Source organism: Tursiops truncatus, chromosome 15 (assembly GCF_011762595.2).
Source record: "Tursiops truncatus isolate mTurTru1 chromosome 15, mTurTru1.mat.Y, whole genome shotgun sequence".
NCBI classification, from domain to species: Eukaryota; Metazoa; Chordata; class Mammalia; order Artiodactyla; family Delphinidae; genus Tursiops; species Tursiops truncatus.
In genome coordinates this window covers 35,791,603-35,851,547 of record NC_047048.1, presented here as the reverse complement: position 1 = coordinate 35,851,547, position 59,945 = coordinate 35,791,603, and the positions used below count along the sequence as shown (strand labels likewise).

At 51.6% G+C, this 59,945-nt stretch overlaps 4 protein-coding genes and 1 long non-coding RNA gene across 16 annotated transcripts; 4 read left to right on the top strand and 1 right to left on the bottom strand.

Annotated features, from left to right (window-relative positions):
- The first annotated feature begins 732 nt into the window (after positions 1 to 732).
- Positions 733 to 11,850, top strand: PRSS41 (serine protease 41). Its single transcript, XM_033840194.2, has 8 exons — positions 733 to 810; positions 954 to 1,089; positions 1,188 to 1,217; positions 1,593 to 1,701; positions 1,910 to 1,917; positions 2,434 to 2,709; positions 10,945 to 11,099; positions 11,486 to 11,850. The coding sequence occupies exons 1-8, from the start codon at positions 733 to 735 to the stop codon at positions 11,702 to 11,704; spliced, it is 1,011 nt and encodes a 336-aa protein (XP_033696085.1). The 3' UTR covers positions 11,705 to 11,850.
- An 894-nt stretch (positions 11,851 to 12,744) lies between these two features.
- PRSS33 (serine protease 33) lies at positions 12,745 to 19,158 on the top strand. The gene is given in 8 exon segments (XM_033840193.2): positions 12,745 to 12,845; positions 13,518 to 13,566; positions 13,626 to 13,716; positions 17,157 to 17,275; positions 17,277 to 17,332; positions 17,553 to 17,821; positions 18,014 to 18,183; positions 18,384 to 19,158. Coding segments are annotated over 8 exon segments (1,014 nt in total). The 3' UTR covers positions 18,543 to 19,158.
- Positions 19,159 to 24,319: 5,161 nt separating this feature from the next.
- ELOB (elongin B) lies at positions 24,320 to 28,958 on the top strand. The gene is made up of 4 exons (XM_033839875.2): positions 24,320 to 24,463; positions 24,585 to 24,719; positions 26,058 to 26,163; positions 28,796 to 28,958. The coding sequence occupies exons 1-4, from the start codon at positions 24,341 to 24,343 to the stop codon at positions 28,906 to 28,908; spliced, it is 477 nt and encodes a 158-aa protein (XP_033695766.2). The 5' UTR covers positions 24,320 to 24,340; the 3' UTR covers positions 28,909 to 28,958.
- A 466-nt stretch (positions 28,959 to 29,424) lies between these two features.
- SRRM2 (serine/arginine repetitive matrix 2) lies at positions 29,425 to 47,774 on the bottom strand. Of its 11 annotated transcripts, none has more exons than XM_033839868.2 (15): positions 47,641 to 47,774; positions 44,128 to 44,401; positions 43,126 to 43,233; positions 42,786 to 42,950; positions 42,532 to 42,609; positions 42,028 to 42,090; positions 41,912 to 41,944; positions 41,643 to 41,693; positions 41,387 to 41,479; positions 40,529 to 40,727; positions 32,549 to 39,228; positions 31,520 to 31,804; positions 30,334 to 30,447; positions 30,084 to 30,194; positions 29,425 to 29,989 (listed from the first exon to the last, which is right to left on the bottom strand). In XM_033839868.2, exons 2-15 carry the CDS (start codon positions 44,367 to 44,369, stop codon positions 29,980 to 29,982), a joined length of 8,232 nt encoding a protein of 2,743 aa, XP_033695759.1. In that variant the 5' UTR covers positions 44,370 to 44,401; positions 47,641 to 47,774; the 3' UTR covers positions 29,425 to 29,979. The 11 variants fall into 11 exon arrangements, 10 of the variants coding, with proteins under 10 accessions (XP_033695759.1, XP_033695758.1, XP_033695760.1 ...); XM_033839867.2 differs by having other exon boundaries at positions 47,581 to 47,738; XM_033839869.2 differs by having other exon boundaries at positions 30,084 to 30,191; positions 47,581 to 47,738.
- Positions 47,775 to 48,156: 382 nt separating this feature from the next.
- LOC109548901 (uncharacterized) lies at positions 48,157 to 58,694 on the top strand. 2 transcript variants are annotated; one of them, XR_012326139.1, is made up of 4 exons: positions 48,157 to 50,788; positions 52,188 to 52,324; positions 56,614 to 56,738; positions 57,570 to 58,694. It is a non-coding gene; the product is annotated as an uncharacterized lncRNA (long non-coding RNA). The 2 variants fall into 2 exon arrangements; XR_004522217.2 differs by having other exon boundaries at positions 48,159 to 50,788; positions 57,611 to 58,692.
- The last annotated feature ends 1,251 nt before the right edge of the window (positions 58,695 to 59,945 follow it).

Genomic DNA, 59,945 nt, shown 5'->3' with positions numbered 1-59,945 from the left:
GATCAGCTGGACCTCTGGAGGGGCTGCAATCTGAGAAATAATGTTGGCCACATGGACCCTCCATGCCTATGTGATGAAACCCCAGTAAAAACTCTAGACACCAAACTTTCAGTGAGCTTCCCTGGTTGGCAAAACTTCACGAGTGTTGTCACACGTCATTGCTGGGAAAATTAAGCACTGCCCACCTGACTCCCCTGGAAGAGGACAACTGGAAGCCTGCACCTGGTCTCTTCCAGACTCTCCTCTGCACCTTTGACATTTGCTGATGTTATCTGTATCCATTAACTGTAAGGAACCATAACCAGGAGTACAACAGCTTTTCTGAGTTCTGTGAATCCTCCTAAAAAATCATTGACTCAGAGGGTGGTCCTGTGGACCCCAACTCAGTGGTCTGCTCACATCTATGAGAGAGTCAGTTTGGTGACTTTGGTGCCCTGCAATATTGTCTGCAAGGAAGGGAAGCTACCTGTAGACTCCACAGAGTTAGGTGAGGCTTGTTGCTGGGCAGCAGGCAGACATGGAGGCTAAGAGTCCTCTAGATGGTCAAATCAGGCCAACATTTATTCTGTGGGTCCTGTAATGGATCATCACGTTTAACAGTAGATGACACAGTGCAAGACCCCCAATGGGGGTCTCAGTGAGGACTTGCTAATGTGCTTTCACGGGAGTCCTGGCTATGGGGCAGGTCCTTGGTCCTTCCTAGCGGAAGGAATGGGTAGAAAAGAGGGCAGCATGGGGGGCAGCCAGGTCCCCAGGGTCGCAGACAAGAAAGGGATCGTCTGGGTACACTGGCTCCTGGGCCATAACAAGGTACTTAGTTGGGGGACCGAGCTCCAGTAGAAGCTCAAAGCCGGGGCACTGTGACGTCCCAGGTTCCCAAATATCCCTTGGACCAGAGAGGTCAAGCTGAGGGAAGGGGGCGGCCAGGGTTCCCGTGGCTCCCTCTCCCCGAGGGGGCGCCCCAGCCGCGCCTTGGAGCTGGCGGAAGCAGAGGGGGCGCCAGGCGGCGGGAAGAAGAAGCCGTGGGCGCGCAGGTCAGGACGCTGCTGCTGGCGCAACTGTTGGTGCGGGTCGAAATCGCGAGGCAGGGTGAGCTGAGGCGGGGGCTGCCGGCGCAGCTAGGGGTGATGGGGGAAGGGTGGGGCGCGTGGAGACCAAAGGGAGCTCACTTTCTCTCCTACCCGCAGCGTTGCGGGATAGGGACCTGTTGCTTCCAGGTAAGGCGTCCAGGGGACGCGCTTCCCTGCGCAGGGCACCTGAGCCGGAGCGCGAATGGCGACTCATCTTTTCCTCTTCCCGCCCCAGGTTTCTAGAACTCTTCTATGCTCGCATGTAACTGATGGGGCCCCCCTGGGTGTGGGGGAGGGGCGGGCACCTGTGGACCACGTGGGGCAGGTCCCCAGCGTCCCCTTCTTCCTGGGCGGCAAGACCCCTGGACGCGCGGTTCCCCGGGGCGCCCCTTTTCTTCTCCCACTCGGTGGGTGAGGGTGGACGGGGTGGGCCTGCCTCCCGCAGCTCGGCCTGGTGTCCATTTGTCCATCCCAGGGCCATGTGGCCAACGGACTGTCCCGACACTCATAGTGTATGGAAAGGATGCAGGGCTTGGGCGCAGGGCAGCCTGCGACTATGGGGCTCCCACTACTGCGGAGCAAGCCTGCTCAACCGCCGCTGGGTGCTCTCGGCCGCGCACTGCTTCCAAAAATGAGTCTGGGGGCGGGCGGCCCGCTGACCCCGGGCCCTGGGTCTGCACCAGGACCTGCGCGCATGCCCCACGTGGACACGGCCCTCGTGTGCTCCTGAGGCGCAGTCCCAGCTGCAGCCCGTTACGCACCCACGCGAGTCCCCCAGGGCGCTCCGGGAGGAAACGCTGTGCGGTTTCTACCAGAACGTTCTCCCAGAACTTTCCCACGCACATTTGTCTTGTTCTTTTCTTTCTCACGTCACTTGTCCCCAAATGGCACCACCAACCTCCACCTTCCTCACCCCACCTCCCAGCAGAGGTGACCCCTTCCCCCCCCCCGCCCGCCGGGGGGAGGAATGAGCTGAAGTAAGTGCTGGACACACAGCCTGGCCTGTGGTGACAGTGGCCCCGGTAGCTGTTTTGAGCCCAGCCTGCTGTGGCGCCCATGCACCTGCTCGTTGCCTTTTGAGAAGGGTTCTTGGAGGTGACAGGTGGTTGAGTGACTGGCCAGATGAGCTGTTAGGGGAGGCACCCTCCTGCCAACACCCCCAAGTCCCCAGGTGTGGGACTTTGTTTGGGGCTGTCTGGGCTCTCCCCGTTTCTACCCTGGCCTCTTTGGTCGAAGGAAGACCTGCTAATGGTGCCTGGGGTGAGCCCCCGCAGCAGCTCGGGGGTCTCAGCTCAGGGAGCAGCCCCAGGTGTGCTCAGGTGGCCCACCCTGACAGCTCTCTCCTCCCCTGCCAGCAACAGAGATCCCTATGAATGGTCGGTCCAGTTTGGCGAGCTGTCTGTCACACCACCCATTTGGAGCCTGCGGGCCTACCTCCATCGTTACAGGGTGAAGAGTATTATTATATACCCCAAATCCAGGAATTATTTGCAGGACGACAGCTCCCTGCTGAAGCTGTCCTCCTCCGTCACCTTCAATAAGCACATCCAGCCCGTCTGTGTCCTGTCCTCCTCCTCTGAATTCAAGAACCGTGATGACTGCTGGGTGAATGGCTGGGGGGACATCCATGAGAAAAAGAGTGAGGTTGGGGACAGACGGGTTGGGAAGGGGAGTGTTATTCACCACGTCCTGTGCCAGCCACACCAGCTGCAGTGGCCCCCACCTTGGTCTGTGTGCCACTGTGCTTTGGCTTTGGCCCGCTGAGCAATCCCTCCTCACCTCCTTTCCACACCCCGCCCCCCCGTAGAGCAGGGCTTTCTGTACCCACACTCAGCTACCCCTCCCTTCCGAGTCTGTGAGCCAGAAACCAGAGAGGGAGGCCCCCCTGCACCGGCCCAGGCCACACCCCCAGCCTGCAGGGGTGTGCGAGGTTTTGGGGTGGACTTGTCAGAAAGGCATCAGGCATTGTTTGTTTTGGGGGGTTTTTTGAAGTATACTTCAAAAACCATAGAATTCATCCTTTTAAAGTATACAATTCAGGGACTTCCCTGGTAGTCCAGTGGTTAAGACTCTTTCCACTGCAGGGGGTGTGGGTTCGATCTCTGGTTTGGGAACTAAGATCCCACACCCCGTGTGGTGCAGCCAAAAAAAAAAAGGCATACAATTCAGACGGTTTTTTTTTTTTTAGTATATTCACAGAGTGGTTCCATCACCACTGTCTAATTACAGAACATTTTCATCATCTCAAAATGAAATCCCATGCTTATTAGCCATTACTCCTAATTCCCCGTTGTTCTAGGGCCATAGCCCCTGGCAGCCACTAATCTGCTTTCTGTGTCTAATGGATTTACCTACTCTGGACGCTTCATATGAATACAGTTATACACTACGTGCTAGCTTCTCTCACTAAGCATAATATTTTCAATGTTCATTCATGTTTTAGTGTGTGTCAGTACTTCACTCCTTCTTTCTTGTTAAGGTTTAACTCATATAACATTAACCATTTTAAAGTATATAATTCAATGGCATTTAGAACATTCACAGTGCATAACCATCAACTCTATCAAGATCCAAAACATTTTCATCACGCCCAGAGGAAATCCCATAACCATTAAACAGTCACTCCCCATTACCCCCTCCCTCCAGCCCTTAGCAGCCACTAACCAACTTTTTGTCTCTATGGATTTACCTGTTCTGGACATTTCATATAAATGGAATCATACACTGTGTCACCTTTTATGTTTGGCTTCTTTCACTTAGCATAATGTTCTCAAGATTCATCCATATTATAGTATGTATGAAAACTTCATTCTCTTTTATGGCTGAATAATATTCCATTGTATGGATGCACAATTTGTTTATCCATTCCTCCATTGATGCCATTTGTGTTGTTTCCATCTTTTGGGTATTTGTATTAGTATACAAATTTGTGCTTGAATACCTCTTTTCAATTATTTTGTGAATGTATTTAGGAGTGCAATCCTGGATCACATGGTCATTCTATGTTTAACTTCTTGAGGAGCTGACAAACAGTGTTCCATAGCAGCTGCTCCATTTTACGTTCCTATCAACAGTGAGGGTTATCATTTCTCTCCATTCTCCTCAATAAAAAACTTGTTATTTTCCAGGTTTTTGTTTGTTTGTTTGTTTTGTTTTGTTTTGTTTTGGCCATCCTAGTGGGTGTGAAGTGGTATTTCACTGTGGTTTTGATTTGCATTTCTCTAATGACTAGTGATGTTGAGCAACTTTTCATGTGCTGGTTGGCCATTTGTATATCTTCCTTGGAGTAATGGCTATTTAAGTCCCTTACCCTTTTTTTTTTTTTTGGTCACACCACGTGGCTTGTGGAATCATAGTTCCCCAGCCTGGGATTGAAACTGGGCCCTCAGCAGTGAGAGCAGAGAGTCCTAACCACTGGACCTCCAGGGAATTCCCAACCCAATTTTTAAAATTTATTTATTTATTATTTTCTTTTTTTTTGCGGTACGCGGGCCTCTCACTGTTGTGGCCCCTCCCATTGCTGAGCACAGGCTGCGGACGCGCAGGCTCAGCGGCCATGGCTCACGGGCCTAGCCGCTCTGCAGCATGTGGGATCTTCCCGGACCGGGGCACGAACCCGTGTCCCCTGCATCGGCAGGCGGACTCTCAACCACTGTGCCACCAGGGAAGCCCCCCAACCCATTTTTTTTTTTTTTTTTTTTTTTGCGGTATGCGGGCCTCTCACTGCTGCGGCCTCTCCTGTTGCGGAGCACAGGCTCCGGACGCGCAGGCTCAGCGGCCATGGCTCACGGGCCTAGCCGCTCCGCGGCATGTGGGATCTTCCGAGACTGGGGCAGGAACCCGCGTCCCCTGCATCGGCAGGCGGACTTTCAACCACTGCGCTACCAGGGAAGCCCCCCAACCCATTTTTAAACTGAGTTGTCTTTGTTGTGATGTTGTAATCGTTTTTATATATTCTGGATACTAGACCCTTTTTAGATATATGATTTGCAAATATCTTTTCCTATTCTGTGGGGTTTTATTTTCCTTTTTTCTTCTTTTTTTTTTTTAAACTGGCTCCTGGGTCTCACTCCATGGATTTAATTGGTCTGGGATGTGGCACAGACATTGGGATATTTTTAAGCGTCCCAGGTGATTCTAATATGTAGCTAAGGGTAAGACCAGCTGGCCTAATGGGGTTCATGATGCTTAGCCAAGTGATGCCAGGAAAGAGGCAATAATCTCCAGGAAAAGGACGAAGAGCTAAAGGTTTGAAAGTTGAAATGAAGACCTAGCTGAAGTTCTGCAGAACAGGTAGGCTTTAGTGTCAGAAAGTTGTGTTTTGAATCCTCTTACTTAACTCTTCAGTTTCTTCGAAAGAGGCATCATAGCTCCTTCCTTCCGGGTTGTTCCATGTTGTCAGTCCCTGGTGTTGATGGGGGAAGAGCACTTCAGATGCAGGACTGAGCCAAGACTCGTGGACCACATCTCTTTTCACTTTCATGATAGTATCTATTGATGCACAGAATATTTTAATTTTGATGAAGTTCAGATTATTTTTTCTCTGGCGCTTTTGCTTTTGGTATCATGTCTAAGAAATAATTGCCAAATTCGAGGTCATGAAGATTTACCCTCATGTTTTCTTGAAGAGTTTTATAGTTTTAGCTGTTATATGTATATCTTTGATTCTTTTTTTTTTTTTTTTTTTTTGGGGTATGTGGGCCTCTCACTGTTGGGGCCTCTCCCGTTGCGGAGCACAGGCTCCGGACGCGCAGGCTCAGCGGCCATGGCTCACGGGCCCAGCCGCTCCGCGGCATGTGGGATCTTCCAGGACCGGGGCGCGAACCTGTGTCCCCTGCATCAGCAGGCAGACTCTCTACCACTGCGCCACCAGGGAAGTCCTCTTTGATTCATTTTGAGTTGATCTTTGTTTATGGTGCGAAGTAGTGGGTCCAACTTCATTTTTTGCATTTGGATATCTAGTTGTCCCAGCACCATTTGTTAAAGAGACTATTCTCTACTCCACTGAATTATCTTGGCACCTTGTCAAAAATTAGTTGACCAAAGAAAAATGGGTTTATTTTCTAGACTCTCAATTCTGTTCCGTTTGTCTGTATGTTTATCCATTTGCCAGGACCCCATTGTTTGATTCCTATAGCTTCCAAGTATGTTTTGAAATTGGGAAGTGTGTATTCTCCAACTTTGTTTACTTTTTCAAATATTGGTTTTGTTATTTGGGGGTCTCTTGATAGTCCCTGTAAATGTTAGGATGAGCTTGTCAATTTCCACTAAAAAGGCCATTGGAATTTGGATAGGGATTGCATTGAATCTGTGGATTGCTTCGGGGGAGTATTATCATCTAAATAATATTAAGTCTCCAGTCCATAAACAGAAGATATGTTTCCATTTATTTATGTCTTCTTTAATTTCTTTCAGCAATGTTTTGTAGTTTTTTGTGTACAGGTCCTCAATTAAATTTAACTATTTCATTCTTTTTGATGCTATTGTAAAATGATATTTCTTTTCTAATATCCTTTTGAAATCGTTCATTGGTAGTGTATAGAAATATAATTGACTTTTGTGTCTTGATTTTAGATCCTGCAAATTTGCTGAATTCATTTATTAATTCTAGTCCTTCTTTGTGTACTCTTCATTATTTTCTATATATAAGATCATGTCTCCTGTGAATAGACATAGTTTTACTTCTTCCTTTCCAACTTGGATGTGTTTTATTTCCTTTTCTTGCCTAATTGCTCTGACTAGAACTTCCAGTAAAATGTTAGATAGAAGTGGCAAAAACTGGCATCATTATCTTTTTCCTGTTCTTAGGGGGAAAGCTTTCAGTCTTTCACAATTCTGTAGCTGTGGGTTTTTCACATATGATCTCTATCATGTTAAGGAAGTTCTCTCTATCCTTAGTTTATTGAGTGTTTTTATAATGAAAGTGTTGGATTTTCCTGCATCAATTAGGATAACCATGTGGGTTTTTTTTTCTCCTTCATTCTATTACTATAGTCTGTAGTATGTTATATTGATTGATTTTTGTATGTTGAACCCACCTTGCACTCTGGATAAATTTCACTCGGTCGTGGTGTAGAATTCTTTTAATATGCTGCTGGGTTCAGTTTGCTGGTATTTTGTTGAGCATTTTTGCATAATGTTGGTCTGTAGTTTCTTTTTTTTTTTTTTTTTTTTTGCGGTACGCGGGCCTCTCACTGTTGTGGCCTCTCCCACTGCGGAGCACAGGCTCCGGACGCACAGGCCCAGCGGCCATGGCTCACGGGCCCAGCCGCTCCACGGCATGTGGGATCTTCCCAGACGGGGCACGAACCCATCGGCAGGCGGACTCTCAACCACTGCGCCACCAGGGAAGCCCTATGGTTTCTTTTTGTGTGTGATAACTTGCTTGGGCTTTGGTGTCACAGTAATGCCAGTCTCATGGAATGAGTTAGGAAGTGTTCCTTCCTCTTCTGTTTTTTGGAAGAATGATTGATGTTAATTTCTTCCTATGTTTGATAGAAGTCACCATTTAAGCCATCTGGCCCAAGGCTTTTCTTCATTGGGAGGTTTCTGACTAGTGACTAAATCTTTTTACTTGTTATGTGTCTGTTCAGATTTTCTATTTCTTCTTGAGTCTGTTTTAGTATTTTGTGTGTTCCTAGGAATTTGTCCATTTCCTCTAGGTTATCTAATTTGTTGGAATACAGTTGTTCATAATATTCACTTATAGTCCTTAATTTTTCTTTAAGGTCAGTAATAATGTCCCCACTTTCATTGTCAATTTTGTTGATCTTTCAAAGAACCAACTTTTGGTTTTGTTGATTTTCGCTATTGTTTTTCTGTTCCCTAGTTTGATTTTTTTCCATTCCTCTCTTTATTATTTCCTTCCTTCTTCTACCTTTGGGTTTAATTTGCTCTTTTTTTTTCTAGTTCCTTAAGTTAGATTGTTGATTTGAGATTTTTCTCCTTTATTAACATAGGCATTTCCAGCTATAAATTTCCTTGTGAGAATTGCTTTTGCTGCAACCAATAAGTTTTGGTATGTTGTGTTTTTATTTCCATTCATCTCAAAATACTTTCTAATTTTCCTTGTGATTTCTTCTTTGACCCATTGGTTAGAAGTATGTTGTTTAATTTCCACATATTTGTGAATTTTTCAGTTTTCCTTCTGTTATTGATTTCTAGCCTCAATCCACTGTTTTCTATGATGTCAATCTTTTCTAATTTATTGCAACTTATTTTGTGGCCTGACATGTCATCTATCTTGGAGAATGTTTTGCATCCACTTGAAAGGAATGTGTATTCTGCTCTTGTTTGGGTGGATTGTTCTGTATATGTCTTTTAGGTCTAGCTGCTTTATAATGCTATTCAAGTCCTCTGTTATCTTACTGATCTTCTCTCTGGTTGTTCTATCCATTAATAAAAGTGGGGCATTGAAGTCTCCAACTGTTCTCATAGAACTGTGTATTTCTCCCACCAGTTACATCAATTTTGCTTCATGTATTTTGGGACTCAGTTGTTAGATGTGTAGATATTTATAATTATTATACCTTGAGGATTTACCACTTTTGTCAACATATAATGTCCTTCTTTGACTCTTTTTAAAAATATTTATTTAGTTTTTTTAAATTTATTTTGGCTGCACTGGGTCTTAGTTGCAGCATGCAGGATATTCATTGCGTCATGCGGGATACTTAGTTGCGGCATGTGGGATTTCTTAGTTGTGGCATGCAGACTTCTAAGTTGCGACATGCAGACTCTTAAGTTGCAGCATGCATGTGGGATCTAGTTCCCTGACCAGGGATCAAACCCAGGCACCCTGCATTGGGAGCACAGAGTTTTACCTGCTGGACCACCAGGGAAGTCCCCCTTCTTTGACTCTTGTAACACGTTTTGACTGAAAATCCATTTTGTCTGACATTAGTATAGCAACCTCAGCTCTTTTTGGTTACTATTTGCATGGAATGTCTTTTTCCAACCTTTCACTTTAAACCTATATTTACCTTTGGATCTAAAATTATTGTCGGGCTTCCCTGGTGGTGCAGTGGTTAAGAATCTGCCTGCCAATGCACGGAACACAGGTTTGAGCCCTGGTTTGGGAAGATCCCACATGCCGCGGAGCAACTAAGCCCATGCGCCACGACTACTGAGCCTGCACTCTAGAGCCCACGAGCCACAACTGCTGAGCCCATGTGCCACAACTACTGAAGACTGTGCACCTAGAGCCTGTGCTCTGCAGCAAGATAAACCACGCAATGAGAAGCCTGTGCACCACAACAGAGTGGCCCCCGCTTGCCACAACTAGAGAAAGCTTGCATGCAACAACGAAGACCCAACGCAGCCAAAAATAATAAATAAATAAATTTTAAAAAATACAAAAATTAAAATATAATAAAATTATTGTCTTGTAGACAGGATATAGTTGGATCTCTGTTTTTAATCCATTCTGCCAATCTCTTCCTTTTAATTGGAGTGTTTAATAGTTACATTAAAATTAATTACTGATAGGGAAGGATTTACTTCTACCATTATTCAATTTGTTTTCTATATTTTGTCGGATGTGGAAGATATAGATATCTTATATCTATATCATATCTATATCTATACCTAAGTCATATCTTTTTTGTTCCTTATTTCCTCCTTTTTGTGTTTAATTGATTTTTATTAGTGTACTGTATTGATTTCCTTCTTATTTCCTGTTCTGTATATTTTTTAGTTATTTTCTCAGCAGTTTCCCTGGAGATTACAGTTAATAACTTAAACTTATACCAGTCTATTTTGAATTAATATCAACTTAGGTTCAATAGCATACAAAAGTTCTGTTCCTATACAACTCTATTCTTCTCAAGTTGTTATTGTCACAGTTTACATCTTTATATATTGTGTAACCATATCTTTATATATTGTGTAAGCAATCTCTGTGTAACAGAGATTTACAATTATTGTCTTTTAAATTGCATTTGTCTTTTAAATTGTATAGCAAAAAAAGTATGAACCAAAACTATAATAATACTGGCTTGTATGTTTACCTGTGTAGTTACGTTTACCAGTGTTCTCTATTTCTTCCTATGGGTATAAGTTACTGGCTACTGCCCTTTCATTTCATCCTGAAGGGCTCCCTTTTCCATTTCTTGTAGGGCAGGCCTACTAATGATGAACACTCTCAGCATTTGCTTATCTGGGAATATCTTAATCTTGCCTTCATTTTTTTTGAAGGATAGCTTTGTCTGATCTAGAATTCTTGGTTGACTGTTTTAGTCTCTTAGCACTTTACATATGTCATTGCACTGCCTTTTGGCCTCCAGGGTGTCTGAAAAGAATGTGGCTGTCAATCTTGTTGAAGATCCCCTATACTTGATGTGTAGCTTCTCTCTCGCTGTTTACAAGATTCTCCTTTTGTCTTTGCATTTTGATATTTTGATGAAAATGTATCTCAGTGTGGATCTCCTTGTGTTTATCCTACTTGGAATTTGTTCACCTTCCTGAATGTGTAGTTTCATATCTTTCATCAAATTTGGGAAAACTTCAGCCTGGATCCTGCAGCTATACTAATTATAAACAGGCTCAGCTGCATCAGCCCCTCCCCCTGTGTATGCTTCAGCCATGGTCTCTCCCCACTGGCTCAGGCAGGGCCTGTCATCTGCAGGCTACAGAGAGGGAAACCAAGCCTCAGGGAGGTGCTGTGACAGCCTGTCCATCCATTGGGTCCTTCTGTGATATTGTTCATCACCCACCACATACTGGGTGCTGGACTAGAGCAGAGGAATCAAGAGCAATGTCCCAGGTACTGTGGATACTCCAGGAAGTCCACTCCCCTTCATACCCCCTTTCCCCAGATGGCAGAGGAGAGGCTAAGGTTGTTGTCTTTCTCTCTCCCACCCTCAACCCCTGGCAGATCTGCCACCTCCCTACGATCTTCAGGAAGTGCAAGTCTCCATCATAAACAAATCCAGGTGTTCCTACCTGTTCCATCAGCCTGATTACAGCAGTCACAGCAGTAATAATATGATTTGTCCTGGCTCTGAGGATGGCAACACTGACGCCTGCAAAGTGAGTACCCCTGCCCCAATGAGGGCCATACTGAAACTGGGTACCACCCCTCCCAATCTTGGGCCTGAGAGCAACCACCTTGACCCCCTACCAATCCACCCTTAGAGTTCATTCATGAGAAAATCATTGTAGACCTCATTTATCCAGCCTATAAAACAAGCTTCCTGTTTTACATTAATTGTACCTCCTTTGATCCTATGTGAAATTGAGTGGATAGACTATTGCCCCCCTTTGCAGATGCAGAAACTGAAGTTTTTTTGCTTCCAGGGGGAGGAGTGGGATTTGCAGCCAATCTGCCCAGCTCTACAGCCCCTCCTGCTCTACCAGCCTCTCCACTGGCCCCTCCTGCCCCATCCCAGGTCTTGCTCACCCACACTGCTTTCCAGGGTGACCCAGGCAGACCCTTGGTCTGTGAAAAGAATGGGCCGTGGATTCAGATTGGAATTGTGAGCTGGGGAGTGGGCTGTGGTAGGCGCAACCAGGCCGGCATCTATACCAATGTCAGTAGTTACTTCAACTGGATCCAGATGCTGGTGGGCCACAGCACACCCAGGCCAGACCCCTCTCAGTTGCTGCTGCCCCTCGCTCTGCTCTGGGCTCCCTGACTCCTGTAGCTGGCCTGTGCACACCTAAGCCCATGAAGGTGCAGTAGTTACTGCAGCTCCAGACATATTCACCAAGGGCTGGGGGCACGCCAGTGGCAGGACTGCCTGCTGGACCAGGCCCAGTCCCCTTCTGTCCCCTTTGCTAATAAACGTGTGTATGTTCACATTGATGCCTTGCACCACGTTCTATGGCCCTGGGTGGATTCCTGGATACCCTCACAGTTACCCATGTCCCATCCACTCGAAGACCACTCCTTAACTCCTAAACCATCGTCACCCATCTGTGCTATACGGGTTTTGGTTGCAAACAACAGAACCCTCTCAGGTTAGTTCAATCAGAAAGATAATTTACAGGGATTTCCCTGGTGGTCTGGTGGTTAAGACTCTGTACTCCCAATATAGGGGCCCAGGTTCAATCCCTGGTCAGGGAACTAGAACACTCATGCTGCAGCTAAAGATATCCTGCAACAAAGATCCCGTGTGCTGCAACTAAGACCTGGCGCAGCCAAATAAATATTTTAAAAAAAGAAAGATAATTTACAGGAGGACATAAGTAGCAACAGGGTCCCTGGGGGCTAGGAAGGCTGGAGTGGAGTGCAGGGGAGGAAATGCCCCCAAACACCTCTAGCGCTCATGCCGTGTTCCCCACCACACAGACGCCAGACACTCCTGGTCTCACCACGGTCCCCCAAAGGCTGACCTGGGACCAGGACGAGGGTGCAGATAATTTATTTGGGAGGTGATACCAAGAAGCCCCAGTGAAGAGTGGGGAAACTGAGGCAGGAGGGCTGAGAGCCAATGACGTTTGCCCAGATGAGGAGGTTACCCTTGTGGGCAGCTGAGGCTCTGTCTGGCCAGGATCCCCTGAGAAATCACGGGGACACACCTCAGCATTGCCTGTGGGGGACAAGGACCTGGCATGGCCCTTTCTCTCCTGACTCCCCGTGGTTGAGGCTTGTCCTGGGGGTGTGGGGGCTCCAAGCTCCATAGGTGGCCTGGGTGGAGGGGCAGCATCAAGCGTGTCTCCCCCCAGCCTCAGCATGGCCAAGGGACCAGGCCAGCGGGGCCGACTTGGGCTGCTTGGAACTGCTCGGGCAGATCTGCGTTTTCATGAGATCCAGAGGTGCTATGAGAGCAGAAGGTATGAGAAGTTCTGGTCGATTGACAGCTTGTCTCTGTGAAGAAGCAGGTGGAGGAGTCTTGGGAGGGTGCCCTCCTCGCCTCTGCCCACCAGGACAGCCACACAGGCTGTAGGACACCACGCTCAGGCTTCATGCCCCTCGGCAGCCCTGCAAGGCTGGAGCTTCTCTTCCCCCTCATCACAGTGAGGAAACTGAGGCCCAGCAAGGTGACAGAACTATTCAAGTCACTCAGCTCACAAGGGCCTGTGTCCACCTCTCACTGCATGGCCTGACTCAGAGGGGCCAGCAGGTACCGGGCAGGTGGGGTCTCCCAGGTCTCCTGTAAGACTCACCTGCATTGAGATTTCCACTCCCCACATCTGCCCTCCCCAACAGCCAAAACCTGAGGGTGCCCCCACTCACCTCCCACAAAGGCCCTCTGAGTTGACCCAAGCAGAACACTCACTGCCCTGGTGTCCCATGTGTTACTGGAAGACAGTGTGATTTAATGCCCATTAAGCGCTTGGCCCCAGACCGGCCATGCTGCGACACTGCCCTGCAGGCCTGCTTGGACATTGCCCCTCCTCCAGCGCAGGCAGAGTAGCCTCTGGTGGCCCAGTGCCCATGTGACAGACTCATCCACAGAAATACTTTCAAGCCTGCCCAGGTGCACGTCCCACGTCCACCCATAGGGTCCTGTTCAGGGTCACCTACCCAGAGGCTCAAGAGGACTCCAGCCAGGTGCCACGGCATGCCCCTCCCCCTGGCCTGGCTCACCCCACACCTTTGTTCCCCTTCAGGCTGCTTTAGATGACCACTGGTTGTTGGGTCAGCATGGTGTGGGGTCTGGCTGTGGCCGTCCCAAAGGGCCCAGCTTCTGCTGGGACATCAGTGAGCATACCACCTGGATCCTGGAAAGGCCACCCCGTCCCACCTCCTCCTGCTGCCAGGTCTACAGGGTGCCCCTGGGATCTGGCCAAGGGTAGGGCTGGGCCCTCGTCAGAGATGAGTCCTGTGCTGCAGATGGTGGGCTGGGCACCACCATACTGAAACACACTGGCAGGGCAGCCAGCTCAGGGGGCACATCCCCTGCACCTTTGTTGAACTGTTATTTTGTTTTCATCCTTGGCATTTAAAGACTTTGGTTGTAAGCAAAAGAATCCCCTAGTACCAGCATGAGTGAAGGAGAGTTGCTTTAGAAGGATAAAGAACAGCCCACCAAGGGCAAGGATGACTGGAATGAGGAGCTCCAGCTTCACAGGACACTCTTTCTCAGCCTGGAAGGTTGCAGGCTCTCAGGCCAGCTGAGGGTCCTCGCCAGTGGCTGCAGCTATGGCTGCCCCCTGCCTGGGCCCCAAGGGGTCCTCTCTCCCTCCTCCAGGATAAAAATCCCAGGGAGGGATTCTGATTGGCTGGTCTGGGGTCATGTGTCACCTCTTGATCAATCACTGTGACCTGGAGGACATGGTGGGATGATGGCCCCCGTTTGGGTCATTTGCCCTCCCCTGGGAGTGGGGACAGGTCCAGCACCAGAAAAACGTGGGGTTGACTCAGCTATGGCCCTGAGAAGGATAGTTGTGAGAAGGGCAAGTAGATGGCATTTGCTGAGGGGCCATTTCTGCAGTGTGACTCAAGGGTGGGACTGAAGGGCATGTGGGCCCAGCAGGGGTCTGTGCCTCAGTTTCTCAATCTGAGACAGGGGCTGGGTTGGGGTGAGCCCCTGGAGCGAGGTTCCTTTCCTACTCCTCTCAGCTTTGATTGTCCAATATTCAATCAGTACCAGATCCTCCCACCATAAGCCAGTTTCTCAGTGGGAATTTGTTTCCTGGTCCCTGCACGCAGGTGTCTGTCCTCCAGGCTTCCCGCCTCACCTAAATTGCAACAGGCAGACACGCAGCTCCTTCCATCCCGCCTTCCAGTGAACTCCCTTCTCAAGGTTTGGCCCATATCTCCAGAGATAGCTGTGTGTTCCCAGGGTCCCTGGTCACTCTTACTCCCACCTGCCTCTCCAGCTGCCCCAACTCTGCACCAAGGGGAACACTGCCCACCTGGCTCCATTCCTGCCAAGCCCTCTAATGGCAGCTGAATCCAGGGTAACGAAAGGTCAGGAGCCTTGGGGAAGGTGCTTCTTTTATTCTTGTGGCACTTCTATAGCATTTACATCAGCCAGGCACTATTCCAAGCTCTGCGTGGGCGAACCCAGTTAATCTTCACAACCATCTGGGAGGCGGGTTTTACAGAAGAGGAAACTCTCCCAAGGTCTCAGGGCTGGAGGGAGGGCGTTCCACAAGCCGACTCCGGAGTCCTTGAGCCTGGGCTTGAGCCTGCTCCTAGAGTGTGGACAGCAGAGGTCAGGCCTGAGGCTGCCCTCCCTCACTTCGAGTGGAGGGGCTGGGGCTGGGGCCGGTTGGCCTCTAGGTCCCCTCGTTCATATCCTTCACCCTCACTCCCGGCATGATGCCCTGCTGGCCCCTTTCACTCCCAAAGACTCAGTGCCCACTCTGTGCTGGTCACTGTTCAGGCCATGGGGGACTGGTATGCACTGAATGTCTGTGTCCTCTCCAAAATTTATATGTTGAAGCCTTAACCCCCAATGTGACTGTCTGTGGAAGTAATTAAGGTTAAATGAAGCCTTAAGGGTGGGCTCTGATCCGATAGGATTAATGTCCTTCTAAAAACAGACACCAGCACCCCCCCGCAATGCCCAGCAGACATAAAGAGGAGGCCGTGTGATCACACAGTGACATGCCAGCCACCAACAAGCCAAGAGAAGAGGCCTCAGAGGGAAACCCATCTTGCCAGTTCCTTGTTCTTGGACTTCCAGCCTCCAGAATGGTGAGAAATAAGCTGTGTTTAATCTCCCCAGTCTGTGGTGTTCTGTTCTGGCAGCCTGAGCTAAGACAGGGACAGAGACCCAGACCCTGCCTCACGGAGGGAGGACAAACAAATCAAACCTCCTCTATCACACATCAATTCCCACTGTGACGTGGCAGAGGAGGAGGTGTGCTGGGCAGGAAGGCCCCCAGGAGGAAGAACCAAGTGGAGGGCTGCTGGATGACTTGGTAGAAGGAGGTTCCAGAGCCTTCTGGGAAGTGGGCACAGTCCAGGCCCAGCCCACCGACTGAGCCCTGTCTCCAGCATCTCCCAGCCTCACCCGAGACCGGCAGCCTTGCTGTCCTGGCCACCCCAAATTGAAGAGGAGACTGTTTCCAAAGGTCAAGTCTGCTCCTGCCTCTAGGGTTAAGCGAGGAGAGCTGCCAGGTTTAAACAAGATATTCATAAGACATTCATTCCCCACCCCCCACAAAAAAACTGTGCAGAGCTGGGGCTGGGAGGGTCTATGCAAGGCCTGAAGCCTGGGCTCTGTATGAGGCTGTCCCGGCCAGGATTTCTGGACAGAACAATGCTGTTCAGAAGCCCCAGTGACTGAGCACTGCAAGGAGCCAGGAGGCAGGATCAGGTTCAGAGATGAGCGGCCAAGGATCCTCTGGAGCTTTGTGGCCTGACCAAAACAACCCTGACCCCCGTTCATCCCCACCCCACATCGCCCCCCACATTGCCTGTCTGGGCACAGGCTCCCGCCCCCAGTTCTGTGCACCTTGGCCCAAGCCAGGTTTCCTTTGAGAAATCCAGGTGTCCCTTTCCTGCCACCTCAAAAGCACTGTTCAAAGCATCTTTGTTCAAGGCTGGGCTGATGAAGCCACAGCCCCGCCCTGACCTCCTTAATTACCTCCTGGCCAGGCCCCCACCCCCTCCTGGGTCTTTAAGCCCCCAGGTTGTCCCCCAGCCCAGTTAGCAAGGAGGACACCAGCTGCAAGAGTGAGAACAGAATCCAGGGGCTGTGGGGTCTAGGGGTGGGGGGCACGCAGGAGCAGCTGTCAGGCAATGGAAATACAAGATGGGGGAGGGGCTGGGGTCCAGGGCTTGTATCGAGACCTAAGGTGGCCAAATCTCACAGTGGGTGGGGGGCAGGGGTGGTCTCTGGGGCCTGGGCATAGGGCATAGAGCCTGGGCCACAGGGCTAGGTCTGGGACCAACCAGGGTCTAAAGGAAGACAAAAGGGCCTCTGGGGGGGCTAGATCCTCCTCCTCTCTCTTCAGGTTCCAACCAGAGGGCACCCTCATTCCTAATCTCTGACCTCCCTCCCCTCACCCTGTTATCTGACACCAAACCCATAATCCAGTCCCTTCCGTGCTTCCTCCTCCAGTGTGCCAACCCCCCTCCACTCCCCCCCACCCCCCCCAACCTTAGCCCTGTGTCTCCCTGCCCTCATCCTCCTCCGAGTTCCCCGCTCCTCTGCTCACCCTTGAGTTCCCCTTGTCCTCCCACAGCCTGCGGGCAGCCTCACGTGTCAAGTCTCATCGTGGGGGACCGGGACACCCAGGACGGAGAGTGGCCGAGGCAGGCGAGCATCCAGCACCGCGGGGCACGTGTGTGTGTGGGGGGGGGGGGAGGGCTCGCTCATCGCCCCCCAGTGGGTGCTGACGGCAGCACACTGCTTCCTGAGGTGAGCAGGCAGCCCAGGCTTGGACAAGGGGCACTCCCCTACTCTGAGGGCTCAACGTCGAAGGGGGCAGGGGCGGGTGGAGCAAGACCCACGGAACGGGGCGTGCCACTTGGTGGAAGCATGGTCCCCAGGCTCTGAGTGAGAGGGTGGCGGGGATGGGGGCCCTACTGGGGGTGGAGAAGGAGCTGCTTTAACTAGACCCACCGCTGTCATGCCGGAGGGCGCTGCCATCTGAGTACCCCGTGCGCCTCGGGGCACTGCACCTGTGTCCTGCCTCGCCCCACGTTCTCTTGGTGCCCGTGCAGAGGGTGCTGCTGCCCCCGGACTACTCAGAGGACGGGACCCGAGGAGACCTGGCGTTGCTGCAGCTTCGCCGCCTAGTGCCCTTGAGCACATGAGTCCAGCCCATCTGCCTGCCTGAGCCTGGGCGTTGCCCACCACCAGGCACACCATGCTGGGTCACTGGCTAGGGCAGCCTCCACTCAGGAGGTGAGGCAGAGGGCGGGGCACTGGGGCATTGGGGCCGGACAGGCGATCTCTCTCCACCTCTCTCTGATCGGGAATCCCAGCCCCTCACTGCCCCAATCCAGGACCCACCGTGACCTCCAGGGACCCAAACATCCTCACAGTTTTTCCACCTCACTGTCTCCCAGCTCTTAGAAGTCCCCCCTTCTTCTCCAGTGCCACTCCCAGAGTGGCGACCTCTGCAGGGAGTACGGGTGCCACTGCTGGGTACTCACACCTGTGACCTCCTCTACTACATGGGCACCAACATTCCTCGTGCCAAGCACATAGTGCTGCCAGGGAACCTGTGCACCGGCTATGTCGAGGGCCAGAAGGATGCCTGCCATGTGCGAGAAGCTGCCTGGAAACTCTGGAGTCCATGCTGCTGTGGCCAGCACCCTACCTCCTTAGAACCCAGGACCTAGGAGGTACCACCTCCAGGGCTCAGTGTCCTAGACCCCAACCCAGAGGCACCACCTGGGGGATTGCAGCCCTGGGACCCAAAGTCTCTGGAGGGCTGGGACCTAAGCTCTTCTTTCTCCTGCAGCGTGACTCTGGAGGACCCCTGACCTGTATGAGGTCTGGGCGCTGGGTCCTAGTGGGTGTGGTGAGCTGGGGCAAGGGCTGTGCCCTGCCCAACCGTCCAGGTGTCTATACCAATATGGCTACTTACAGCCCTTGGATTCAGGCTCGCCTCAGCCTCTGATGCAGTGACCTGAAGCCAGACTCTGGAGTCCCTCAGCTGCCTGGTCTGTGTGGGGATCTACACATCCCCCCACCCTGCCCCTTCTGACTTAGGGCTTAGAGGCCTAATAAAGTTAAGGGGCCATCCACCCACCCATTCATCTGTCTATCCTCTGCCTCCTCCTTGGGGCTCACCAAACCCAAGCTGCCAACCCTCCTCCAGGAGCCTCCCGAATGTCCCAGGGTCTCACACTCCCTCCCTTCCCTTCCTGCTCATATTTAACCCCCTGAGCTCCAGTCAGACAGGCAAGTGAGTCAGTGCTAGGTCTGGTCTGTGTGCCCTTCTTTTCTGGAAGAAGTCAGAGAAACTCAAATATGAGAGGAATTCAACACCAAGGAAATGACTGTCCATTGCTAGCTTTGAAGATGGAGGGGCCACGTGGCAAGGAGCTGATGAAAGCCCCTGGCTGACAGCCAGCAGGGAAAGGGACGCCTCAGCACTACTACTGCAAAGAACCAAATTTGGCCAATAACCAGAACAAGCTTGGAAGCCAACTCTACTCCCAGCCTCCAGATGAGAACCCTGACAGGCCAAGCCCTTGATTTCAGCCCGGTGAGATCCTAAGCAGAGAACCCAGTTTAGCCCACCCACAGAGTAGTGATTTAATAAATTAGTGTTTAAGTTGCTATGTTTGCAGTCATCTGCTACACAGCAATAGAAAACTCAAATAGATTTTGCCCCACTGCAGTGAAAGTGCCCCAGGAGGCAGATGGCCAGCCACCAGGCCTGGCCTTCCCATGAATTCTAAGGTCTTAGGAGTTTGGGGCACCTGACATCATGCCCTCTGCCAAGAGGAGACAGGAGCCCCCAGATAGGCCTGGCCATAGCTTCTGATATCCTTGTTTTTTCTGCCACTGCCCCCATCCATGCCCTGGATGAGTCTGAGGCTGTGTCCTAGCCTTGGCCAGGCCCCCAGGCCCAGGACCGCCCCCTTCCCCCACCTGCATCTGGAGACCGGCCTAGGCCCTTTCAACTCCCTGACCACCCTCATGTGCTGGGACCTGGTGTCCCATCCCCTCTCTGCCATCTCCTCATCCCCAGGCCAAGGATCATCCATCCCTATAGACAGAGCTCAGTTTCTAGAACAGCAGAAAGAACAAGAACCGGAACAAAACCTGGAAACTCTGAAGCCCCCCTTTGGAGCTGACGGGGCAGTCGGGAAATGGGGGGCAGGGGAAGCTATCATTGAAGGGGCAGTCTGGCTGGGCAGGACCAAGTGCAGCTGCCGCCACGCAGGCCTGAGCTTCGTCTCCCTCCCTTCTTTCCTCCCAGGGGAAAAAGTGGCTGCAGCACGTGGTCGCTGCTGGGCCAAGCCAGGCTGGGAGGGTGGGGCTGTGGACTGGGCAGTGAGGGAGCTCCGGGCTGCTGTCTCCCCTAGGCTGAGGGCCATCTACTGGCTGCCCCTGGTGGGGTCACTGGGGACCAGGGTACCCAGAACAGGGCATGGCTGTGGCAGGCCAGGCAAAAGGCTGTGGGCACATCTGTGGTGGGACCCTGGCCGCCCCTGATGGGTGATGCTGGCCATCCTCCCATCCCGCCCTCAGCCGGGGGCCAGCCCAGAGAACTTCCTCAAGATGCCTCCCAAAGTACTGAGACCAGAAAAAGCCAAGGACTGAGAGCCAGGATGCCTCAGTCTTGGACCTGCCGTGATTAGAGTAATGGATCCCCATTCAGAGCCCAGTGTTTCTTTTCTTTCTTTCTTTGGCTGTGCTGGTTCTTAGTTAAGGCTCACGGGATCTTCGTTGCAGCATGCAGGATCTTTAGTTGCGGCATGCAGGATCTAGTTCCCTGACTGGGGATCGAACCCGGGCCCTCTGCATTGGGAGCGTGGAGTCTTAACTGCTGGACCACCAGGGAAGTCCCAGAGCCAAGTGTTTCTGAAGCATAAGGTGAGAGCTAAGCAGGGGTGTCCTAGAAGTGGAGAGGGCGGGCTGCCCACGGAAGGGAATGAGCAGAAATCTGCTACTCGTTAAACCCTCACCAGACACGGTGCAGAGAGCTCTACTGCACCATCTCATGAGATTCTCACTAGACACTCTGTGAGGGGGGTTTCCCCATTTGTCAGATGAGAAAACAGGCCTAAAGGCATACAGCTGGTAGACGGTAGACTGTGATTTGAACCCAGGTGGTCTGATTCTGGAGGCAGCTGGGGGTGGTAAAGAGGGTATTACCACCTTGGTTCTCTCCACTTCCACTCCAACAGTGTGGCCTCCAGGCCTGCCTCCTCTCTGCTTGTTCCTGTTGTGGCAGCCTCACAGGGCTGGACAAGCTACAGCTCTACTCTGTCCAGCAGGCTCAGTGGCACGGCACCCTGTGCTGCTGCATCCCGCCTGTCAGCAAGGTCATTGGGCCTGGAGCTGGGGCGGGGCAGGGGGGGCGCCGGCGGTGGTGGCGGGGTATGGACCTGGCCCTGCATCAGTAGCATCCTGCCCCTGGCCTCACAACGGTTGCCTGATCTGCCAGGAGGGAGGCCCTGGGGCGGCGAGGATAGTCCTCAGAACCCACCGGGGACAGGACATCAGGCTCCTGTCCAAGCAAGCATTCTCTAGCTGCTCACCTGCTCCAGTTGGTAGAGCTGCAGCCAGATGGCCCAGCCTCTCCCAGGAGTACTGACTCAACCTCAGTTTCCCCATCTACAATCTGAACTGGTAACATGAACCCTATCATGGCTGTAGGGAGAGTCAAAATGACTCAGTTCTGCCCAGCAAGCACGCAGGCTGAGCCAGGCACTGGCGGGCTCTCAGCTGATCTCTGAACACCCGTGAGGTGTTCCCATTTCACGAATGGGGAAACAGGACCAGAAAGGCTAGGTAATATGCCCTAAGACCCACAGCAGGCAAGAGGTGGAACCAGATTTGAATCTGGGCGACTGACTCTAATTCCACACTGAATTGTCACTTCCCTCATAGAAATGAAACCAGTTGTATGACACAACTAGAGGCACACTAGTAACGAGTGATGATTGACAATTACTGTTTATTAATCAACACTTTAAAAAGTTTAAGTAGACCAAAGGAGAAGTCCCACCAGGTTGATACCCTACAGGCTTAGTTTGGAGGCCGGGGAGGGTCTCTATCATGAGCGCTGGGTGGTTGAGGCCACAGGGCAGAAAGGGCCCAGGAGGACTTCCTGTGCAGAGAAGCAAGAGCAGCTGGCCAGCTGGCTCACCCACCATCTTGAGACTCCCATTTTGTCTGTCATGGCCCCCAGGAAGGAGGGCCTGCACCCAGCTAGACCACAGAACTGGGTGGCTGGGGGCTCAGCCCCTGCTCCTCCTTCAAACTTCTCCTGACCCCATTCCCACTGCAGGAGGTGTCACTGTACTCACTGACACGAGGACTGCAGTTACCTCCTGCAACCGACCCACCCACCATAGCACAATGGGGTGCACAGAGATCCCATCTGAGGGAAAGGGCTGCCTTGAGGCACAGGTGTGGAGGAGTCCCAGGAAGGAAAGGGACTTCAAAGGACTCCTGAGGAGCCAGAGGCCAGAAGTCAAAAATGATAACTATAGCTATAGTTTAGGAAACATCTATTGAGTGCTAACTCTTGGTGATGTTACCGGCAAACTGGGTTTGCTTCTTGGTGAGTGTCAAGCGAAAAGACCACAACCAAGCCAAAGATGGGGAGAAGGAAGGATTTATTATTATTTGCAGCAAGTGAAGAGAACACCAGGGATCTTTCCCAAAGCAGTGTCTTCCCGAACAGCAAAATTGGGGGAATTTTAGGCTAAGGGTACATGCATATTCATGAAAGGGCTTGCAATGAGGCCAGGCTTAGATCACAAAGTGGCTTAGGCCAAAAATGGCTTCTCTTCTGTCAAGAAAACCATGCTGGGTTCTCTCTCCAGGGACCCCCCCCACCATCTGCTTACACCAAGGCTCCGCAAACTTTACAAACAGTTATTCTCCAATCTCAGAGAGGGGGAAACTGGGCCTTGGTGAGGTTAACTGCCCAAGGCTGCACACTCAGTGCCAGAGCAAGGATTTGAATCCCAGCAGGTCTGAGCCCAGAGCCTGCATGGCTAGCCACCAGCTTGATTCAGGGCCAAGGCAGCATCATCTTCAGATTCCACCCACTCCAAAGAACCTCAAATTGTGGCCTCAACAACTGCTGAGCTGTTCAGCATCCAGGGTCACCACTGGCTCATCTCTCATTGGGTGCCACGGCATGCCTTCTCTGGCACGTGCCAGCAATGACTCAGCTGAGGTTCTCCCTCTCCCTGGGAGAGGTTGAAAAAGCCTCCTTCTCTTGCTCTAGTATAACTGCAATTTGGGGCGATGCAGGAGAGCATCCAACTACCAAGGAGGGAGGCCTAGGCTGTCAGTAGGTATGAAGGGCAGCCAGAGAGGGAAACCAAGTCCACAGGCCCTTCTGGAGCCTGAGTGGACCTGGGCAGAAAGGCGGGCAGTTGCCCAGGGCACCCTCCTCCTGGGAAGCGTGAACACCAACTTTGGCCATGCATGCTGCTTCTTCCGAGGATGTTTGCCAGGCCTTGTTATCAAATGGGGGTCCTGCTGCTTGCTGCTCACAATCAATTGCATACTCACAAATGTTGGTGGCAAAGGAAAGGTGCTTTTAATCAGAATGCCAACAATCTGGGGAGATGGTAGACTCGGCGTCCCCCAAAAACCACCTCCACAGATTGTGCTCGGCCATGAAACTTCTAAAGGGCAGAAGGGAAGTAATCTCAGTTAATTGTTGAGATAGCGGGTCAGAATTATTGCCATCCCTCCACTGCATGCAGGCTGGTTAACTTCTTGGGTTCTTCCTCTAGATGTTATCTTGTTCACACAGTTTGGTCACACAGTTTGTTCAGGTTACTGAAGGGAAAGCTAGGGAAGAGATCTGGTCATCTGTTAAATACTTGCTCATTGTTCTAAAGAACCAACTAGTTTGGCAAGGTATTGTGTAATTAAAAGATTTGAAAGGTGTGCTTGGGCCAGAGATGGGTAGGTAGAACATGGGGTGGGTAGAGGGGCAGTGCCTGGTTTAAAAGTTAGTTACAGGGACTTCCCTGGTGGGCCAGTGGTTAAGAATCCACCTTCCAACGCAGGGGGGCAGGGGGTTGGATCCCTAGTCAGGGGAATTAAGTTTCCACGTGGTGAGCAGTATGCCCCCCCAAAAAAAGTTAGTTACAATATAGCTTTGCTAAAGTGACAAGAAAAGGGGCTTCCTGCTGAGGGCAGTTTCCTGCAAAGAGCTGCTTACACACTCCCTAACCCCAAAAGCAGCTTCCAAGGATTCTTACAGGCCCTAAAGCCTCGGTAAACTGGTTTAAATAATCCTTACAGCAAGGCTAGGGCAGGGACATGGGGCTGTTTCCTGATACGGCGGCCGAAAGATCCAGAATTTAACACCTCCTCAAAACACCCGCCAGGAAGACCCATAATCATGAGTCAGACTCCCAAACCTGGCAGCCCAGGTCTCGCTGAGATGTGAATGTCTTGCCGCCCTGATGACCGAGACACATCATTCATTCACTCTCATTAGGCTGTGAGGCACCCTACGCTTGAAGTTAGTCCCCACAAGGCTGACATTCCCCACAAGGACGGGAGTCCCCTAGACTGCATCAACATGGGGAACTCGCTTTGCCACACCCAAGATGGCGCCACCGCGCCCTGCGTCCCTCCCGCGCTCGGTCCCTGTCGGCTTCCCACTACCTCCGCCACTCCACCAACCGGCCCCGCCCCGCGCCACGGCGCCCAGTCCGCAGTCGGACGCTCGGCCGTAGCGCGCCCCTTTACGGATTACTTAAAATGGCGGTCATGGGGCGGGGCCGCCAGGCGCGGGGTACGCTGGGAACAGCGCGCGGGCTGCCGGGAACGGGGCGGAGCGCGGCCGCGCCGGCGCGTCGAGGGGGAGAGGCAGCCGCCGCGATGGTGAGCGGGTGCTGGGGGAGGGGCGCTTGGCCGGGGCCGGGGCCGGGGCCGGGGGCGGCAAGGGCGGTGGGCCGTGCGTGGGGGCCCGGGCTCCGCGCTCACCCCGGCCCGCCGCCCCCAGGACGTGTTCCTCATGATCCGGCGCCACAAGACCACCATCTTCACGGATGCCAAGGAGTCGAGCACTGTGTTCGAGCTAAAGCGCATCGTCGAGGGCATCCTCAAGCGGCCGCCGGACGAGCAGCGGCTGTACAAGGTGCGGTCCCGTCGGTTCCGGGCGGCCGGGAGCTGGGGGAGCGTGCTGCTCGGAACCGCCGCCCGAGCCTGGCCGTGGGCGCAAGGCGGCCCAGTCGTTGATGTAAACATCAGCGACCGGTTGCCGCGGGCCGGAACTCCGCCGCGTGGGGCCGTTGCTCGAACTCGGGGAGATGAAGCCCCGATAGCGGTCGCTACACCGGGGGTCTCCGTTCGGATGGCTTGAAAGTCGCGCGCCAGGCCCTATGCTGAGCGCCGAGGGCCAGCGTCACATCTGATCCCTACAGCGGTCCCACCCGCGACGTGCTGGCCCTTGATTTCCCTGCTCTGCGGTTAAGGAAACAGGCTCGGAGGTGGCCACTTAACGAGGCCAAGGTTGTTGGCAGACTCAGGATTTGAACCCCGATGCTCAATCGTGTGCAGGACTCTCACACGCCCCCCGCCCCAGACACGCCTTAATACAAAGAAATGGAGAAATGGAGGGTGTTGAGATGAGTCAGGTCCCACCAGTTCTTCACCCAACAACTGTTTATTACTCCCCAACTTACTGCTGATGTTCTAAAAGCCCCCGCCCCTTTCCCCCTTACAAGCCAATTGCAATTATCCAGCAAGGATGTCGTGGGATTTGGGGTTTTCATTGGGGAGTCCTGTTTGTTGGCCCCTCATTTCAAGTTTCTGGCAGCATGAGGTCCCTCACCTAAGTTCCTTGATCTGATTCTGGGTGGAAACTGGGAAACTGATCTTTTGCTGCAGGCTGAGCCTTCACCCCCTTTGTCTCTAAAGGCCTTTTCTTCTTGTTACCTGCTGGGGCTTCTATAATAAGGACCTTTCCTACTGCCTGAGCTTGTTTCACTTGCTGTGCTCTGTGCTTTCTGTAGGTCCTTTGCTCATTGAAGCCTCTGGCTGCCCTATGAGTTGGGAATTCCAATAACTCCCGTTTTACAGATAAGGAAACTTCACATCAAACTTGCACATCTTGTGCAAGGTGGTAGAGCTGGGATTCAACCAGGTCTGCCTGTGGCCAGATGGGGGTCACTGACACTTGAAATTAGATTCACCTGGAGTTGCAGGGGGGGTGTAGATTGAAATTAGATTAGATTCACCTGGAGTTGCAGGAGTGTAGCTTCCAGACCCCTACCCTACCCTGGGAGGTTCTGATTTGGAAAGTCTTGGGTGTAGTCCTGGAAACTGTTTGATATACTCTGGGGTGGTTCTGGGCCCTACTCGGGGCTGTTTCTTTTCCGTCTTCTGACTTTCAGTGTAGTTGCTGACCAGAGAAGTCTTTGGGACTTGCCCCTCCTGGGACCTCTTCTGAGACCCTGCCTGCCTCTCTCCTCAGGACGACCAGCTTCTGGACGACGGAAAGACATTGGGCGAGTGTGGCTTCACCAGCCAGACAGCACGGCCTCAGGCCCCAGCCACTGTGGGGCTAGCCTTCAGGGCAGGTGAGAGGGACAGCGACAGGGTGGAAATGGCCAAAGAAAGGGGTGGTCAGGGAGCCTGCAGTTGTTCCTCCTGGACCATGTCTCCCAGTTCACCAAATGCCGGCAATATCCTATAATAGTGTGTTTGCTTCCCCCATTAAAAACAATGAGAAGCACATGAGATACTTGTAGAAATTGAAGCCCATTTCATGGAGGATTCAAAGATTCTTAGTCACAGTACTAGCTTACAGTTACAGGGAACTTACTGGGCACCTGGCCCTGCACTCTGCATTTTATTTCTGTTGTCCCATCTAATCCTCTTGATAGCCCTGAGGGGTAAGCACTGCCATCCCCATTTGGGAGACATGGACGCCGAGGCTTGCTGGCAGTCATGTGGGAGGCCACAGTTCAGCTGCCGGCTGCCAGGACCTTGTCTGAGCTGGGCACCATGCCAGCCAGTGTCTCCGTGGTACATCGCTTACTCCCCCAGCATCTCTGTACAGGCCAGAGCTGTATTGTGATCATTTTAAGGATGAGTAAACTAAGCCTGGGGAGGTTAGATCAGGTTCAGCCCTTTCTTGCCCCAGAGCCTGTACTCTCCTTAACCACATTCCACCGTGACCAAAGTTCAGAAACCTGAGGAGTGGGGGTGGTTTATGTTGCTCCTTTTGCCAAGAAAAAGATTTAAATTTTATCCTTTGTCTCTGGAAATTTAAACAGGAGTTATAGGGTGTTTTCACAGCTGTAGACAGACCCAGGGGCTGTGTGAATGGCTGGGTAAATCTGGATGAAGTTACAGGGAGTTATTTTTCTAGCTTCTTGTAAGAAAATGTAGCAAGGGCTCAGGAGGGAGCATATAGCCTTAGCTGCACTTCTCAGTTTCATAAGGATAAACTATGTGAGGCCTCAGCAGCTGCGTCTTCGGGCAGCTACTTCACGCCCCGCCCCTCCCAGACTGGAGTTTGTCTCCATAAAGGAGTATGACACTGGGACCAGCCTCACAGCAAAGCAATGTGAGCCCCCGTGCACCCCAGGCCCTGCAAGCGCTCAGGAAAAAGCAGTTTTACGGGCCTTTGTGTGGGTTCCCTCAACTCTCACAGTGACAGTGAGGCAGGTGAGGGGCTGGTGCAGACTTTGTACAGGGTGGGTACTATACAAGGCTGTTCTCTGAGGCAGGTAAGGGAGGGCTGAAAGCACATCTGTTCTTTCTAAGCCAGGGCCAGGCTGCATTCTTCCAGAAAAAGTATCTCTTCCTCTAATTTGAACAGAGGCACCCTATAGACTTGCAGCTACTCAACCATCTTGCAGGTGAAAAAAATCACAGCACAGTGAGGTGATTTTTTTCTCCCCATGACCCCCACTTATGGCATAGATTGTGGACCGTTGGTGGCATCACCTCAGCTGTGTCATTGCTGTTTTGATAGGGGCTGTGGTGTGGACTGCAGTCTGTCTGCTTCCACTTGCAAAAACGCACTTCTGGGTGGGTAGTTTCCTTGTGCAGAGACGGGTCTCTCCCCACCCCCCAAAGTGGTTTGCTTGGTTAGGGAGATACGATAGTGTCTGGTGTTAAATAGCATCTTCCAGACTTTATTTCCAAAGAATGGAGAGAGGTGATGAAGGCAAGAATTGTCACTCAGATTTGTGGCTTGGAAGATGAATTTGTTATTAAGCTGGGCCATGTGTCTTCACCTCAGCACTGTTGACATTTGGGGCTGGATGATTCTGGGTGCGGTTGTCTTGTGCATTGCAGGATGTTTAACATCTCTGGCTTTTACGAAAGATGGCCTCTCCCCACTAGAGGCCAGTTGCAGCCCCTCAACCCCCAAAGTTAAAACTTGTCAGACCTGACCGACTTCCCCTGGGGAGCCTAATTGGTTGAGATCCCTGAGCCAGGTAGAGAGAAGTTGCCCATGTAGAAGAAAAAGTTGTGTTCATTTATCTGTGTAGTAACAGCAGGAATGACAGGGAAAATCTTCCTGGGGCTGCTGTTCTAGTAGGAAAGCAGCTGGTCAAGAGAAACAGGGCATTCGCGCTAGCGATTAAGTGTTCCCAGTGTAATGCACAGGGCATTGGGCATGTAGAGTGGGTGGTTGTACAGGGTGGTTGGGGCACGCTTCTCTGAAGAGGTGTTTTTTTTTTTTTTTTTTTGGTTAAACTTTTTTAAAAAAATTTATTTTTTTGTCTGTCTGTGTTGGGTCTTTGTTTCTGTGCAACGGCTTTCTCTAGTTGCGGTGAGCGGGGGCCACTCTTCATCGCGGTGTGCGGGCCTCTCACTGTCGTGGCCTTGAAGAGGTGATATTTGATTGCCCCTGGATGCCTTTCTTAGGCAGCCAGCCATTCTAAGTGTCAAGCTAGGGAGTGGCAAATGCAGAGACCTTGAGGCAAGAAAGAGGTTGATGTGGGAACATGGGGACCACAAGGAGACATGTGGAGAGACAATGACATGATGATTTTATTCAAAGTATGATGAGAAGCAAGAGAAGGGAACAAGGTGATGGGGGAGATTGTAGGTGGATGCAATCCCAGAGGCTGAGGGATGCAGAGGGTGAGGAAAAGGGCCCTAGCATGGCCAGGCTGGGGGAGGGGAGCAGGATCAGGTTGGTTCTGTAAGTGTGGGAGACTCACTTTGCAGTGGCCACCCCCTCTCCACCAGATGAGGCCTTTGAGGCCCTGCGCATCGAGCCCTTCTCCAGCCCACCCGAGCTGCCGGATGTGATGAAGCCACAGGACTCAGGAAGCAGCGCCAATGAACAAGCTGTGCAGTGAGAGGTCCCCCAACCGCCCTACCCCCCCAATAAAAGAGATTTGGGTGTCCACCTGGTTGCTGCTTCTTTCTACACACCTTCTCCTGACTCAGGCATCACCTCACTGGTGCTCCCTGCCTTGCCCCACCCTCAGCCTCTTCCAGGCCAGCCTGCTGTATCCCAAGCTCTCTGAGTCCAGCTACCAACCCCCAGCCCAGCCTACCCCTCAAAAGGCCATAATGGGGAGAGGAACCCAGGGCCCCCAGGCCAGCCTTCTGCTCAGCCTGGGGATAAAAGGTTTAGAGGCTTTTGTTTCTTCAGAGTGGCCAGCCCCCTCCTAGCATGAGCATGCTGGCTCCCAGCTGGAACGAGCGTGTTGGTTTGAGTGGGTTCTGTGGGGGATCCACAGCCTAGAGCCACCCCATAAGGCTCCTCCAAGGTATGCCCCTTGCAAGAGGGATGCAGCCACAGAATAAGGGCAGCTCCTCTCCTAACTAACTAACTCTCCCCACCCATAATAAACAATCTATAGACCCAATTCCTGCATTTCTCGTTTTTATTTGACAGAAAAAGTTGCTCTTGCTGTACAGATTTTAAAAAACCAAAATGCCTTTAAGAAACGTGAAGAAAAGTTGGGGGGGAGGGGGCCACAACCTCACTGGGAGGCCAAGAGGAGCCAACTAATCAACTGCCCCTTTTTTCCAGGTATACCTCACACAGGTCTGCAAGTACCAAACCATCATCCCCCCCAAGAACTCGGGGCTAAAAGGGGGACAGTGCCTCCCAGATCCTTTCTGAGTCAAGACCTGGGAGTCCCAAACTGTATCCTCCCCTCCCGCAACTCCCATTCTCATTCCCACCCACCCCAAACCCCCCAAAACATGTGAACCAGGAAAAACTCACAGAGATTAACATTTCACAGAACAAAGAAAAAAAAAAAGAGGGAGGGAAAGAAGGGAGCCCTCCCCCAGGATGCTGCCAGGGTTGGTGGGGAGGGCAGACAAAGACCTCCTCCCACGGCTCTGTTGGGGAGAAAGGGGGCACGTCCTGTGGCTCCAGAACTTGGGGTATGGTGGAATTCCCCAAAAAAGATTCACGGAGACCTGAAATGGAAGAGAATAATCAATGCAGAGGCCCCAGACAGCCCTGGAGCTCTCAGAAGTGAGCCCAGCCCTAGAGTGTGACAAAGACACATACCTGGAGGAACGGTGCCGCACGGAGCGAGGGCTGGGCGTTTCCCTCCTGCGCTTGTGGCCCGGGGAGTGGCTGTCCCCACGCTGGCTTCTCCGGGAACCCCGTTCACTGCTGCTACAATGAAGGACAGACATGAGACCACACACAGGACACCACCAACCCTTGGTACCTTGGAGCCTTAGAACTTATTTTGCAGAAATCAGTGGCAGCCAGACTGGGCTGCTGGCAGGACAGCACACACTGGCAACCCTACCTCTGCTGGTCCCGCGGTGAGGGCTGGGGTGAGGGGCGGCGGCGCTCCGCAGGCGAGTAGCTGAGGGACCGGGAGTCCCGGAGGGAGTCTATTGGCTTCCGGGGGCTGCGGGACCTGGGGATCAGAGTAGGCCCCCATAGTGCCACACTCTTTCAAACCCACAAGCCAGCACTCAGGACCACCCCCACCCCACCCCAGGTCCTGACCACCAAACCTCATACCACGCAGGGCCAACCTCAGACCCACCTTCATCCGCTCACTCACCCATCCGCCCGCACACCATCCACCGAGTACCCCAACAGGCGGGGCACGGGGTGCAGCGGGGGAGGCAAAGATAAAGACAGTCCCTGCCCTTGGAGGGGCTCAGTCTGATGGTGAAGGAAGGCCAAGGGAGGCTCGCTTGGCCCCACGTGTGGGAAGCAGCCCCGCAGGACCGATGTACAGGGGGTCTGGGGACCCAGGGGAGGGAGACATGGGGCAGGGCAGGGAAGGGGCAGGGTAGTCTTCTTGAAGGTGCTGTTTGAGCGGAGTCTTGCAGAACGAGGAGTTCACCAGGCGGACAAGGGAATTCCAGGCAGGAGGAACAGCATGTCCAAAGGCATGGGGTTCTCCTTAGACTGCAAGGCGCTGCTGAGTGTGGCTGGAGCACAGGGCATGTGTGGGGGCGGGCAGGAGAGGAGAACACAGGGCAGGCAAGGCCAGTTGGTGAAGAGCCTCACACGCCATTCCCGCAGAGGTGGGGCTTTATCCTGCAGGCCACAGGGCGTTCCGGAAGGATTTGTGAAGGGAGTAACCAGATGTGCGTTTTAGAAAGATCCCTCTGGCTACGTGTGGAAGAGAATGGCGTGGAGGCAGGGAGACAGGGAAGAGGCTGTGGATAGAGTCGGGAGAAGATGACGGTGGCCAGACCCTGGCAGTAGCAAAGGGGAGACTTAAAAGCTAGAATCCCTGGAACCTGGGACCAGGCTGCATGTCAGGGGCAGGGAGAGGAAGGAACCTAGGACTCCCCAATTCTGGCTTGAGCACCCACTTGGATGACAGCCCTCTGCCAGAACAGGGCACAACAGAGTAAGCAGGGAGAGGAGAGCCCCACTCCTACTGTACAAGCAGACACCACAGTCCAGCAGGGATCTCACAACCCAGGGTCACACCCCACCCCTTCCTTCTCAAGCAAGGCAGCACTCACCTCCGCTCGCCAGGGGGTGGCTTCTTGGGGCTTGCAGGTTTGGGCAAGGCCTGAGGGCCAGGCTTAGCAGGGGAGGGGGAGGAAGAAGTAGAGGAAGAAGAGGAAGATGAAGAAGAGGAGGAGGAGGAGGAGGAGGAGGAAGAGGAAGAAGAAGAGGACGATGAAGAGGAGGAGCTGCTGCTGGAACTGGAGCTGCTAGAACGCCTCTTCCGCTTGGCTGGGGTCGGTTCCTGAGGACGGCCCTCTCGAACAGCCTCCTTTGGGGCTGGGGCGGGGCTGGGGACCCTGTGGGAGAAGAGGGTGTCACAAGGAGACAAGCTGCCCCAGCCCCAACCCTACCTTCCTTGGCCTGGAGGAATGGCAGTGGGGGAGGGGTGCCTGAGAAAGGCCCGGAGCTCTCCAAACCGAGAGCCAGTGAGTGCATTCTCTGGAGAGCAGTGGCCCCAACTGACCCAACCTCTGCTAACACAAGCAACAGGCTGGGGCCCGCAGCAAAAGGGATCAAGGTTAAACCTCAAGAATGTCCCTGATGGAGGAATAAGGTCCCTGGGCTCAGGTGTGGAAGCCAGGCTGGGTGGTCTCCGTCCTCTCCGTCCTCAGAGAGGAGAGCCACAGCATGGGGAAGCCTCTGTGTGTGTGGGTTGGCTGGGGGAGGGGCCGTCCTGCCTGGAGGCAGGGAGAGGGATAGGATGACCTCTGAAGATCCTTCCAGCCCAGGGAGTTCCTCTTGAGGTCTAACTGCCATCCCTCCTGCTGTAAAATTAAGTCCATTTCCTCTAGTTCTGTCCTCTGTAGAGACGGAAAACTTATCATTATCCTCTAGAGAATTAACCTTCGGAGACTTTTACCTGTCCCATTCCTCCCCCCGTTAACCCCCACCCCGGCATTCTCTTCTACCCCCAGCTTAAGGATCATGGTCCCCATACCTCCTCAGAGAGCCAAGAACCTCTGGATAGGGCTTCTCCCTCCCCACCCCCACCAACCATCCCCAAAACCTTCCCCGTAGAAGAGTTCTAAAAGTCCTCTCACCTCTTCAGTACTACCTCAGGTTGAGTGGGAAGGCTAGAGCCCTCCGAGTCGCTAGAACTGGAGCCAGAGGAGGAGGAGGACGACGACGATGACGATGACGATGACGAGGAGGAGCTAGAGGAGGACGAGGAGGACGAACTCCGCCGCTCCTTTGCTGGCTGCAGGGCAGCCAAAGCAGAAGGCTGCTGGGCCTCCATAGAGGCAGTTGGTTCCCCACCCTCTGGGTGGAACACCCCAGGGACGGGGCCAGAGAGCATGCCATCGTGGTCACCAGCAGAGGATGTGGTCTTTGCCACCGTTCCAGAGGAAAGGGACTGAGACCCTGCTACAGGGGTGGTCTGGGCAAGCAAAGATCGGGACTGGTCAGAAAAAGCAGATGGCACAGGGGACCTAGGCCGATCCTGAGCTGGAGGAAGAACTGACTGTGAGGAAGCCTGTACCATTCTAGAGGCAGGAGAGGGAGCCCGCTCAGATGTCATTCTAGACTGGCTTGGGGCAGATGGTGGGGTTCTGGAGCCTGGGCCTCCTGGTGGGGTTCTGGACCTGGCTCGGTCAAGGAGTGGTGGTGAGGTTCTGCCACTAACGCGCTCATAGGCAGAGAGGGGAACCCTAGGGCTGGTGAGGTTTGCACCAGACAAGGCTGGAGCCATTCTAGCACTAGTGAGATTTGCAGGGGCCAAGGCTGGAGGGGTTCTTGAGCTGGCAATATTCACAGGAGCTGTGGCATGTGTAGATCTAGGACCCACCAGGTTTGCAGGGGCTGGAGCCTGCGGTGTTCTGGAGCTGGACGGATAGTTTGCAGCAGTTGGGGCTGTGCCAGAACCCGTGAGACTCAAAGCTGCCAAAGCAGCTGGGGTTCTGGCTCCTGCCAGGTTCACAGCTGGTGCTGTGGGGGTACGAGGGTCAGCAAGGTTCACGGCCGAAGGTGCCACTGCTGTTCTGGGGCTGGCCAAGTTCATGGCTGCTGCTGCAGCTGGCGTTCTTGAGTCAGCCAGGTTTACTGCTGTTGGGATGGCAGGTGCCCTGGCGCTGGCCAGGTTCATGGCTGCTGCAGAGGCTGCAGGAATCCTGCTGGCAAGGCTGGCAGCTGGGGCTGTTCTGAGACTCATGAGAGGCACTGGAGCTGGAACCTGGGACATTCTTGCAGCAAGGCCAGCTGCAGACATGGACGGAGGAGGCCGAGCGGTGCCAAGACTGATAGCCGTCAGGGCAAGTGCAATTCTAGACTGAGCATGGTTTTCTGGCACAGACGTTCTCGGGTGATCAGGAATTCGGGGACCTGGACCATCCATCATGGAACCACCAGCTTGCTGCAGGACAGACATGGGTGTTCTAGAGCTGCCAAGGGGCTCAAGCATTCCAGGTGATCTACAGCGGTCAAGAGGAGTTGGTGACATGCTAGGACGACTGAAGCAGCTCATTCTGGAGCTATTGAGCGCTACTGGAGGTGTCCGAGAACCAGAATGATTTCTTGTTGCTGGAGGAGTAGCAGAACGTGAACGATCAGAACTGCTTCCGGACGCAGAACGCCTGCGAATAGCTGGAGGAGATCTTGTTAAGGACCGTTTGCCCCGAGTTGTTCGTGGAGTACGGGACCTAGAACGGCGGCGAATAGCAAGTGGTGAGCGACTTCGAGAACGCTTACGTGCTAACAATGGGGTTCGAGACCTAGAGCGGCGCCGAAGAGCTAGAGGAGTTCGGGACCTAGATCGGCGGCGTGTCACTGGAGAGGTTCGAGAGCGAGACCTCCTTCGAGTTACCGGAGATGTGCGAGATCTTGACCTCCTTCGGGTGACCGGGGATGTTCTGGATCTTGATCTTCTGCGAGTGATAGGGGAGGTTCTGCTTCGAGATCGCCTTCTGGTTACTGGTGGGGTCCTAGATCTGGACCTTCTCCGAGTCACTGGTGGAGTCCTAGAACGGGAGCGTCGGCGAGTCGGTGTTCTGGACCTTGAACGACGGCGGGTTACTGGTGGTGTTCTGGACCTAGATCGCCTTCGACTCACTGGGGAAGCTCTTGATCGAGATCTTCGTCTAGTCACCGATGTCCTGGACCTTGATCGCCTCCGGCTGACTGGTGAAGTTCGAGACCTGGACCTCCGTCGGCTAACCAGGGGTGTTCTGGACCTAGATCGCCGGTGAGTGGCTGGAGAGGCCCGAGACCTGGAGCGTTTCCATGGGGCTGGTGATGTGCGTGAGCGGGAACGCTTCCGACTGGTTGGGGGTGTCCGAGAGCGGCCTCTTCGGCGTCTAGAGGAGGTTCTGGAACTCTCCTGCCGGGCAGGAGACCTTGAATGGTAACCGGAGCCTCCCCTGCGACGCCGAGTAACCCGAGACCTTGACCGGCTCCGCTGTCTTCTCCGAGAGGTCGACTGAGAAGATCCAGACCTATCTCGACGACGGGTTGTTCTGGTTTTCTCCCTCCTCGAGCGGGAACGGGACCTCTGCAGCCCACGAGGCTTTGGTGAAGGAGAACGACCTCTCCTTGAAGTTGTCTTAGCGCGTGGAGATGAAGCTGAACGCCGCCGGCGTGAGGATCTTGACTTTTCGGCTGGCTCTGGGGAAGACACTGAGGGACTTCTTCTGCGTCTTGGGGGAGTTCTAGAGCGGGTCTCTGGTGAGGATGATGCAGAACGGCTTCTACGGGAGAGCCTGGCCTTCCTAGTCAGCTCAGGAGATGATCGAGAGCTGCGACGGCGAGGGGGAGTACGAGACTTAGTCTTGGGCTCTGGTGATGACCTAGAACTTCTTCTAGTAGTTCTGGATTTGGGTGGGTGTTCTGGAGAGGACTCAGAACTGCTGCTTCCTTCAGGCGAAGGGCCTCTGCCTTTGCTTGATGAACCTGATCTACTTCGTCTTGGAAGGACCCGAGGGACAGGAGCCTTGGGTTCAGGAGAGGAATCAGAACCACTCTGTGCCCTGGGTACTGCTCTTGGCTTATCTTTAACTTCAGGGGATGAGCCAGACCTACTACGCCGAGGAGAAGGCCGGGATTTGCTGTCGACCTCTGGAGATGATCCAGAGTGACTCCTTTGTCTAAGTGGCATTCGTGTCTTAGCTTTAGAATCTGGAGAAGAGTCTGACTCACTTCTCTCCTGAGGCGATGAACTGGGTTTCCCATCAAGTTCTTGAGAAGATCCAGACCGACGTCTCTGCCCGAGAGGAGTACTAGTCACAGTCTTCTGTTCAACTGATGACTCTGACCCACTTCTTTCTCTCTGGGGGGTAAGACACTTATTGTTGAGCTCTGGGGATGATGGAGAATGACTCCTTGGCCTAGGAGTCTGAGGCAAAGCTTTTGCTTCTGGAGAGGAATCACATTCACTCCTTCCCCTGGATGGTGTTCTAGGTATATCTTTCATTCCAGGAGACGACCCAGATAGGCTGTGCCTTGAGGGAGTCCCAGACCCATCTCTGAGTCCTGGGGAAGACCCAGACCTGCTTCTCCTTGAGGGGGTTCTGGGTAAACCATCCTTCATTTCAGAAGATGCAGAACTACTTCTTTCCCTTGAGGGTGTTCTAGGTATAGCATCAAGTACTGGCGAAGAGACACTCTGATTTGAAGACATGCCTGCTTTTTCCACCGCATCTGGGGATAACTCAGAACTGCTGTGTCTGGAGGACCTTGTTGATTGTTCTTTCACATCTAGAGATGGATCTGTCTCCAGCTGATTAGGAAAAGGTCCATTCAAATCTTTAACCTCAGGAGAAAATCCAGTATTCATTTCTGCAAGAGAGCCAGAGTTTCTAAATTCTAAAGGTGATCCAAAGCTATTCTCTCTGGGAGGAGAGTCAGACAGTTCTTTATGTTCTGGAGAAAAGTGTGGCCCGCTCCAAGCTGAGGCCACTGCAGGGACTTCTTCCAAAGAAGCCTGTAACTGGCTTTGGTCAAGAGTCAAAGACATGGCAGATCTTTCTTCTATTTCAGGAGATGATTCAAAGTTACTTCCAGCCATTTCTTTAAGTTCTGGAGACAAATGGGGCAGGACCTGGTTTAAGGATTCTTCAGATTTCTCTACCACCTCCATTAATTCCTCATCTTGGCTTGGCTTAGTTAATGCACTACTTCGGTCTTTTGTATCTGGAGATGACTCAACACCACCTCTTTCCCTTGATGGAGTTCTAGGGGTGTCTCTGAGTACTGGTGAAGACTCAGGCCTATCCTGCACAGAAGGAGGACTCAATTTGTCTCTTGGTCTTGGAGATGATGCAGTAACATCCTCCTGAAGGAGTAAGCTCGTTTTTTCTTTTGATTCAGAAGGCTCCAATCTACTCTGCCCCAGAAGAGATTTAGAGTCCACTGCAGGATATAGGGAAGAGTCAGACTGGGACCCGCTCTGCTCAGGAGACATTCCAGATTTCAGCCTAGGACCTTCTGACAATTCACTTCTATCTTGTCTTGTTGGAGATCTGGGTGCCAGCTCAGTGATTGGAGATGAGGACCTGGACTGGCCACCCTTAGGAGGTGTCTGAGATTTGGTCTGCAGATATGGAGATTCAGAATGACTCTGTCTCATTTCTGGACTTGAAGTACCAGATGTGGAGTCTGGTGAAGCTGGAGATTGTCCTTTCTGTTGCAGAGCTGAGGGTGGTGTGCAGGACTTTACTCCTGGACACAGAGAGAAAGATCCAGAGCAACTCTGTGCTGATGTATCTTTAGACTTCTCTTGGGAACATGGTGACACTGATCCAGGAAGATTATGCCCTGGTGGAGTTTGGGGCTTTGCTTTGGGGCATGGCGAAGTAGACCCTGAGTGACTCTGTCTTGGTGGGGTTCCAGGTTTCACTTTGGTATCTGGAGAGGAGGATCTAGAATGGCTGTGTCTTTGCAACGATCTAGATTCTGTCTTGGAGCATGGAGACTCTGATCTGCTTTGCCTTGAAGGTGTTTTAGATGTCACTCTACTAGGACTTGGAGAAGAGAAGCCAGAATGGCTTTGGATTGGTGACGTTACTGCTTTCATTTTGGGTTGTGGAGATGATGACCCAGATCGGCTCCGTCTTGGAGGTGTGCTAGATTTCACTCTAGAAGGAGAAGACCCAGAGCAGCTATGTCTCGAAGGGGTCCTAGACTTCACCTCAGGGTCAGGTGATGATTCAGAACGGCTCTGTCTTTGTGGTGTTGCAGATTGTTCATTTACCTGGGGACTTGTTACAGACTCTTGCCTTGGCGTTCCAGATTTCACGTTAGGTTGAGGAGATGAACTGGAATGACTTTGTCTTGATGGCGTTTTAGATTTCTGATTAGGAGGCGGAGAAGAACCAGAGCGACTTCGCCTTAGTGGTGTTCTAGATTTAGCTTTAGGTTGGGATGATCCGGAGCGACTGCGCCTTGGTGGTGTCTGAGACTTTTGTTTAGGGCGTGGAGAGGACCCTGAAAGGCTTCGCCTCAAAGACAGGCGGGATTTTACTTTGGACCTTGGTGAAGAGAGAGACCTGCTCCGCCTCGAAGAAACTCGAGATTTCTTCATTTCTGGGCTTGAGTTGGACCTGCTCCTTCTCTGTGATGCTCTGGATTTGTTCTTCCGCTCTGATGAGGAGCCAGACCTGCCCCTTCTTTGTGGTGTTCTAGAGTGAGATCTTCCCCGTCTAACTAGACTTCTACTACGGGATCTTCCTCGTCTTGCTGGTGTCCTAGACTGAGATCTCCCTCTCCTGGTTGGTGTTCTAGAGCGTGACCGGCCACTTCGTCTAGCTGGGGTTCTGGAGCGTGACCGCCCACGCCTGGCTGGGGTTCTGGAGCGTGACCGCCCACGCCTGGCTGGGGTCCTAGAGCGTGACCTGCCACTTCTCCTGGCTACCGATCTACTACGAGACCTCCGTCGTACTGGTGATCGGGTCCTAGATCTGCGCCTAGCAGGTGTTCTAGACCGAGACCTGCCCCTCCGGGCTGGTGTTCTAGACCGAGACCTGCGCCTAGTGGGTGTTCTAGATCGTGACCTCCGCCTGGCAGGTGTCCTAGACCGAGATCTGCCCCTCCGGGTGGGTGTTCTAGAACGAGATCTGCCCCTAGTTGCAGGGGATCTAGAGTGTGACCTGCCTCGTCTTGCTGACCTAGACCTGCCTCTTCTCTGTGTATTTCTGCTCCTGGACCAGCCTGGTCGCTGAGGAGACCTAGAGCGGCCACGTCGCTGGGGGCTCCTAGATCGTCCCCACCTCTGTGCAGACCGGGACCTACGCCACTGAGGTGACCGGGACCGAGAATGACCTCTCTTGGTAGGGGTTCGAGACCGAGACCGCCCCCTCTTAGTGGTAGGACTACGGGACCTCCCCACTCTATGAGAAGGAGTATGAGAATGTGACTTATCCCGTTTTGTTCGGCCATGTGAGCGACTCTTGGATGCAGGAGAAGAAGAAATATCTCGGCGGGACCCAGGAGCTGGTGTAGGTTTAGGACTTTCAGGGGAAGAGCTGGCATGCCGAGAAACTTTGGTAGGTTGAGGAGAGGGCGGGCAGCTCTCTGAAGAAGATTGGGGAGGTTTCTCAGGAGACTTAGGTGGTGAATGGCCCTGGGCTGGAGAAGCCTCAGAAGGGGGATTCACTGGCTCCTGACTTAAGGGGGTTGTTGCAAGGGGTTGTGGGGAGCCGCCATATTGCTCAGCAAGGAGCAGAGTGGGAGCAGGTAGTTCTGGCCCTGTGCTGCTCCTTTCCGGAGAGGGGCTAGGTTGAACTGCAGATTTCTAAGAGTGGAAAAAAGAGTAAGGATACGGGTATGTAAGCACCAAAACTTCCTATCACCTGTAAGATCCCAACACCCTTTCCTATGAAACTTTTCCTCTATGCACCCCATTATACCAACTGGTCCTTTTCCTCACCACAGGCAGTCACATTCATTCAATAACAAGAGATCACTATAAAACACAGTGAGAAACGTACGAAAACAGAATCTACAATCTTGAGTCTTCTATCCAGAGAAAAAACATAATGCAAACTAATGTACTATATTTCACAACAGACAACCATTACAAAATGCTGAGTGCAAAAAAGAAGGTATTTTTAAATGGAAAGATAAAGCAGTTTCCCAAAATGACTGACTTCACTCTTAAAAAATATCTATATTAAAATAAAAGGAAAAAAAACAAAGATTTGAGTACGTGACTTATGTGAGTAAGAAAGACCAGAATGAAGTACAGGGAAATACAGAAAGAGACCAAGTTATAAAAGCTTTAAATATTAAAGTCAAGAGCAATAGGAAGTAAATTAAATTTCTGAGATGATCCAACTTGCAGTTTGGAAAACCAACTCTGGGTAACATGGAAAACAGACAGGAGAGCTACAAATTTAGCAAAAAGCAATTTAAATTATACTGTGACTGTTGAAGTAAGAAAACATGATTAGAACTTGAATTTTTTTTTTTTCCTTTGCGGTACACAGGCCTCTCACTGTTGTGGTCTCTCCTGTTGCGGAGCACAGGCTCCGGACGCACAGGCTCAGCGGCCATGGCTCACGAGCCTAGCCGCTCCGCAGCATGTGGGATCTTCCCGGACCGGGGCGCGAACCCATGTCCCTTGCATCGGCAGGCGGACTCTCAACTACTGCGCCACCAGGGAAGCCCTAGAGCTTGAATTTTAATAGCAAGTATAAAACAACAGGTACTGAATAGATCTTTCCAAAGTTGTGTTTTCAGACTGCAAGCAGCAACCCAGTGTGTTGCAAAGTTTTAATGAGCCACAACCAGCATTTAATGAAACTGATACTAGAGACACTATAAGTAGTAAAGTTAGGTGTAGTTCAAAAAATTTTTTTTGTTCCAGTTCTATCAACTTGTAAGTACAAAGAAGACAGTGATGTAAAACTAACACCCAGTAAAGTTTGAAAGCCACAATTCTAAAGGATTTGCAAATGAAAAAGAGAACTTTATGAATAACTGAGAGGAATGCAAAAAACAAAACCGGACCTTACTTCTCCCTTAACTTCACACACCTATCCTGAATCCACAGCCCTGCAAACCAAAGAATATCCATTAACTCAGGAACATACCTCCTTCTTGTCTTTATCTTTGTTTTCATAAGGGCTGCTAGGCTGCTTTGTAGAAGGCTCCGGGCTACTAGGCTGCCCTATGTTGGTGATACCTGGTTCCCTGGATGGTACATCTCCCTCCCCTCGACGCCCCGAAGCAGGGGAAGGACTTCGCCCAGTCAAGGTAGTTGTATGGGTTTTAGCTGCAGCACTTCGAGACCTGAGGGAGGTAATTGAGGATGGGAAAAGAGGAAGAAAATCAGTTCAGGGGAGAACAGAAAACCCCCTCCCCAGCTCCCATCCACCTTTCTTCAATATAACCCTCTTCCAAAGAACCTTCTCTTACTCACAGGATTCAAGTAACTCATATTGAAATTCAAGTCCAGTTCACTTTGCTCCTTCTCTTCTCAACATCAGTCCCCAAAAATGTTCTCCCTCTACCCCTTTATATTTACCTCCCCCAAACCTCCCAAAACCCTCCACCCAGTCCATTCCCTACCCGCTTCATTCACAACTCACCTCTGAGCCCACCTCCTTCAGGAAGCCTTCCCCGATTAAGGAAGCCAGGGTAAGGATTCCTTCCTCCCCCAGACACCACGAACAAACCACCACCCTCCCTATTCTGGCAGTCCATATATATCAGAACAAAACAAAATCACAAACAAAAGAAAACAAAAAACAAAAAACAAAAAAAAAAAGAGAAGGGGAAATGTATATGTCTGTCCATCCTGTTGCTTTAGCCTGTCAGCTCCTAGAGGGCAGGGACCGTGTCTTCCGAATGGTCTGTGCAGCGCCTAGCACACCGTGGGCGCTCAATAAATATTAAATTGATTAACCCACAAGTCCCTCTCCCTCCCTTCCTCCTGGACCACCCCTTACCGACTGCGGGAAGTATCTGAAGAGGAAGCAGAGTCTGCAGAAGTTGAACGGTGCACCCGTCGGCTCTTGGGGGCTGGTGTTGTACTTCGAGACCTGAAGGAAGACCACCACCACAGCTCAGGGTGCTGTCACACCTGCACTGGGTTCCCCTTATCCACCCTTCAACCTTTTACCAGTCAGGGACGTGACTGATTCTGCCCTATCCCCAGGTGGCACTCATCTACTCACTAAGCAAATTCCCCTCTAATTCACTCACCGCTTCCTCTTCTTGTCCTTAGATTTACGTTTGCTCTTTGGAGTAGGAGACCTGAGAAATAAGGCAAAATTATTTAAAATAAAAATCATTTTTAAAAAAAGAAATAAAATGAAAAGTAAAATGGAAAGAACTGAGTTACTGACAGTAGGAGATCAAGGAACTGAGCTTTACCCCAAGGAAAAAAAACCCTAAAGAGCCAGCAAGGCCATCAAGCAATGGCTCACTGCTCCATGTGCCACTATGTTCCCAATGCCACAAAGAGCTCTTACCTATGCTTCCTTTTCTTGGATTCAGATTCTGACCTGTTGGTAAAAAGTAAGTAAAATTATTATTTTTTACCTAGGCCTGGACTCACCAAACCTCTCCAATTGTTCCCAGCTCATACCTGTGCTTCTTCTTCTTAGAGCTCTTCTTCCTCTCTCGTCGAGGAGAGCTGCTCTCTGACCTGCTAAATGTGGGTTCAGAAACAGGTCATTCAGCCTGCCTCCTTCTCTGGCCCACCCACTTATAATCCATCCCCAAAAAAGCTTCTAAAGCACAGAACAACTCCAATAGCACCAATGTGCCGATCTAAGCCCAGAACTTATTTACTCTCCAAGAGGCGTAGGTACCTATTATATAGCAACAAACCCCAAAATGGAAAAAACAACATAACTCCAAAATGCTGCTGATCAGTTTTGCAGAGGTACAGAATCAACCCTTCCCCACTGAAGCAGCACACATTATTTCTTCTACCAGGTGAGACCTGAATGGTAACTCCCTCTTCCCTGACTTTTCTGACAACTCTCTCCTACTTCCTAGAAATAAGAATACTCTATTTCCAGAGAGAGAGAAAAAACATGACAGGTTTGGTCCTCTGGCTACTAGAATAGCTTTCCAACTAACTTACCGTCCTCTATCTTTCTTCTTTTTCTTCTTCTTTTGCTTTGGGGTTGGTGAGCGAGAACTGCTAGACTCCCGGACAAGGCTGAGGAAAGATGAAAAACGGCAGAGATGGGTGCTAAGACAAACTTTCTTAGACATTTCAACTTCAGAAAAACAAAATCTCAAGAATTTGAAAAGACATAGTCCACACACAAAAAATGGAGCAGAGTGCTTAGAATTAGGAAGAGAAACTGACACTGGCTTCTTGGTCTTGTGTACCTGTAAGGTTTGGGTGGCTCAGGAACTGGCTGTTTAGCTTCCCGAGCACGACGCTGAGGATCAAAGGAGCTGCCATCCACATAGGAATCACTGATGCCAAAGGCAGCTCGGAGTCTCTCGTTCTTCTTCTCATTCAATTCTGCCAACTGGTGAGTCTCAGTTACCCTAGAGGAGAAAAGGTCAAAGGTCTAAAGGAGATAGAGAACAAAATGCAGAGTCATATTCACACAAACAGCCATGAGAAAATGAAGACAAGAGCAGGGAGAAAGTCCAAACTAAACAGAGAGAACAACAAAAGCAGAATAAAGTCCAGAGAAAATCGAGAGAGGGAAACACTCACGCTGGCCTCTGCCCTGGGGTCTCCTCCTTGCCCCCAGGGTTCACATCCTTCTCCAGCAACATGAGTCGAAAGGTCGCCACTTTTTCCTGAATTTGCTGTTCCTCGTACCTGGAGAACAAAAGCCTTCAGGGTTAGAGGTTGACTAGACACTCTCCCCAGTCCCAGGTTTACAGTTCCCTCGTTCCCAGCAGGATCCCTTCCCTTTCCATGCACACATACAATTTTTCACTCACTGTCACCCAAAGGGCCCTTCTATTAAATCCTGCTCTTTTCCTGTCATCTTTCTTCCCTCCACTGACTACACCCTCTAGAACAGTGGATTTTAAACATGCTACACTCCAGGGGCCAAGAGAGGAAAGTTAAGCAGGCAGAGTTCCAGGTGTTCCTCCCCAAATCCAATCAACAAGAACAAGTCTTTCATTTCCTGGGATTCCAAAGGAACATGCATTATATGAAACGGGCGCCACTGCTTAAGTTTGAAAACCACTGCTCTAAAAGGTTTTCTACCTTAATAGGTTCCTTTTCCAAAATCTCAATTCCCTATCCAACCCATGATCCCTTTTATCCGGGTATTATTCCAATTCCTGTTTTCCTGCCTTTGCTACTGTCCAAGGCCTCAATCCTTAAATCCATTTATCTTCCTTTTCTCTACCAATGACAACACATATCAGCTTACCTAGCTAGCTCTTGTCTCTTCCCTGGTCTGCTTCCCCACCTCTCCCTTAAAGCACATATTTGCTTCTCAATGGCCCCCCTCTTTCCCCATGTGCCTCCATCTAAATACCTCATAAAAGGCTCCCTTTTATATCCCAGACACAGGTTCCTCATCTCTCACTTTGAACTGTCCCTTAACTCCTTTCAATCCGCTAGCTCCTTTACCTCCTCCCCTCCTACAAGTCCTCTCCAGGCCTCTTTCAACCAGCCCTAAGCTCCCTACATCCCACCTAACTCCCCCAGCTCTGCACTCACTCAGTGCTTGGCTCTCCCCCAGCCCTCCCTCACCCCTGCTCTTCCATCATCTCCTCCAGCTCGAGGCATCGCAGCTCCACGCGCCGCTTGCGCTCGTGGTCCAGGATGTCAGGATTAGGCCGCTTCACCAGGGCAGCCTCCAGGCGCCGCAGTTCCTCCTCTCCCTTGTAGTCAGGCCGCTCACCGCGGCGGCCCCGCACCAGGGACAGGTTGCGCTGGACGTAGCCGTTGGTGCCGCTGCCCCGGGGCGTCGGCAGCCCGATCCCGTTGTACATGGCCCCGTGCCCGGGGTGGGGCACCACCGCTCCTGAAGGGGAGCGGGGAGACACGGGTCAGGCCCCTGGCCCCAAACTAGCCACTTACCACCACCCAAATCCCTGCTCTTCTTCAACCCTACTTCAACATGTCTCTCCACACTAAACCTCCTTTAGCTGCATAATCCTCCTGGTCTCCTAAAAAAACCTGTTCTTCATCCTTCCAGCACTGCTTTCTTTCCACCAAATCATAGCCCAGCTCTTACAGCCTTTCCCCACAATGTGCAAGAGCCACTCTTGTTTTCACCTAGCTTTCCTGTTTCCACCCAAAACAAAGATCCCATTTCTCCCAAATTTCTCCACACACTCTCTTTATTCTCCTTTAGCCCCAATATACACAACTGGTATCTTCACCAACTACTCTAATTCCTAACCCTGGCAACTGACTGAGGCCTCCAAACAGGGCACAACAAACACCAAACGAAGATCTGTGGCACCCAAAGGCCTGCAGTCCAAGTCTAGACTCTTCAAGAACTGACCTAAGCATTTCAGGCTACCCTGAAGATAGCCAGAAATTATGAATACAATCTGACTGAACAGCCCCTAGATATCCAAAAGGTGGCCCAGGCTAAAGGCCAGCATGCACATCAGAAACACATGAACTTTGGATATGTAATCCTCTTATACTTCACCTCTTAAGTAAGGGGCCATTTCCAATCAACTATCCTGACTAATAACATATTCCTTCAATTTCCTTCCCAATAGGATTTCTCACATGGTTTGTGGCTCACCGAACTCTCACTAGCTCCTGTAAAATATTACATTTTCAACTCAATGCTCTAAATACACCAAACAAGCCTCCTCTGTTCCAACTGTCCCCATACCTTCTCTACATTCCTTCCCCTGCACTTACAAAACCCCCACTCTTCATACCTCACTTTCATTAACGTCAAACTGTCAACTTTCCCTAACAGTCCCGTTATCTCATTTCCTAGTTTTTCTCTTCCAGGCCGTCCTTAACCCTCTCATTATCACGTGCCTCCTACCAGGTTCTATCCTCTCAATCTGTCCCAACCCCAGCATGACTCTGAAGAGCCCTCTAACCCTAGTTTTACTGATTAGATTTCTTGGCTACGTACACTCTATTCCTTTCTCCAGCTACATGTACTCTGTTTTTTTCTCCAACTCATCCTGTCCGAGATAGTTTCACATGGGGAAATGTGTGAGGGAAAATGATCCCAGGAAAGAACCCAAGGAACAAAGTGGAGAGATTAGTGAAAGTAAAGGGGAAAAACATAGAACTGGATAAAAGAAAAGGCTTCATTTTAAAAATTCTGAAAGAAACATCATACAAATACCTGGAAGAATGTACTGAAGCCCCCCCCCCCACCCCATACAGGGAGATGCTGAATGAAAGGGAGCTAGGACAACTCTAGAACAGTTTGGAGCCCCTTACCCCCCAACTCTAAGGCTGGGTCCCTGCCCAATCCCAGTTGCAGACTCTAGAGATCTGAAAGCAAAACAAAACGAAATAACAATACTGGGTTAAAGGAGTGACAAATGATGCTAAATCTATGAAAGGCAAGTGGAACTGTGCAAAGAAATGAAAAATTTCTTTACAGCACAAGAAATTTTCCAACCCTCACTTTTATTTTCTCAAATTTTCTCCTCCCTATTCTAAAGCTAGGCCTTCTTTGGCTCTCTATACCCTACCCAGTTTCTGCTTCCCTTGCAGAACGCTTCTGACCTGCAATCAATTCTTCAGCTTAACCATTCACCCACACTTCCATACCACCTCACACAATAATCCTCCCACTCCCTGGAAAAGGATAACCAGCAGCTGCTAAGCAAAGGATATTAAATCACAACAGACTGGAGAACTTTTACGAAATGAGCCAAAAAAGAAAGAAAAACAAAACCCAAACAAACAGAAATACCACAGCATCTAAGACAGTGCTCAAAACACTAAAAGGATGGATGGACCAGAAAGTGTATTAACAACACAAACACAGATCACCAAAACCTAAATAAGGACACTTAAACTGGGGTCCAGGACTGTGGGTATGCAAAAATCACCCAAGCTAAAAGCTGACAGTAAAAGCTGCAAAAAAAAAAAAAAGGCGTTTTTTCTGTTGGAAAATTATCACGATGCCCAACTAACCAGGCAGAAGGGGGTCTTGAAATTCAGTATTATAGTATTCAAGAAAAAAAACGCACCAAAAAGGGAGGAGAGTGTGCAAGAAAATGGACAAAAGTAATAAGCACAACAAGCTCAGCACTGGGGCACTGTAGTAGCTGAGTAGACACTATGAAACCCCAGAAGCTAAAATACTAGCTCAGGAAGAGACCTAGACTCACACTCAAGAGGAAACACAACTCTTCAATTTTTGACCCAGAAGATATCTTAGAAAAGCGTCCGAATGAAAACCAAGGCCTAGAAAAGTTGTGTGCGAAATAGTGACAAAAGTCCAGCGTTTTCTCAAGGAAGGGCTGGCAGCCTCCTCCCCAGCCGTAACACAACTTTGGGGGAGACGATGAAAAAGTGCAAGAAAGAAAGGAGTATGTGATCTGCCTTTACATACCTAAACCAAATACGTAAATTTTTTTTAAAACGTTTAGAACCCTTCTCTTCCTAATACCTCATGACACACAGTAATGAATCCAAACTGCCTAACTCTCCCGGACATCTAGTTCAAGGCCTTCTCTGCACTGGCTGAGCGGCCAAGGCCTATTTTCAGCCTTGAGAAATGGGGGAGGGGGCTGCGCGGCGCCCCATAGTATGGGAGGCTTCGGGCCCGACCCCAGGCCCCCGGGAGGGACGGGTAGGCCGGACGCCGGAGAAGCGCGGGGGAAAGGAGCCGGCAGCGGGCCCCGGACGCCGCAGCCCCCTCCTCGCCGAGAAAATGTCGGCAAAGACAGCTGCAGGAGAGCCTCCTCGCCGCACGCGTCAGGGAGGCGAGAAGCCGAGTCGCGCGCTCCCCCCTCGAGAGCGCGCGCGAGCCCGAGTGCAGTCGGCGGCGCGCGCCGTTGCCATGGGGGAGGGAAGAATAAAAGCCCGCGCGCGACAGGAACCGCGAGAAGGGGGGAGGGGAGGCAGACCAGCAAGGACGTCCGCGCGCGAGCTAGGGGCGGCGAGCGCGCGTGCGCGCGGCGGCCTGAGCCGTTCTCCGCGCGCTTTGGCCTTGCGCCGGGGCCGCCGCCCCTCCCCCACCCGGCTCGCGCGCTCTCTCACCCGCCGCCGCCGCCTCCGCCCGCCGCCTCCGAGGGGGAGAGGTGCTGCCGCTGCCGCTACCGCTGCTCGAGCTCCTCAGTCCCTCGGGGCCTGGAGCCGCCGCCTTGCCTCGCCGGCCCGCCCGCCTCAGCCAACACCGCCGACTCCTCGCTTCCTCCGGGGCCGCAGCGGACTCCGACTGCGCCACTCGCACCCCGCCTGGGCCGCGCTGCACGTCAGCACGACCAATTATGTGCGTCAGCACGCAGCTGCGCGCGTCGCAGGGCCTGCCGGGAACCGTAGTACGCCCCCCGGCCTTGTGCGCAGGCGCCAAAACCGCACCGGGAAGTGTAGTTTCGTAAGGCCCGAAGGAGGTTCAACTCTGTCGTCGAAGAACTACGATTCCCGTCAGCCAGTTGCGAGGAATGCCTGGGGGGCGGACCGGAGCAAACAACGCATTCCAGAGACTTTCCACTAGGGGGCGAGAGGACACAGGGCCTAGCGACGCTAGCGCTCTCCTCGGCCTCCCGCCTTCCACCCAGGTCATCCTGGGAGTTGTAGTTCTAGCGTGGCATGGAACCCGTACGTAGCTTCGCCCTCCCTGCCCCCACACGACCGCCATTTTGTCTCCCCGTGTTGGGAGGCGATGAGCCCGAGCCCACTGATACAGCTGTTTGCAAGTGATCGCAGGCTTCCTGGGGCGAGCCCGGGGCCGCGCCGCACCCGTCCTTCTGCACCCAGGAGAACCCGCCCCCCAGACCCCGGCCAGCGGACACCCGCGGAACCCCAGAGCCCAGCTACAGGCCCAGGGCCTGAGCCAAAGGCTGAGCCAGGAGGCCGTGGTGTTCGCAGCTTCCAGCCGCTGAACCCGGCCGGCTGCCCCTGGGGAATGATTTTTTTTTTATGATCTCCGAGTAAGGCGCCCAGGCAGCGATGTGATTTTCGCCTACAGAACCTGGGACATGTTATATACGTCGTGGCCGGGCAAAAACGTTACAAACACCCTTAAATTTTTCACCCTTCTGCAGAATGTCTTAGGTTAATGGTTTTAGTCCGTTATCTTTGAGCCTGAGAACCAGCCAGTCTCCCTCAGAGCAGACTTTGAAGAAGCTGGGCTTCGCAGGCAGGCCAACATTTTAACCTGACCTTGAGCTCGCACTCAGCAGTCCTGGTTATCTCGAGGGTCTCGCACCCTAAACAGGACCCAGCACGTGGCAGACACATAATGAACTGTGGTCCGTTTGAGTTTGATTGTGTTTAATGTTAGTTTTCTTTGTAACCAGGGAAGGATAAAGTCATCTCAGACGCTGTAACTGGGCCACCACCACTTGGCGTAGGAACTGTAGCTTCGGTGTACGGTGCTCGGGATGTTGTAATCTTGCCTCTTTGAACTGCGGCAAGTGCTTCCATGAGCTGGATGAACCTTTGGAGTAATTTATGGCAAAGTGGCAAAGCCTGTGTCTTTTCTGGGCCTAAGCTGGTGTTTCTGAGGTTGAGGGTGAAGGTGGTGGTTTCTTAAAACCCACCACCTTCAGTGAGACCCTTCCCTGTAATCAAATTCCCAATGATATTATTCCCTGTATTTACTGAATATTTTGTGCTAAATTCTGTACATGAATCACTGCAGTTAATAATGCTCGTGACAATCTCCTTTTCCTATGGGGAGAACTATGAATTCCTTTACATATCCACAGCACAGTTTTCAAAATATGAAAAGTAATGTGGAAATAATACTATAATCTACAAACCTTATATAGAGGTGTTATCAATTGTTCTGATAATATCCTTAATAACAAAAGAAAATTCAAAATCATGCATGTTGCATTCTTAGACTCCTTTAACATACTATAGATACTCTTTTGCACTTTACTGTTTTTCACTTAGCAATATATCCTGGAAATCATTGCATATCAGTTCACAGAGATGTATGGATGGACTTTTATTTAACCACTCTTATATATGAGCATCTAAATTGTTTCCAATATTTTCTAATTACAAACCATGCTGCAATGAGTAACCAGGAGCATATGTATTTTCATATTGTTAGGGGGTATATCTTCAAGGTAAATTCCTAGAAGTGGGATTGCTAGGGCAAAAGGTAAAGACAAATGTAGTTTTGTTAGTAAGGACAGAGTCCTCTCAGTAAGGGTTATACCAGTGTGCATTGGCAAAATATGGGAGGGCCTACTTTCCCACCACCTCACCAACAGAGTACATTTCTGTGCTTTTCCATTTTTGCTAACCTGATAGGTGAGAAATGGTATTCTAGTGCAGTTGTTTTGTGTGTGGTAAAATGCACATAAACATAAAATTTACCATTTAAACTATTTGTCAGTGTACAATTCAGTGGCATTAAATACATTCACAGGGACTTCCCTGGTGGTCCAGTGGCTAAGACTCCTCGCTCCCATTGCAGGGGGCCTGGGTCCGATCCCTGGTCTGGGAAATAGATTCTGCATGCATGCCACAGCTAAGAGTTCACATGCCGCAACTAAAGATCTGGCTCAGGCAAAATAAATAAATATTTTTAAAAAAATAAATATTTAAATACATTCACAATGTTGTGCAACCATCACCACCAACCATTTCCAGAAGTTTTTCTTTTTTTTTTTTTTGCGGTACACAGACCTCTCACTATTGTGGCCTCTTCCGTTGTGGAGCACAGGCTCCGGACGCGCAGGCTCAGCGGCCATGGCTCACGGGCCTAGCCGCTCCTCGGCATGTGGGATCTTCCCTGACCGGGGCACGAACCCGTGTCCCCTGCATCGGCAGGCGGACTCTCAACCACTGTGCCACCAGGGAAGCCCTCCAGATGTTTTTCATCCCCCAAACTGAAACTCTGGACTCATTGAAGACCAGCTCCTCACTCCCCCCTCCCCCCAGCCCCTGGTAACCTCTATTCTATCTTCTGTCTCTATGAATTTGCCTATTCTAGGTACCTCATTGTATGGTCAGGCCACTCGAGATGGCTGTTCTCTTGCTCTCTGTATATTCCCCTGCCCGACCAGTGCCTGCTTCACCTATATCTTAAGCACATGACTGACCTTCCTACGTACTTGCCCCAGGCCCCAGCTAGTGCTTGTTCTTATCAAAGGGGCAGTGAGGGGCGTGCCCCTATAACTGGTAATCAAACCTCCCACCCCTCCCCACAGAGAAGACTGCCATTATGTCCTGCCCCACCCTCAGCTGCACACGGTGGGGAGCTGCTCCGGGACCTTGCTTCAGACATGTAAGATCCCCCCTATCCATTATTATTATTTGTGTGTGTGTGTGTGTGTGTGTGTGTGTGTGTGTGTGTGTGTGTAAGCCAGCTTTGTTTTTTGAATTTTATTTTTTTATACAGCAGGTTCTTATTAGTTGGTGGTGCGATGAATTAGGAGATTGAGATTGACATATATACACTAATATGTATAAAATGGATAACTATAAGAACCCCCTATCCATTAAACCATTGATGTCTGTGTTGATGACTCCGGGCTCTTTCTTCGTTCTTAAAGCTAGGCAAGTGCAGGCCTTGTAGGCCTGTTGTGTGTAGCCCAACACTCATAGGGTGGAATCATAAAATATCTGTCCTTTGGTATCTGGCTTATTGTACTTAGCATAATGTCTTTAAGGTTTATATTGTAGCATGTATCAGAATTTCATTCCTTACTATGGCTGAATAATATCCCACTGAATGTATATATACCACATTTTGTTTACCCATGTGTTCACTGATGGACATTTGAGTTGTTTCCACATTTTGGCTATTGTGAACAGTGCTGCTATGAACGTTACTATGCAGGTCTCTGTGTGAACAAATGTTTTCCTTTCTAGACTCTAAAGGTGGACTCTTCTCCAGGCTCCCAGCCTCTGGGCTTCCCCTCCAACCTTCATGGGACCTCCAAAAAGATTTTTAAATTTTCCTTTGAAACTTTATTTGTATCCTACAGTGTGGTAGGTTGACTAGTGGCCCCCCAAACTTCATGTCCATCCAGAACCACAGAATGTGACCTTACTTGGAATAAAGGGCTTTGCATAGGTAACCAGTTAAGGATCTCCAGAAGAAATCACCATGAGTTTGGAGTGGGTCTTCAATCCAGTGACTGATGTCCTTAAAGGAAGAGGAGATGCAGAGATGCACAGGAGAGGCCATGGGAAGATGGAGGCAGAGATTAGAGTGGTGCAGCCACAAACCTAGGAATGCCAGCAGCCACCAGAAGTTGGAGGGTGGGAGGCTCTGCAACACCTCAATTTAGGACTTCTGGCCTCCAGATTGTGACAAATTCCTGTTGTTTTGTGCCATGCCGTTTGTGACATTTGTTATGGCAGCCCCGTGAAGCCTCATCCATATAGGTAAGCCATAGTCATTGTAGAAAACGAGAAAATACAGATAAGCGAAAAGTCAAACCGCACAGAGGCAATTCCCTGCCCCCAGAAACAACCACAGTTAACACTTTAGCGTCTATGTCATCAGAGTAAGATTTCTAAAATGCAACCTTCTGAAATGCTTAAAGTTCTCCCAAATGCCTTCAGGATAAACTCTCAAACTCCTTAATAGGGCCTCAGAACCAGGCCTTTTTGTAGCCTCTTTTCCTTCTACTTGAAGAAGAATCAACGTGCACACCTGCCTCTGCTTGTTCCCCCAGGCAGACAGGCCTTGCCCGTGCCTTCAACCTCTGATTCCCTGGCCTCCTCGCAACACCCCAGTGGAAGCACTCCTCCTTCTGGAACTTAAGCTGCTGGACCACCGGAGCCTGAGGTGCTGGTGACCTCTGGGGCAGGGGTGAGTGGAGCCTCTCCCACCTCCACCTCTTGATTTCTGGACCCAGGAATCCTGGAGCTGCCATTCCACCCAAGGCAATACAGACCATAAACAAACAAATAATAGGCAATTACCAATCATGGGAACAGCAAGGAGGGTGTAAATGGGGTGGGAGGGCAGGAGGTCTAGAAAAGGATCTCACCCTCCCTTCCAGAGGGATACCAGGCCCCAGCAGGAGGGCAGCTCCCAGGGCTGATATTGAGGCACACTGGGCCAACTGTGAGGGTTTCCAACATGGTCTTTTGATCTGGAGGCCCCCAGTCCCAGCTCGCCCCCTCCAACAGGCCTGTAAGCATGGTCCTGGCCAGGCCTGGTAGCTTCCAGGCCCTGTGTGGGCTCGATGGCCTGGCTGGGACCAGGTAGCCTCAGCTCAGGTTGAGGGGGGCACACACCAGTCAGAGTGTCTGCCTGAGCAGCCTCCCAGCAGCACTCGGCCCCCGAAGAAACCTCGGATCCAAGGCCCTGGAAGATGACCCTGATCTTGTGCCCAGGACAGGACCCTGATAAGGGAAGCCCTTCCATGGACAACAAGGGTTGTCCTGGTCCCGAGCCTTCACAGGCACTGCCTCCTTCCCTGTGGCCGGCAGTCCTTGTGCAATGCGCCCTGGCCCAGGGCAGCACCGTGCTCCCCATCCCTTCCTTCTCGGGGTGGATGCTCTCCGTAATTTGGGGGTTTCTAGAGCTTTTAAAGCACTAACTTTATTTTGTTAGGACTGCATATTTAGTCTCTTTGGAGAGGTTAGCAGTTGAGGCTTTATGAAAATTCAGATGAATTATGACTGCCAGACGTGGCACTTTTTTTTTTTTAATTTTTGGCCATGCTGCATGGCATGTGGGATCTTAGTTCACCAACCAGGGGTCAACTGACATCCCCTACAGTGGAAGTGTGGAGTCTTAACCATTGGACCACCAGGGAATTCCCCGCCATTTTTTATTTTAAAAAATACTGAGGAAAAAACCCCCAAACACTGAAAAGTAAAAGATCAACCAAAATCCCATCACTTAAAAATTATAAACATATTTTATAAAAATATAAAGCGGTACTCCCCCAACTGGTACCCTCACACTGCAGAGCCCCCAGAGCCTTGGTGGGAGCCGCTCCCTGGAGGGGTCACAGAGTGCCGTGCCGCCTGAAGATCAGAAGGCGACATCCATGCATGCATAGTGTTGGCACAAGTTCATAATATGAAAAAAAAAGGGAAAAAGCTAAATACCCATCTATAGGATATTAGTTAAAGTAACGGTGAAACAACCTCATGTTAAGAGAGGAACTCTATTCTCCTGGTTGTCAAGGCACACGTGTCAGGCAGCCTGCATTCTCCACAAAGGTAGGTAGTTAGATGCAGAGATACAGGGATGGTGGGTGGTGGACGGCAGATGGTAAGATGAGTGGCATTTTGTATGTGTCAGGGACCCTGGGCCCCCCCCCTGCAGGACCTGTCCCCAGGAAGCCTCAGTCTCCCTCCTGCTAGCCCTCCCCAGGACACCCCTTGGTCACTGCCCTCCCAAGCCCAAGTATCACCTCCTCCAGGAAGTCTCCCAGGACTGAAGGCTCCCAGCTGCGAGCTCCCAGGGTAAGCATCTCCTGCCAAAAATGTTGGCTCCAGGGATTCTAATGAGTATGAGCTGGGGGCTACAGACTGAGAGGGCAGGGATTGGACATAGGGGCTGTACTTAAAGCTGTGCTTACACAAGGAGCTCAGCCTCCTCTCCAAAGGGCTCAGAACTGTGGAGTCTTTGGCCCCACTTCCTGCAGCTAGTGGCCCAGTGCCTCTACATTCCTCCTCTACCAGCCACATGGGAAGCCTGCCCAGGAGCTGGGTGCTCCCTCTCCCCCTCACCTGCACCCACGGTGCCCTTAGTTGTCCCACAACTAGGTACATCTTAAACACTTTTATTGTAGAGCAGGTGAAAGAGAAAATGAAATGAACCATCATAGCCTCAGAAAAATGTCACGTGGTTTCAGTGAAGCCACTGTTTTTCTAAGAAGCCATCATGGGGACACAGGAGGGAGGAGCAAGGAAATAGCACGCCCAAGTCCATTTCCTGTCCTGGCCTAGCTATAGGCTAAGAGCCAGAGAGGAGAGAGCTTGGCTCTCTTCAGAAGGTGAGGACCTGGTGCCGGGCAGGGGACCAGGGTGGGAGAGCTGCCCCACCAGCATGTGGGGGTACCTTTGAACTGGCTAGGGAGTAGGGGGAATTGGGCAGGGAGTGTGAGTGGGGCAGGGGAGGGAGGGTGCCAAGCTGCTCCTTCCTCTGCACCCAGCAATCCCTGGGGTCCCCCACCCCACTGTCACCTGCCAGAGGACCATCCCCCTCAAGTCAGCTCCAGGCTCGTCCCATGGCATGTTCTCAGGACCAGAGGATCCTGCTGGGAGCAGTGAGATGGGGGAGGGGGGCATCAGGATCCTGAGCAGGAACAAAATTTCAAAATTGCCTGGTGGACATGAAGAGGGGCAGAGTGGGGGCGGGGGTCAGGGAGCTGCTGGTGGGTGTTCCCAGATGACATGGGAAGCAGAGGAGAGGGGCCCAGTGGCCAAGCCTGGGGCTGCAAGTTGGAGGGGGCAGCTGGAGGAGGCTGAGGAGGATGGGCAAGAGGAGAGGGCAGAAGGGAGGGGGCCAGACCAGCGGCTGCAGGAGCTCCCTCAGGAGACAGTTTCCTGAAGTGGGTCAGGTTACAGGTAGCCATGAGGGCTGACCCCAGGGGAAGCTGTCACCAACCATAGGCCCGAAGGGGCCCTGGGAGGAGTCCAGCCAGAGCTGTAGCCTAGAAGGAGTGAGGCCAGGAGCAGGAGAGCCACTGGCTGAGTGGGGCGAGGCAGGACATGTGACCCTCCTCCTCTCAGCTCCAGCCTTCTGCCGCTGCCTCCCCTGTCAAAACCAGAAACCAGAAACCAGAACTGCAGAGACCCAAGGCCCTTGACAGAGCAGGGATGTGGGGTGGGTGGAGGGAGCAGGCGCTGTGACGGCCCCTGCGGTGTGTTCCCTTTGCGGCTGGGGAAGGTGGCTCTGCAGGGCTGTGGGGAGGCAATGGGCCCCCAGCCCAGAGTCCTGAGGGGGATGTGAGCATCCCCAGGCCTGTGGAGGGACTCCTGAGCCCAAGGCCCTGGCCTCAGCCTCTGGGGAGGGGATCCCTGGGGGTCTTATGGGAATCAGAGTGTGTGGGAAGGAAGATGACTAGGCATGTCCCCGCCCCACACACAGGGGTGAGCTCTGATACCTTGAGAAGATGGTGGCAGGAGAGATGCCCATGGCAATGGCCGTCAACATGTTGAGAGACATGTCCCCCCTCGCAATCAGCCAGGCCTGACCAGGCCCAGCCGCCAGCTACCAGGACAAGAACAGGACCCTGGTTGCTTCCAGGACAAATAAAGTCTCCAGGGATGGGGGGAGGGGGAGGGGGCTGCTTCCCCTGGACTGAGACCCCAAGACATCCCCAGCTACAGGCCAGGAGCTTCAGGGGACCTGAGGGACCCCTCAGCCTCCATCCCCTGCCAGGGGTCCAGGCAGGTCTGGAGCCGTGCTTGAGGAGCCAGAGGAACCCCCTGCCCCCAGACCCTGGAGCCTGTACCTGGCTCACCTGGAAGCACTCCCTGCAGCCAGCCCTGTCCCAGGTGCCACCATATGTCCACTTGCTTCCTCCCACCAGCCCAGGGGGTGGAGGGTGCCATCTCCATGAGCTGTGAGGAGGCAGAGCTCCGAGGGGCCAAGTCACTGCCCTGAGGCCACCAGATTGTCACTACAGAGGGTGGGGCAAGGCTGGCATCTACCTTGGAGCCCATTCTTTCTGCTCAGCTGGGGAGGGGGCATCTCGAGTGTCCCTGTCTTTTCTCTGGTTCCTGCCCCCGTGTCAGCCTGGGACCCTGAGCCCTACAGTCCCCTTACTGTCTCCATCCTGTGGGGTCACCCTGCCCCGTTTCCTCCGGCCCTGAAATTAATGGCCTCTGGGTCGGCAGTGTGGCACACTGTGATAATAATGATTGACGGGATGGCCTTATACAGCTGGATGAAGAGCAGAGCAAGCTGGAGCTTGCACCGTGGGAGGTCCCAGGGTGGCCAGAAGTAGGGGTCAGGGAGTGCCTGAGTAAGAGGGAGGCCTGGGCATGGTTTGGGGGAGGCACAAGTGAGGTGGCGAGAGGGTAGTGGGAGACCCCCTCCCTTGGCCTGGCCGCCCCACCCAACTGGCCACCATTGTCCTCCTCCCATGGTCAATTCTGGGCCCTGCCTGACCCCACCCCCTTCTCTTGCAGGTAAAAATGAACAAGAAAAAGAACCCTAAAATGTATTGACAAGAATCCTCTCCAAGCGCCCTACAGACAGGAGAGCCCACCTTCCTGGGGATGGGAATGCTGTGAGGCAACATTTTACCATTGAGGTATGAACAAAGTCAACTTGTGGGCAAAAATAAAAATTCACTGAATGCACATGTATTCAGTGCCTACTGTGTGTGCCTGACTCTTTTCCAGAAGTGGGCTCCAAATCCCAGGATTCTGGGTCCTTTGAGGCCCAGCTCCAACCCTAGAAGCCCTGGGCCCTCCCCACCCCTAACTAGCCCTGACCTGGCCCTTCATCAGGGCTGTCTGGCCTGGGCCACCTCTCAGCCCCAGGGAGGCTCTATGGGGCCTCTGTGCCCTGAGGTCCTGAAAAGGGAAAAACACCCTGCTTTCCCTCTCCTACACTCACAGTCACACACCAACACTTCTCACACCAGATGTGTGGGATTTTTCACACCCACCAATTTTCCAATTTCCTGTGGACACCAACTAAGATTTCTATGACTTAATTCTGACACTGACAGAATTTAGCACTGACCCCACATTTTAAAGGCTCAGTCCTACAATACTGCTCCCACTTCAGATGCCAATCCCAGGTAGTGGGTCCCCAGATTACCCACAAACATCTGTCTGACTTGGCTACAGATCATGTGTTCCCATGACCCCCTTCTTGGGTTTAATAATTTGCCAGAAGGGCTCACAGAACCCAGGAAAACAGTTTCCTTACTAAGATACGGGTTTAGGGAGTTCCCTGGTGGTCTAGGGGTTAGGATTCAGCACTTTCACTGCCGTGACCGGGGTTCAATTCCTGGTTGGGGAACTGAGATCCTGCAAGCCCCGAGGTGTGGCCAAAAAATAAATAAATAAAATAAAATAAAATTGTTGGGACTTCCCTGGTGGCACAGTGGTTAAGAATCTGCCTGCCAATGCAGGGGACACGGGTTCGAGCTCTGGTCCTGGAATATTCCCACAGGCTGCAGAGCAATGAAGCCTGTGTGCCACAACTACTGAGCCTGCACTCTAGAACCGGCGAGACACAGCTACTGAGCCCACGTGCCACAACTACTGAAGCCCGCGCACCTAGAGCCCATGCTCCACAACAAAGAGAAGCCACTGCAATGAGAAACTCACACGCCACAACGAAGAGTAGCCCCCACTCGCTGCAACTAGAGAAAGCCTGCGCGCAGCAACGAAGACCCAACTCAGCCATAAATAAATAAATAAATAAATTTATATTAAAAAAAAAGAATCCGACTTCCATTGCAGGGGACACAGGTTTGATCTCTGGTCAGGGAACTAAGATCCCAGATGCCGTGGGACAACTAAGTCCATGCACTGCAACTACTGAGCCCGCATGCTGTGACTAAGACCTGATGCAGCCAAAAAATTTAATTAATTAATTAATTAATTTTAAAAAAGACTGCTCCTTTAAAAAAGCAAATAAGTAAAATTGTTTAAAGGAAAAAAATGGTGGATATTATGGCATGTGAATTAAATCTCAATTAAAAAAGAAAAAATGTGGGAGTTTGGGATTAGCAGATGCAAACTATTACATATGGAATGGATAAACAACAAGGTCCTACTGTATAGCACAGAGAACTATATTTAATACCCTGTGATAAACCATAACGTAAAAGAATATGAAAAAGAACATATATGTATAACTGTATCACTTTGCTGTACAGCAGAAATAAACACAACATTGTAAATCAACTATACTTCAATAAAACAAATTTGTTAACAATGAAAGGGAATTCCCTGGAGGTCCAGTGGTTAGGACTCCGTGCTTACACTGCTGAGAGCCCGGGTTCAATCCCTGGTTGGAGAATTAAAATCCCACAAGGGGCGCAGCGTGGCTAAAAAAAAAAAAAAAGTTACGGGTTTATCATGAAGGACATGGCTGAGAAACAGCCAGATGGAAGAGATGCAGTAGACAAGGTATGAGGGAAGGGGTGAGGAGCTTCCATGCCCTCTCTGGGTGCACCAACCTCCCAGCACCTCTGGGTGTTCACCAACCCGGAAGCTCTCCAAATCCCATAGTTCACGGATGTGTATGGAGGGTTCATCACATGGGCGTGACTGATCATTAACTCAATCTCCAGCCCTTGTTCCCTCCCCAGAGGATGGGGCTGAAAGTTCTAGGTTTCTAATCAAGCCTTGGTCTTTCTGGTGGCAGCCCTCATCCTGAACCTAACCACTCAGAGCCACCACATTAGAACAAACGACACTCCTGTCACCCGGGAAATTCCAAGGGATTTGGGAGCTCTGTGTCCGGAACCACAGGCAGAGATCAAATATACTGTATAATTCTCTTTTTTTAAAAATAAATTTATTTTATTATTTTATTTTATTTTATTATTTTATTTTATTTATTTATTGTTTCTGGCTGCGTTGAGTCTTCATTGCTGCGTGTGGACTTTTCTCTGGTCGCGGCGAGCGGGGGCTACTCTTCACTGCGGTTCGCGGGTTCACGGGCTTACGGGCTTCTCATCGTGGTAGCTCCTCTCATTGAGGAGCAGGGGCTCTGGGTGCGCGGGCTTCAGTAGTTGTGGCACGTGGGCTCAGTAGTTGTGGCTCGCGGGCTCTAGAGAGCAGGCTCAGTAGTCGTGGCACACAGGCTTAGTTGCTCCGTGCTGTGCGGGATCTTCCCGGACCAGGGATTGAACCCGTGTCCCCTACACTGGCAGGCGGATTCTCAACCATTGCACCACTAGGGAAGCCCTACTGTATATTTCTTGTTATGTCACAGGACCTCATACTCCTGGGCCCCCTCTACCTGGAAAACCAGCCACTAGGTAGGGTCCCTGAGGTTTCCCATTCCTGTGGTCCTTGACCCAAAAGGGGACAGTGGGACCTCCAGCATCACCTTCCCCTGGTGACCTCTTTTCCAGCCTTCACTGCCTCAGTCATTTTCAGTTCATAAGACCGTCCACACAGAAGAGAAATTTTACAAAGTAAACGTAAAGTAAAAGTACAGTCTTTCCGTCCCATTGCCCCCAATTACAGTTCTCATTTCTGGTGGATTGGACCTTGTCCCTCTGGATGTTTTGGTGCAGAGACAATCCGAAGTAGGTGTATCTGTTCTCTGGGGCTGCCACAATAAACCACCACGAACTGTGTGTCTTTTCTTTTCTTTTTTTTTTTGGAACAAGGAGTAACAATTTGAATCAGAAAGCTAGCAGACCCAGAAGATGGCAGACTAGCATCTAAAAAACAAAACAAAACAAAACAAAACATTTTACCTCAGTCCAAATTCCGACTCCTTTTATAGAGAAGAGAGGAAGAGGAGAGGCCCACTGTGGCGCCCA

Excerpts from the sequence above, each read along its gene's own strand:
- PRSS41 (XM_033840194.2), top strand. The coding sequence starts at position 733 with ATGGGGGGCAGCCAGGTCCCCAGGGTCGCAGACAAGAAAGGGATCGTC. Across the intron at positions 1,218-1,592 it reads TAGGGACCTGTTGCTTCCAG|GATGCAGGGCTTGGGCGCAG; the intron begins GTAAGGCGTCCA and ends GTGTATGGAAAG. Across the intron at positions 11,100-11,485 it reads GCAACACTGACGCCTGCAAA|GGTGACCCAGGCAGACCCTT; the intron begins GTGAGTACCCCT and ends ACTGCTTTCCAG.
- ELOB (XM_033839875.2), top strand. The coding sequence starts at position 24,341 with ATGGCGGTCATGGGGCGGGGCCGCCAGGCGCGGGGTACGCTGGGAACA. Across the intron at positions 24,464-24,584 it reads GAGAGGCAGCCGCCGCGATG|GACGTGTTCCTCATGATCCG; the intron begins GTGAGCGGGTGC and ends CGCCGCCCCCAG. Across the intron at positions 24,720-26,057 it reads ACGAGCAGCGGCTGTACAAG|GACGACCAGCTTCTGGACGA; the intron begins GTGCGGTCCCGT and ends CTCTCTCCTCAG.
- SRRM2 (XM_033839868.2), bottom strand. The coding sequence starts at position 44,369 with ATGTACAACGGGATCGGGCTGCCGACGCCCCGGGGCAGCGGCACCAAC. Across the intron at positions 41,945-42,027 it reads TCTAAGAAGAAGAAGCACAG|GTCAGAATCTGAATCCAAGA; the intron begins GTATGAGCTGGG and ends TTTTACCAACAG. Across the intron at positions 39,229-40,528 it reads AAGATAAAGACAAGAAGGAG|AAATCTGCAGTTCAACCTAG; the intron begins GTATGTTCCTGA and ends TTCCACTCTTAG.